The sequence below is a fragment of the Salvelinus namaycush genome, chromosome 1 (genome assembly GCF_016432855.1).
Source record: "Salvelinus namaycush isolate Seneca chromosome 1, SaNama_1.0, whole genome shotgun sequence".
Taxonomy (NCBI): Eukaryota; Metazoa; Chordata; class Actinopteri; order Salmoniformes; family Salmonidae; genus Salvelinus; species Salvelinus namaycush.
In genome coordinates, this window is record NC_052307.1 from 47,804,803 (window position 1) to 47,876,891 (window position 72,089).

A 72,089-nucleotide genomic window follows, 5' to 3' on the forward strand; every position below is an offset into this window, starting at 1 on the left:
CATGTGTGCGACTGGCTATTTTCCTTCTCTGTTGAATAGGCTACACTCCAGTTGTATTTTAATTACATATTTATGATTAAAATACCCTAAAGCTTGTATGAAATCATCGTTTGACATGTTTTTACAAACTGTAATGGAGTTGTTTGACTTCGTGGAGAGGAAACAAATAATGACTTGGGATTTTGGAACATAACGCGCCACGCAGACGGATGATTTTGGACATGAAATATGGACTATCGAACAAAACAAAAATTTCTTGTGGATCTGGGACTACACTATAGCCAGGATTCAATCTTGTGCCTATTTTGATGTCTGATCCAAATCCCTGTCCCTAGGTGTTTTTGTGAGTAAACTAAATATTGTTAGAATGGATAGGTGTTTTTGTTAGTAAACTAAATGTAGTTAGAATGGATAGGTGTTTCTGTTAGTAAACTAAATGTAGTTAGAATGGATAGGTGTTTCTGTTAGTAAACTAAATGTAGTTAGAATGGATAGGTGTTTCTGTTAGTAAACTAAATGTAGTTAGAATGGATTTGTGTTTTTGTTAGAATGTGGGGTTCACATCCTACTAACCCCTTTTGCCTCCAGGTTCACTATATTTTATAAAATGATGCATATGTGGGGTTATTTAGGATGCTGACGACAGATCCCTGTCCCTACCTGCTGAGCTACCATTCAGTCCCTACCTGCTGAGCTACCATTTAGTCCCTACCTGCTGAGCTACCATTCAGTCCCTACCTGCTGAGCTACCATTCAGTCCCTACCTGCTGAGCTACCATTCAGTCCCTACCTGCTGAGCTACCATTCAGTCCCTACCTGCTGAGCTACCATTCAGTCTCTACCTGCTGAGCTACCATTCAGTCCCTACCTCCTGAGCTACCATTCAGTCCCTACCTGCTGAGCTACCATTCAGTCTCTACCTGCTGAGCTACCATTCAGGCTCTACCTGCTGAGCTAACATTCAGTCCCTACCTGCTGAGTTACCATTCAGTCCCTACCTGCTGAGCTACCATTCAGTCTCTACCTGCTGAGCTACCGTTCAGTCCCTACCTGCTGAGCTACCGTTCAGTCTCTACCTGCTGAGCTACCGTTCAGTCTCTACCTGCTGAGCTACCGTTCAGTCTCTACCTGCTGAGCTACCATTCAGTCTCTACCTGCTGAGCTACCATTCAGTCTCTATCTGCTGGAACAAATCAAACTAAATGTGTAAATAAGGTGTCCTGTTTACCTGTACAAACTTCTTATGGCAAAAAGTAAACAGCCTGTTACTCAGGTCCAGAAGCAAGGATATGCATATAATTGGTAGATTTGGATAGAAAACCCTCTGAAGTTTCTAAAACTGTTAAAATAATGTCTGTGAGTATAACGGAACTGATTTGGCAGGCGAAAACCTGAGGAAAATCTATCCGGAATATTATTTATTTTTAAGGTCCCTGCTCTTTCTAATGGCTTGGTATTGACTATATAGGGAAATAGCTCTCAGATTGCAGTTCCTATGGCTTCCACTAGATGTCAACAGTCTTTAGACATGGTTTCAGATTTGTTATTTGAAAAACGAACAAGAATTTGTTGTTCTTCCAGGTGGCTCATGGAACGGACACATATCTTTTATTTAGATATTAGAGGATTAATTAGAAACATTGTTTAACTTGTTTGAACAAACTTTACCGGTCACTTTTTAGATCCCGTTGTCTGCATGTTGAAAGACTGGATTACAGAACTCAATGGCGCCGACTAAACTGACTTTTTGGGATATAAAGAAGGACAAAACGACCGTCTCTACCTGCTGAGCTACCGTTCAGTCCCTACCTGCTGAGCTACCATTCAGTCTCTACCTGCTGAGCTACCGTTCAGTCTCTACCTGCTGAGCTACCATTCAGTCTCTACCTGCTGAGCTACCATTCAGTCTCTACCTGCTGAGCTACCATTCAGTCTCTACCTGCTGAGCTACCGTTCAGTCCCTACCTGCTGAGCTACCGTTCAGTCTCTACCTGCTGAGCTACCGTTCAGTCTCTACCTGCTGAGCTACCATTCAGTTTCTACCTGCTGAGCTACCATTCAGTCTCTACCTGCTGAGCTACCATTCAGTCTCTACCTGCTGAGCTACCATTCAGTCCCTACCTGCTGAGCTACCGTTCAGTCCCTACCTGCTGAGCTACCGTTCAGTCTCTACCTGCTGAGCTACCATTCAGTCTCTACCTGCTGAGCTACCATTCAGTCTCTATCTGCTGGAACAAATCAAACTAAATGTGTAAATAAGGTGTCCTGTTTACCTGTACAAACTTCTTATGGCAAAAAGTAAACAGCCTGTTACTCAGGTCCAGAAGCAAGGATATGCATATAATTGGTAGATTTGGATAGAAAACCCTCTGAAGTTTCTAAAACTGTTAAAATAATGTCTGTGAGTATAACGGAACTGATTTGGCAGGCGAAAACCTGAGGAAAATCTATCCGGAATATTATTTATTTTTAAGGTCCCTGCTCTTTCTAATGGCTTGGTATTGACTATATAGGGAAATAGCTCTCAGATTGCAGTTCCTATGGCTTCCACTAGATGTCAACAGTCTTTAGACATGGTTTCAGATTTGTTATTTGAAAAACGAACAAGAATTTGTTGTTCTTCCAGGTGGCTCATGGAACGGACACATATCTTTTATTTAGATATTAGAGGATTAATTAGAAACATTGTTTAACTTGTTTGAACAAACTTTACCGGTCACTTTTTAGATCCCGTTGTCTGCATGTTGAAAGACTGGATTACAGAACTCAATGGCGCCGACTAAACTGACTTTTTGGGATATAAAGAAGGACAAAACGACCGTCTCTACCTGCTGAGCTACCGTTCAGTCCCTACCTGCTGAGCTACCGTTCAGTCTCTACCTGCTGAGCTACCGTTCAGTCTCTACCTGCTGAGCTACCATTCAGTCTCTACCTGCTGAGCTACCATTCAGTCTCTACCTGCTGAGCTACCATTCAGTCCCTACCTGCTGAGCTACCGTTCAGTCTCTACCTGCTGAGCTACCGTTCAGTCTCTACCTGCTGAGCTACCATTCAGTCCCTACCTGCTGAGCTACCGTTCAGTCTCTACCTGCTGAGCTACCGTTCAGGCTCTACCTGCTGAGCTACCATTCAGTCTCTACCTGCTGAGCTACCATTCAGTCTCTATCTGCTGGAACAAATCAAACTAAATGTGTAAATAAGGTGTCCTGTAGAGGTCAGTGTTTGAAAGAGACTTTGGATCAGGGCGAAATCAGTGGGATCTCTCGCATTTTGCAACTCATGGTTGGAAAAAGCACGTGATCAAACAAAGCTTCGGACATCATTGATCACGTGGTAATTTTACTTTGAAATTCGATTTTTGTTAGAAACAAAGCATTTGCAAAAGACTGTGACTCCATTGCAAGATGTGGGGTGTTAAATGAAAAACTGAGCAGCCTGTGATTATAGAAACTCATTATTTAAAAGTTAGAAATATAATGGAGCCAGTTTTCAAAGAAAACTATTCCAAAAATATCTATCGGGGGATTAGATTCTGTGCCTCCACAAGACAAGAAACTCACTGCTCTACAGACTATAGGAAGTATCTTCATTTATTAGCCTCTGAAGAAGTGACATTTTGTTTGGAGTGGACATGGACTGGAGGATCACACAGAACTTCTGGAGGAGCTCGAGAAGGAAATGTCTCTCCAGAGCAGGACATAATTGAAAGGAGTGATAACGGGGGTGGCATTAAGTGTTGAGGAGGATCAGTTGAATTCGAAGCTTCCCGGTGTCTGTGACTTCCGCCGTTTGGTGAGACGCAGATCTGTTGGAGAGCGTGGGGAAACGGAGAAGACATTGTCTGTGTTACTGAGTTTTGATGTAGTGTCTTTTCCCGACAAGGTCAAGTTAGGACATGTTAGTTTTCCTGTGAGAGCTTTTGTTCTGAACATACTCTGGTGTTTTAGGTGCCAGGTTTATGGGCATGTTGCAACAGTGTGTGGGAGATGCCTAGATGTGAGAATTGAGAGTGATAGGAATAACATGCTTCAGTAAGTTTTTTTGTTGACTTTCATAGTCACGGTTGTCAATTGCACTGCAGAAATGGAACAAAAGTGGCAGCTGCAGAGAACTACTTCGGATTGCAAGGTTTTACTGGAGAACAGTTGCAGGTGGTACTGATCTGTCCTCCCAGATTGGTGGCCTGGAGTAGAATTAGACAGGGTTAAATAGTGGAATGGGGTGGTGGTCTGGAGTAGGATTAGACAGGGTTAAATAGTGGAATGGGGTGTTGGTCTGGAGTAGGATTAGACAGGGTTAAATAGTGGAATGGGGTGGTGGTCTGGAGTAGGATTAGACAGGGTTAAATAGTGGAATGGGGTGGTGGCCTGGAGTAGAATTAGACAGGGTTAAATAGTGGAATGGAGTGGTGGTCTGGAGTAGGATTAGACAGGGTTAAATAGTGGAATGGAGTGGTGGTCTGGAGTAGGATTAGACAGGGTTAAATAGTGGAATGGGGTGGTGGTCTGGAGTAGAATTAGACAGGGTTAAATAGTGGAATGGAGTGGTGGTCTGGAGTAGGATTAGACAGGGTTAAATAGTGGAATGGAGTGGTGGTCTGGAGTAGGATTAGACAGGGTTAAATAGTGGAATGGGGTGGTGGTCTGGAGTAGAATTAGACAGGGTTAAATAGTGGAATGGAGTGGTGGTCTGGAGTAGGATTAGACAGGGTTAAATAGTGGAATTGAGTGGTGGAATTGGATGACAGAAGAAGACTAAAGGTTCAGCTGGTACACTGCCAGGTCTGTAGTCTTAATGAGACAGTAGAAGACTAAAGGTTCAGCTGGTACACTGCCAGGTCTGTAGTCTTAATGAGACAGTAGAAGACTAAAGGTTCAGCTGGTACACTGCCAGGTCTGTAGTCTTAATGAGACAGTAGAAGACTAAAGGTTCAGCTGGTACACTGCCAGGTCTGTAGTCTTAATGAGACAGTAGAAGACTAAAGGTTCAGCTGGTACACTGCCAGGTCTGTAGTCTTAATGAGACAGTAGAAGACTAAAGGTTCAGCTGGTACACTGCCAGGTCTGTAGTCTTAATGAGACAGTAGAAGACTAAAGGTTCAGCTGGTACACTGCCAGGTCTGTAGTCTTAATGAGACAGTAGAAGACTACAGGTTCAGCTGGTACACTGCCAGGTCTGTAGTCTTAATGAGACAGTAGAAGACTAAAGGTTCAGCTGGTACACTGCCAGGTCTGTAGTCTTAATGAGACAGTAGAAGACTAAAGGTTCAGCTGGTACACTGCCAGGTCTGTAGTCTTAATGAGACAGAAGAAGATTAAAGATTCGGCTGGTACACTGCCAGGTCTGTAGTCTTAATGAGACAGAAGAAGATTAAAGATTCGGCTGGTACACTGCCAGTTCTGCAGTCTTAATGAGACAGAAGTGCATGTGATACCAAACAATACCAGTCTCTCTCAGTGAGGGTCCATAGTATTAGGCTGGACTCTTTCACCAGTCTCTCTCAGTGATAGTCCATAGTATTAGGCTGGACTCTTTCACCAGTCTCTCTCAGTGAGGGTCCATAGTATTAGGCTGGACTCTTTCACCAGACTCTCTCAGTGATAGTCCATGGTATTAGGCTGGACTCTTTCACCAGTCTCTCTCAATGATAGACCATGGTTTATCACATGGTCTATGATTGTGGCTCTTATTTCATCAGTGACAACAGCTCTTACTCTTCATTGAACACCACCACGCATTCTTACTCCTCTCTCCCACCTCTCATTCTCCCTTGTTCTGGTCCAACTACTCCTCTCCTTGGTCCAGCTACTCCTCTCCCTGGTCCAACTACTCCTCTGCCTGGTCCAGCTACTCCTCTGCCTGGTCGAATTACTCCTCTCCCTGGTCCAACTGCTCTTCTCCCTGGTCCAACTACTCCTCTCCATGGTCCAGCTACTACTCTCTCTGGTCCAGCTACTCCTCTCCCTGGTCCAGCTACTCCTCTCCCTGGTCCAACTACTCCTCTCCCTGGTCCAACTACTCCTCTCCCTGGTCCATCTACTCCTCTCCCTGGTCCAGCTACTCCTCTCCCTGGTCCATCTACTCCTCTCCCTGGTCCAACTACTCCTCCCCCTGGTCCAGCTACTCATCTCCCTGGTCCAGCTACTCCTCTCCCTGGTCCAACTACTCCTCTCCCTGGTCCAGCTACTCCTCTCCCTGGTCCAGCTACTCCTCTCCCTGGTCCAGCTACTCCTCTCCCTGGTCCAGCTACTCCTCTCCCTGGTCCAACTACTCCTCTCCCTGGTCCAGCTACTCCTCTCCCTGGTCCAACTACTCCTCTCCCTGGTCCAACTACTCCTCTCCCTTGTCCAGACATTATTTGTTCTCTCTCTGCTCCTCTGTGTTGTTCTGTATCCACATTGAACAACATCAATCAAAAGAGTCCTCTTTTTACTGTGTATGTCCATGTAATTGAAAGAACTTCAACACCTGGCTATGTCTCCGATTGATATTGGAATCAACTGTGGTTGGTCTATTTGACACAACTTACAGTAAATCAGCTATTTGTCAATGTTTCAATGATCTGTTCATTCAGCTGTTTCAATACAGTTTTGAGCTGCTGTTGTTGCAGAAGGAGAGGTTTTATAATATATTGAAGGTTTTGAACATCAGGTCTTCATTTCTGGAATGCTGTGTGGAAGCATTTGTAAATAAGACAAGAAAGATCCATCATTTTGGTATTTGGTAAGCTTGTATGTAAAGAAAATGTAAGCATTTTAGAAATGTATTTAATTGACTGCATATTCTGTGAAAACAACATGAATTGTGTTAATGGTCTGGTCCACAACAGATGGATGTTGTGTTAATGGTCTGGTCCACAACAGATGGATGTTGTGTTAATGGTCTGGTCCACAACAGATGGATGTTGTGTTACTGGTCTGGTCCACAACAGATGGATGTTGTGTTACTGGTCTGGTCCACAACAGATGGATGTTGTGTTAATGGTCTGGTCTACAACAGATGGATGTTGTGTTAATTGTGTTTAGAGGTTTGAAGATGTGACGACAGATTGGACAAAATGATAGAGATTGTTAAAAACTGTAAAAAAACACACTTTTGACTTTGCAGCCTGCATATCTAGAGGAAATCACGCAGTTCTGCCTCCAGGTCAAGATTCATGACAAACGTCAACCTGCGACTGGGAGAAGCAATGTAAAATCAATATCGAAATTGTTTTCACAATTAACATGCCTTTTCTTGTTACAAGTATGCTTTATTTTGAAAAGTACAATATATCCATGTACTTGGAGCATATGTCCATATATAATTGTACAATTTGTTATTCAACATAAAAGACACAACAAATTATCACATTGGTATTTTAACGGTGTTTTTGTAAGAGTTTAAATGTTTAAACTGTTTTTAAACATCTAAAACAGTATAAAACAAGTGCAGTATGTTCTGAGAATGTTACTTTAACGTCAACTCATAACGTCACAATATAACTTCATGGGAGTCTTGTGGAAAGACTGCATGTTGTTTTGGGTGTATTGAGTGACGTCTTCATCAACATTTGCAGAATATTCCTGTAATATTTTCACCTCTTGTAAGACGCCAACAGCCTAGTTGTCTGCAGACATTCATAAGGAGTTCAAGTAGTTTATTTGCCATTTGCAGGTATTAAAAGTAATACATACATTGTAATTCCTTGTTGGAGCTCTCTCACATATAGGACAGTACATACCAGAGGAGGCTGCTGAGGGGAGGACGGCTCATAATAATGTCTGGAACAGAGTGAATGAAATGGAACACATGGAAACAACGTGTTTGATACCATTCCACTTATTCCCCTCCAGCCATTACAAGCTTGTCCTCCACAATTAAGGTCCCACCAACCTCCTGTGGTACATAGAGAAACAGTAAAATATATCATAAAATCACACTGTGTGTGTGTGTCATTGTGTGTGTCCTGTGTGTGTCCGCTGTGTGTGTGTTTGTGTGTGTGTCCAGTGTGTGTGTGTGTGTGTGTGTCCTGTGTGTGTGTGTTTGTGCTGGTGTGTGTGTGTGTGTGTCCAGCGAGTGTGTGTCCAGTGTGTGTGTGTGTGTGTTTCCAGTGTGTTTGTGTCCATTGTGTGTGTGTCCAGTGTGTGTGTGTGTGTGTGTTGAATTATTATTATTATGAATTTATTTTATTTGTACAGGGACAGTGCACATTAATCAACGTTTCAGTAAAAGTGCCGGTTTTAGCCAGCCGGGCTAATTTTCAACCGCAGTCCCTCGGCAGGTTATTAAAAACAATTACAATATAGACAATCATTGAGCAGTGAGCACACGCAGAGCAATATAGGACAAACAAGACATAGCATACAGACAGAGCAACATAGGACAAGCAAGACATAGCATACAGACAGAGCAACATAGAACAAGCAAGACATAGCATACAGACAGAGCAACATAGAACAAGCAAGACATAGCATACAGACAGAGCAACACAGGACAAGCAAGACATAGCATACAGACAGAGCAACATAGAACAAGCAAGACATAGCATACAGACAGAGCAACATAGAACAAGCAAGACATAGCATACAGACAGAGCAACACAGGACAAGCAAGACATAGCATACAGACAGAGCAACATAGAACAAGCAAGACATAGCATACAGACAGAGCAACATAGGACAAGCAAGACGTAGCATACAGACAGAGCAACATAGATCAAGCAAGACATAGCATACAGACAGAGCCACATAGAACAAGCAAGACATAGCATACAGACAGAGCAACATAGGACAAGCAAGACGTAGCATACAGACAGAGCAACATAGAACAAAAAGCAGCAAGACAAAATTCATAAAAGCAACAGAGTGTTTCCACACCTCACAAGCTACAGACAACAGACAACATGGAAAGCGGCAATACACAGCTAGGGATTATGTTCACAAATCTGATTGACCTTTAGCCATGTCTTCATGCATTTTGTGAAAGTGTGATATGTGGTGCAGTTATGTGTGTCTGATGGCAGTGTATTCCAGACATGGGAAGCTCTCACAGAGAAAACGGATTTACTAAAGATGCTTTTCCTTAAGGGAACTATACAGTCACCTCTCATGGCAGACCTTGTGGATCTGCTGCCATATGTTTGGGTTTTCTGTTTAACAAAAATACTGAGTGGAGGGGGAGCCAGGCCATTTAGGATCTTGAATACAAGACATGCGTCGGTGTATTGCACAAGATTTTCCCAACTCAGGAGCTCATGCTTTCTGAGGATGTAACAGTGATGATGGCTATTGGGCTTCCTATCAAGCACTTTGAAAGCCTGTTTGTAGACAGACTGAATAGGTTTTAAAGTTGTACAGCAAGCTTGGGCCAAACTAGTCAAGCAGTATGTTAAGTGGGGGAGTATCATAGATTTGAAGTACAGTTTTGCTACCTCTGTAGTCAAACAATTTCATATAAATTGGAAATTAGCTTGGTTGAATTTGGTTATTTGAATTATCTTTTTCACATGCTTTTTAAAAGAGAGGTTGGAAACAAGTATGATGCCAAGGTACTTAAAATCAGATACCACCTGGAGCTTCTCCCCTGACACACAGACATCTGTCTCAGTAGCATCAGATACCACCTGGAGCTTCTCGCCTGACACACAGACATCTGTCTCAGTAGCATCCAATACCACCTGGAGCTTCTCCCCTGACACACAGACATCTGGCTCAGTAGCATCAGATACCACCTGGAGCTTCTCCCCTGACACACAGACATCTGGCTCAGTAGCATCAGATACCACCTGGAGCTTCTCCCCTGACACACAGACATCTGGCTCAGTAGCATCAGATACCACCTGGAGCTTCTCCCCTGACACACAGACATCTGGCTCAGTAGCATCAGATACCACCTGGAGCTTCTCCCCTGACACACAGACATCTGGCTCAGTAGCATCAGATACCACCTGGAGCTTCTCCCCTGACACACAGACATCTGGCTCAGTAGCATCAGATACCACCTGGAGCTTCTCCCCTGACACACAGACATCTGGCTCAGTAGCATCAGATACCACCTGGAGCTTCTCCCCTGACACACAGACATCTGTCTCAGTAGCATCAGATACCACCTGGAGCTTCTCCCCTGACACACAGACATCTGTCTCAGTAGCATATGTTGCCCTCTTTGTGAAGAACATGCAAACGTTTTTTCTTCACATTGAGATGCAAACACGAGTCACTGAGCCACTTTGTAACCTGGACCATTACAGTAGTGAGTTCTTGTGCAGCTTGTTGTTTGCTCATATATCACTGTATCATCTGCATACATTTGAACTTCAGACCCAGTACAGACAGAAGGCAGATCATTAATGTACAGGCTGAACAGGAGGAGTGTCCAGTGTGTGTGTGTTCAGTGTGTGTGTGTATCTGTCCAGTGTGTGTTTGTGTGTGTGTGTGTGTGTGTCCAGTGTGTGTATGTCCTGTGTATGTTTCCAGTGTGTGTGTGTGTGTGTATGTTTGTGTGTCCAGTGTGTGTGTGTGTGTGTGTGTCCTAGTGTTTGTGTGTGTGTCCGTTTGAGTGTGTGTGTCCAGTGGGTGTGTGTGTCCAGTGTGTGTGTGTGTGTGTCCAGTGTGTGTCCAGTGTTTGTGTGTGTGTCCTGTGTGTTTGTGTGTCCAGTGTTTGTGTGTGTGTGTCTGTGTCCAGTGTGTGTGTGTGTGTGTCCACTGAGTGTGTTTTTTCAGTGTGTGTTTGTGTGTGTGTGTTCAGTGTGTGTGTTCAGTGTGTGTGTGTGTGTGTGTGTGTGTGTGTGTGTGTGTGTGTGTGTGTGTGTGTGTGTGTGTGTGTGTGTGTGTGTGTGTGTGTGTGTGTGTGTGTGTGTCCTGTGTGTGTGTGTGTTTGTCCAATGTGTGTGTCCAGTGTGTGTGTGTGTGTCCCCAGGGTGTGTGTGTGTGTCCAGTGTGTTTCAGTCCAGTGTCTGTGTGTGTGTGTCCAGTGTGTGTGTGTGTGTCCGGTGTGTGTCCAGTGTGTGTGTGTGTGTATGTGTCCAGTGTGTGTGTGTGTTTGTCCTGTGTATGTTTCCAGTGTGTGTTTTTGTGTGTGTGTGTGTGTGTGTGTGTGTGTGTGTGTGTGTGTGTGTTTCTAATGTGTGTGTTTGTGTGTCCAGTGTGTGTGTGTGTGTCCTGTGTGTGTCCAGTGTTTGTGTGTGTGTGTGTTCAGTGTGTTTGTGTGTCAAGTGTTTGTGTGTGTGTATCTGTGTCCAGTGTGTTTTTGTGTGTGTGTCCAGTGAGTGTGTTTGTTCAGTGTGTGTGTGTGTGTGTGTGTGTGTGTGTGTGTGTGTGTGTGTGTGCGTGCGTGTGTGTGTCCAGTGTATGTGTGTGTGTGTGTTTTCTGTGTGTGTGTCTGTCCTGTGTGTGTGTGTGTGTGTGTGTCCAATGTGTGTCCAGTGTGTGTGTGTGTGTGTCCAGTATGTGTGTGTCCAGTTTGTGTGTGTGTGTCCACTGTGTTTCAGTCCGGTGTGTGTGTGTGCGTGTCCAGTGTGTTTCAGTCCAGTGTGTGTCCAGTGTGTGTCCAGTGTGTGTCCAGTGTGTGTCCAGTATGTGTGTGTGTGTGTGTGTGTGTGTGTGTGTGTGTGTCCAGTGTGTGTGTCCAGTGTGTTTCAGTCCAGTGTTTGTGTGTGTGTCCTGTGTATGTGTTTGTGTCCAGTGTGTTTCAGTCCAGTGTGTGTGTGTGAGTGTGTCCTGTGTGTGTGTCCAGTGTGTGTGTGTGTGTCAGGTTATTATTTACAGGGACACTGAGTCGCCATCAAAACAAACCCCAAACCCTGGATAGAGGGGCTCAGTGAATGTGGAGGTGAATGTAATCAGGTGGGTCAGTGTGTCAGAGGAGGCTCTATAGAAGGACAGAGTGCCGGCTTGCCAGTCCAGATACACTCCTACTCTGTGGGAGCTAGAGGAGGGGACGTCTATGGTAGTGTGATTATTATTGTGACAGGCAGAGTAACTGTTGTCAGAGCAGATCAAACTCCAAGACTTGTCATTACACCCAAGACAACAGTCATCACCCATTCCTCTCCTGCTGATTCCTTTATATGTCACTCCTATAACAGCCCCTCTCCCACTCCACTCTACCTCCCAGTAACAGCGCCCAGTCAGACCCTCTCTACACAGCACCTGTCCCCAGTCCTGAAATCTCTCTGGGTGATCAGGATACGGCTGCTTCTCTCTCCTACATGTCACCTTTCTGTTCTCCTCAGACAGACAGAGGAGTCTGTTTACTGTGTTTGGGTCCAGTGTGAGATCACAGACATCTGATGGATGAAACCAGACACAATATTAGAAATCATCATCATTCACATTAGAATGTTAACTCACTTTTCACTAATTCATTAAATGTAGATGCTTCTAGGTATCAAAAGGAGAAGTTAAGGTAACTTGAGACTTGTTGAATGATCATATGTTATACTGAATGGTAATATAAAACACACTTATTCCCATTAATTACACACACACACACACACACACACACACACCTGTATGCATCATGAACACACACACATTTCTAATGTAACACGAAGATGCAACACACATACACACACACACGAAAACAAACAACCATTTCTTGTGTAACACGAACGCTACACACACACAGACACACACTTTGTCAAAGCAACTCTTTGTAAACTTTGGTGTCCCTGATTTCTGCTTCTGTAGAACTACAGCTGATATTTAAAATGACCAAGTAAGTAATGATGGTGGTCTTTGACTTTGACTTAACTTGAATTAAGACGTATTCTTAGTCATATTCTTCACAGCAGTCAACACTCACATTTTCTAAGCCCAGGTTTCATTGTGTACTCTCCACCATGTTCCACACTGTAGCGGTAAGCAGAAGAACAGACAGTCATTGAGGGATACACCTGAACTCACACACAGACACAGACACACACACACACACACACACACACACACACATACTTTGTCCAAGTGGTGGTAAGAATGTTTTTCTTATCTAGCCTGATAAGTCAAACATGTCTGATATGAACATTGACATAAACCCTCTACATACTTGAGTTTCTCCAGTCTGCAGTGTGGATCCTCCAGTCCAGCAGAGAGCAGTCTGACTCCTGAGTCTCCTGGGTGATTGTAGCTCAGGTCCAGCTCTCTCAGGTGTGAGGGGTTTGACCTCAGAGCTGAGACCAGAGAAGCACAGCCTTCCTCTGTGACTCCACAGCCTGACAGCCTGCAACGAGTCAAATCATATTAAAATCACACTGCAATTCTTTGGTGTTGAGTAATTTTCTTTCTAAGTGAGTAGATAACATGTTTCTAAACACTAATAAAGTAATCCTGATAATGCCATGATTGAGAAAGATAATGAATGAATCATGAATAATAATGAGTGAGAAAGTAACAGAGGCTACAACAAAACATGCTAACCTCTCACCATTACCAATAACAGAGACTACAACTAAACATGCTAACCTCTCACCATTACCAATAACAGAGGATACAATAAACCATGCTAACCTCTCACCATTACCAATAACAGAGGCTACAACAAAACATGCTAACCTCTCACCATTACCAATAACAGAGGCTACAACAAAACATGCTAACCTCTCACCATTACCAATAACAGAGGCTACAACAAAACATGCTAACCTCTCACCATTAACCTCAAATAAAAGGTGACATTCTGTACTGTCGCCTAATATGAAACATAGCAAATCCAAAATGCTGGAGCATAGCACCAAATGTAAAACTGTAAGCTTCACTGTCCAAACACATATGGTGTAGACTATGTGTGCCTGGTAAACACATGTGGATCTGGTGAACAGTTATCACTTGTTGACCAACTACAGGAATACTGACCTCAGAGTCTCCAGTTTACAGTGGGGATTCCCCAGTCCATCAGAGAGCAGCTTCACTCCTGAATCCTTCAGGTCATTGTTACTCAGATCCAGCTCTCTCAGGTGTGAGGGGTTTGAACTGAGAACTGAGACCAGAGAAGCACAGCCTTCCTCTGTGACTCCACAGCCTGACAGCCTGCAAAGAGTCAAATCATATTAATATCACACTGCTATTCTTTGGTGGTGAAAGTAGAGAGGCAGTATAATTTTTCAACATATTCAGTTACATCAGTGTCCTGAAACCTGCCATATATATTCATAAATTAATGTCTCATTATTATAAATGACAAATTATCAAAGTATTGCTTGTACATTTATTGTACAAATATATGAGTAGACTGACCAGACCCGTTTAAAAAGCAGTATCAGTCAGAAGACAGACAGTGAGGTATCAGATTTAGATTGTAATGAGTAAACAGTGTTCACTCAAAATGACACAACGACTATGTTCCAGTTGAACAACGTTTACTAAACCGTATTTCCACAATACATGGTTACCATGACACTCAGGCCAGGTCCATCAACAGTGAGACTCCCAGACGTACTAATAACAGAGTGATATCACCGTAGTAACAGAAAGATAGGGATACTTAAAACATGAACTTAACAATCTCCCACTTTTCTTTAACTTCTACTTGGTCACAATCCCGGATCCGGGAGCACCCTCATCAGTAAAAAAGCTGACTAGCATAGCCTAGCATAGCGCCACAAGTAAATACTAGCATCTAAATATCATTAAATCACAAGTCCAAGACACTAGATGAAAGATACACATCTTGTGAATCCAGCCATCATTTCTGATTTTTAAAATGTTTTACAGGGAAGACACAATATGTATTTCTATTAGCTAACCACGATAGCAAAAGACACAACTTTTTTTCCCCACCATTTTTTTCCTGCATAGGTAGCTATCACAAATTCGACCAAATAAAGATATAAATAGTCACTAACCAAGAAACAACTTCATCAGATGACAGTCTGATAACATATTTATTGTATAGCATATGTTTTGTTAGAAAAATGTGCATATTTCAGGTATAAATCATAGTTTTACATTGCAGCCACCATCACAACTCTCACCAAAGCAACTAGAATAACTACAGAGACCAACGTGAATTACCTAAATACTCATCATAAAATATTTATGAAAAATACACAGCGTACAGCAAATGAAAGACAAAGATCTTGTGAATCCAGCCAATATTTCAGATTTTTTAAGTGTTTTACAGCGAAAACACAATATAGCATTATATTAGCTTACTACAATAGCCAACCACACAACAGCATTGATTCAAGCCAACAATAGCGATAACGAATAAACCAGCAAAAGATATTAATTTTTTCCCTAACCTTCTCAAACTTCTTCAGATGACAGTCCTATAACATCATATTACACAATACATATAGAGTTTGTTCGAAAATGTGCATATTTAGCGGCACAAATCGTGGTTATACAATGAGAATAGTAGCCAAGCTGCCAACAAAATGTCGGGAGAAATCTTGGGAGAGGCACCTAATCTAATCAGTAACTAATCATAAACTTGACTAAAAAATACAGGTTGGACAGCAAATGAAAGATACATTAGTTCTTAATGCAACCGCTGTGTTAGATTTTTAAAATTAGCGTTACTACGACATACAGCGTGCGTTAAAGCGAGACCGCACCGAAATTAATGGCGGAATAGTAGTTTCACATTTTTCAACAGAACAACGAATTAACATCATAAATAGTTCTTACTTTTTGATGAGCTTCCATCAGAATCTTGGGCAAGTTGTCCTTTGTCCAGAAGAATCGTTGCTCGGTTGTAGATTGTCGCCTTCAACTTTGGAATTAGCAGTAAACATTAGCCATGTGGCGAAGACGTGCCCAACTCACTATAACGCAGCACAAAGAAATATCCGAAAATCGCAATATACTGATATAAACTGATATAACTCGGTTTAAAATAACTACATTATGATGTCTTTAACACCTATATCGAATAAAATCAGAGCCGGATATATCTAAGGCCTATAACGAGAGCTTTCCAGAACGCCATCCTGAGGTCTGTCTTGCGTCATGGCGAATGTTGAAAAGAGTGTACCCCACGTACCCAGACCCTTTATATGGCCTCAGATCTGCCTAGTCCATTCCAATTCTCACTACTTGCTGACATCTAGGGGAAGGGTGATTACCGACCAGCTCCAATACTGCAGTAAACCAGCTGGTTGAGTTCTCAGTGATCACCTCCAGTAGTGATTACCGACCAGCTCCATTACTGCAGTAAACCAGCTGGTTGAGTTCTCAGTGATCACCTCCAGTAGTGATTACCGACCAGCTCCATTACTGCAGTAAACCAGCTGGTTGAGTTCTCAGTGATCACCTCCAGGGGTGATTACCGACCAGCTCCATTACTACAGTAAACCAGCTGGTTGAGTTCTCAGTGATCACCTCCAGGGGTGATTACCGACCAGCTCCATTACTACAGTAAACCAGCTGGTTGAGTTCTCAGTGATCACATCCAGGGGTGATTACTGACCAGCTCCATTACTGCAGTAAACCAGCTGGTTGAGTTCTCAGTGATCACCTCCAGGGGTGATTACCGACCAGCTCCATTACTGCAGTAAACCAGCTGGTTGAGTTCTCAGTGATCACCTCCAGGGGTGATTACTGACCAGCTCCATTACTGCAGTAAACCAGCTGGTTGAGTTCTCAGTGATCCCCTCCAGGGGTGATTACTGACCAGCTCAATTACTGCAGTAAATAAGCTGGTTGAGATCTCAGTGATCACCTCCAGGGGTGATTACTGACCAGCTCCATTACTGCACTAATTAAATAATAAAGTTGAATTGTTTTGAAGAAATCTTTAAAGCCTCTCATTTTGATTACAATAATTCCACCACAACGTGGTTTTGGCACTATTCCAGTTCTTTAAGGGTACACACCCACCTTGTTGAGACACATTTTTGGCCAATGTCTTTGACTTCCTCAAACACTCAATTTTTCCTCCAATTACTGAGCTCATCTAGTTTAGCTGAGTCAAATGACACGTCCTTTGTTTCAAGTACATCACCATTTTGAATGTCATTCTGTTTTTCACGATTTTCCATTGGTTGAAATCTGATAAGTGACAGGTCAGCTGACCCTGTTGTACCAGAAAGTGTAACTGGTTCAGAGTACTGCAAGTTGGACCAGTTCTGGTCTCTTCCTTTGGTTTTTCCTGCTTGTCCAATGACGGTTGCTGTGTGTGGAATACCACTTTCTCTGTCCATGTATTTAACACATGTGGCTATTGTTGAACGTGTTCCTCATTTGAACCCTCAACAGTATTACCGTTTGATTGCGTCTCTCCAGAAGTCCATTGCTCCATGGACTGTATGCAGCAGTTGTCTTTACTTCCATGTTGAATTTCTCTGCCATTTCTCTTATTTCATTATTATTGAATTCTCCTCCATTGTCACTGTACAATTTCTGGGGCGGGCCGTGCACACTTATCCAGGAATGAATGAAGTGCTTGACCATTTCACTGTGTTTCTTTGTATTCACAATGCTTCCAGCACTGAAGCGTGTGAAGTGGTGGATTATGTGAAGATAGCACACACTTGGTCCAGGCTCATGTAGATATACAGCTACTGTTTCATTGTACTTGGAACCCAGTGGGAAACCGCTGGTTTGCTGTATTTCTGGAATGTCTCACCACTGTTAACTATCTGCTGTAGAATGGAAATAATCTTATCATTATTCCCAGAACTGCTGAGTCATTTCTGAAGTCTGTCAACTGTAGCATGTCCAAACTGTTTGTGAAGTTAACAATACTTAGTGTTTTTCCTTTGTGTTCATGGACTCTGTGCTGTCAGAATCTCCATGTGCTCTGTGTCCATCAGAATCTCATTTTTACATGGACTCTGTGTAATGTCTTTGTCTAAAATGTTTACACAATAGTGGCCTGAGGTAGTAAGTTCAAGGGTCACTAGTTGTTGAAACATAAAAAAATGTATGTCTAGGACAGCCCCTGCCTTCTTGAGGGAAGCTTTGCTTAATAGTAAGTGGATATCTATAGGGACCACCTCTGTTTCAACGTGACACTTAGTCTGACCAATGTTTTCTGGTATCTTGACTCTCTTGGTAGAATGGACGGTTCTCCCATTTCGAAATTTGAAAGCTCTGTTGTTTGGTGTGTCAATCATATTTTGTACTTCTTTGATATTTAGTTCACTGACACAGCTATCAAGCCATTTTTCACCACACACTGTGCGTGTACATGCAGTATCAATCATAGCAGATCCTAAGGATTCAACTATAAAGATCTCAGTATCAGATGCAGATTCCTTTTATGTAATGTTGCTCAATCTCTGTGTTTATATTTTCCTCTGTTAGTTTAACTTGATCATTTTTATGAGGACAGTCTTTAACCCAGTGGTGCTTTGACAAATAGCACATGTTGATCTCCTTCCATACCTGTCCAGTGGATTTGTGCCGGGCAATGGCGCCCTCTTCTGGTTGTCTTGATAACGTGACCTGTTGGAGCCTTTTCTCTGCTGCTCAGTGTAATATGCTGCGTCACTCACTTACATAGGTGCGACAGACGTCTTTTCACCCCAAATTTTTTTTGGTGCCAACTTCATTGATGCAAAAGTCAGCACAGTCAAAGCCAACTGTTGCTCCCTACCATCCAGACAGGCAGTATCTAGCAACTTGAAAGCTAACACTGCATCCAGGAGAACCATGTCTCTACCATCCAGACAGACAGTATCTAGCAACTTGAAAGCTAACACTGCATCCAGGAGAACCATGTCTCTACCATCCAGACAGACAGTATCTAGCAACTTGAAATCTAACACTGCATCCAGGAGAACCATGTCTCTACCATCCAGACAGACAGTATCTAGCAACTTGAAAGCTAACACTGCATCCAGGAGAACCATGTCTCTACCATCCAGACAGGCAGTATCTAGTAACTTGAAAGCTAACACTGCATCCAGGAGAACCATGTCTCTACCATCGAGACAGACAGTATCTAGCAACTTGAAAGCTAACACTGCATCCAGGAGAACCATGTCTCTACCATCCAGACAGACAGTATCTAGCAACTTGAAAGCTAACACTGCATCCAGGAGAACCATGTCTCTACCATCCAGACAGACAGTATCTAGCAACTTGAAAGCTAACACTGCATCCGGGAGAACCATGTCTCTACCATCCAGACAGGCAGTATCTAGCAACTTGAAAGCTAACACTGCATCCGGGAGAACCATGTCTCTACCATCGAGACAGACAGTATCTAGCAACTTGAAAGCTAACACTGCATCCAGGAGAACCATGTCTCTACCATCCAGACAGACAGTATCTAGCAACTTGAAAGCTAACACTGCATCCAGGAGAACCATGTCTCTACCATCCAGACAGACAGTATCTAGCAACTTGAAAGCTAACACTGCATCCAGGAGAACCATGTCTCTACCATCCAGACAGGCAGTATCTAGCAACTTGAAAGCTAACACTGCATCCGGGAGAACCATGTCTCTACCATCCAGACAGACAGTATCTAGCAATTTGAAAGCTAACACTGCATCCAGGAGAACCATGTCTCTACCATCCAGACAGACAGTATCTAGCAACTTGAAAGCTAACACTGCATCCAGGAGAACCATGTCTCTACCATCCAGACAGACAGTATCTAGCAACTTGAAAGCTAACACTGCATCCAGGAGAACCATGTCTCTACCATCCAGACAGACAGTATCTAGCAACTTGAAAGCTAACACTGCATCCAGGAGAACCATGTCTCTACCATCCAGACAGACAGTATCTAGCAACTTGAAAGCTAACACTGCATCCAGGAGAACCATGTCTCTACCATCTAGACAGGCAGTATCTAGCAACTTGAAAGCTAACACTGCATCCAGGAAAACCATGTCTCTACCATCTAGACAGGCAGTATCTAGCAACTTGAAAGCTAACACTGCATCCAGGAGAACCATGTCTCTACCATCTAGACAGGCATTATCTAGCAACTTGAAAGCTAACACTGCATCCAGGAAAACCATGTCTCTACCATCTAGACAGGCAGTATCTAGCAACTTGAAAGCTAACACTGCATCCAGGAGAACCATGTCGTACTTGCGCATCCTATTGTACCTCTGTTCGAAATCAATTATTTTAATCAATTAACCGAAATATCTCTAGTAACATTGTAACAGTTTGAATATGCCTCGTAGGCACGGCCTTTCTCTTCTTTAAGAAACACAGAATCCAGTGCTCTGATCAAAGTTCCCATACCGTCATCCTTGTTCAAATCCTCCATGGATATTTCCAGTGCTGTATCTCTCGCTCTTCCTTCCAGCGATAATACCACTCAAGTGCTTTTTCACGTCCAGATTAGTAACCAGTGTCCAGATTAGTAACCAGTGTCCAGATTAGTAACCGGTGTCCAGATTAGTAACCAGTGTCCAGATTCCAAGTTCATTTTTCCAACTTTCATACAATCTCTTCTAGTCGAAGCGAGGTGGCACATTGTAGTTATTAGCCATCCTCTGCTACCAATGTTAACCTGTTTGGGATAGAGGGCGCTGTTTTCACTTTGGGAAAAAATCGTGCCCAATTTAAACGGCCTCGTACTCTATTCTTGCTCGTACACTATGCATATTATTATTACTATTGGATCGAAAACACTCTCAAGTTTCTAAAACCGTTTGAATTATATCTGTGAGTAAAACAGAACTCATTTTGCAGCAAACTTCCTGTCAGAAAGTGAAAAATCTGAAATCGAGGCTCTGTTCCAGGGCCTCCCTATTCATTTGCTTGAAATCTATGGCTATACATGCACTTCATACGCCTTCCACTAGATGTCAATAGGCAGTGAGAGGTGGAATGGGGTGTCTAGCTTTATCTGAGGTCAAAAGAGAGCTCTTGGAATGACATGACCCCAATTTCCTTTGTTCAGCAAGGCGCGGGAAGGAACTCTGGATTGCCTTCTGAAAAGCTTTCGTTATAGACGGCTAATATCTCCGGTTTTGATTTTATTTGATAAATGTGATAATATCATCGTAAAGTATGTTTTTTCAATATAGTTTTATCAGATTATTGAAAGTTTATCGGGAGTTTTGGCGTGTTCCGTTCTCTGCGTTTGGTGACGATGGACAGCTTCGCACCACTTGGCTAGCTTTGGTTGCTAATTCGACAGACGAAGAGGACATTCTAAATCCAAACAACGATTATTCTGGACAAAGGACCCCTTGTACAAGATTCTGATGGAAGCTCAGCAAAAGTAGGACCCATTTATGATGTTATTTCGTATTTCTGTCGAAAATGTTTAGTATTATTTTCCGCCCTGATTTTGGGCGCTGTCTCGCTATAACGTAAGCTGTATGTCGTACCAAAGTTATTTTTAGAATTCTAACACGGCGATTGCATTAAGAACTAGTGTATCTATCATTTGCTGTACAACATGCATTTTTTAGTAAAGTTTATGATGAGTTATTTGGTCAGAATAGGTGAGTGTCAGAAATATATCCGGAGATTCTGGAAAAAAGTTGCTTCGTTTTCACAATGTATAACCACGGATTTCAGCTCTAAATATGCACATTTTCGAACAAAACATAAGTGTATTGTATAACCTGATGTTATAGGACTGTCATCTGATGAAGCTTGTCAAGGTTAGTGAAAAATTATATATCTTTTGCTGTTTTTTTGCGATCGCTAACTTTTGCTGCTGATAAATGGGTTGTGTTTTTGGCTATTGTGGTAAGCTAATATAATGCTATATTGTGTTTTCGCTGTAAAACACTTAAAAAATCGGAAATATTGGCTGGATCCACAAGATGTTTGTCTTTCATTTGCTGTACACCATGTATTTTTCATAAATGTTTTATGATGAGTATTTAGGAATTTCACGTTGCTCTCTGTAATTATTCTGGCTGCTTCGGTGCTATTTGTGATGGTAGCTGCAATGTAAAACTATGATTTATACCTGAAATATGCACATTTTTCGAACAAAACATAGATTTATTGTATAACATGTTATAAGACTGTCATCTGATGAAGTTGTTTCTTGGTTAGTTTGGTTGGTTCTTGGTTAGTTTGGCTGGTTTTGTGCAAGCTACCTGTGCTGTGAAAGAAATGTCTGTGCTTTTTTGTATTTGGTGGTGAGCTAACATAAATATACGTGGTGTTTTCGCTGTAAAACATTTAAAAACCGGACATGTTGGCTGGATTCACAAGATGTTTATCTTTCATTTGCTGTATTGGACTTGTTAATGTGTGAAAGTTAAATATTTCTAAAAAATATATTTTGAATTTCGCGCGCTGCCTTTTCAGTGGAATGTGGGAGGAGTTACGCTAGCGAAACCCCTGTCCTAGACAGGTTTTAACTTAAAATGACACAACGACTATGTTCCAGTTGAACAACGTTTACTAAACCGTATTTCCACAATACATGGTTGCCATGGCACTCAGGCCAGGTCCATCAACAGTGAGACTCCCAGACATTCTAATAACAGAGTGATATCACCGTAGTAACAGAAAGATAGGGATACTTAAAACATGAACTTAACACACAGTCCAAACAATATCTATTTTAACAGTGAAGCTAAGATTGGAAATGAAATCACTTTGTATATCCAGTCCCTCCATTTGAAGAAGTCAAAAGTATTTTTACCAATTGTATTAAAGTAGTCAAACATTTTGTATTTGTTCCAAAACTCGTTGGTTGCATTTGCATTTGGTTGTGTTTTGGGTTATGTTTGGGTTATGTTTTGCCCAATAGTAACTGAATGGTGGATGATGACTGGATGAATCTTATGTCTAAGTGATTAGATAACATGTTTCTAAACACTACTAAATGAATCGTGATGATGCCAGAACTAATACAAATCATAAATTAATCATGAAAAATGATGAGTGAGAAAGTTACAGAGGCTATAACAAAACATGCTAACCTCTCACCATTACCAATAACAGGCTACAACAAAACATGCTAACCTCTCACCATTACCAATAACAGAGGCTACAACAAAACATGCTAACCTCTCACCATTACCAATAACAGAGGCTACAACAAAACATGCTAACCTCTCACCATTACCAATAACTGAGGCTACAACAAAACATGCTAACTTCTCACCATTACCAATAACAGGGGAGGCTAGCATTTTTTATGATCGTTGTGCCTCTATAACTTTGTCATTCATCATCATTCTCGATTAATTCCTGATTATTCATAATCATGGTAGCATCCACATGAACGTAGTAGTGTTCAGAAACATATTCTATTCTTACTGACAATACAAGTGGCTCCAGAATGACAAGACATTATTCACCATTCCGTTTCTATTGGGAAAAACCAAAACAAACTGCAAATGCATTCAACAAGTTAGTAGAATAACAAGCTTGATGTTATCACTGCAGGCATGGAATATGAAACCAAATACTACATTTATGACTACTTTAATACAATATAAGTGAATTTGTCCAAATAATTAAGACTTCTTCAAATGGGAGAACAATGTACAGAAAGTGCTTTCATTTACAGCACCAAGTTTTAAACTGTAAGCTTCACTGTCCAAACACATATGTTGTGGACTATGTGTGTCTGGTAAACACATGTAGATCTGGTGAACAGTTATCACTTGTTGACCAACTACAGGAATACTGACCTCAGAGTCTCCAGTTTACAGTGGGGATTCCCCAGTCCATCAGAGAGCAGCTTCACTCCTGAATCCTTCAGGTCATTGTTACTCAAATCCAGCTTTCTCAGGTGTGAGGAATTTGACTTCAGAACTGAGACAAGAGAAGCACAGCCTTCCTCTGTGACTCCACAGCCTGACAGCCTGCAAAGAGATCATCATGACTTCACAAACACACTGTTGATTTCACGAGTAGTGTAGAAGGACAACGGCAGATGCATGGTTTATTGGTTTATTCTCTCAAACAACATATAGATTCATCTTCAGTCTCCTAGAATTGTATGGTCATAATGTTATACGAATGTAAAAATCAATGCATTTATTCAATATGTTATTCAAATTTATATTATATACATATTATAATACACATTTGTCTGTAAACTGAATATTGCTTCCTGATGATAAGTTTTTACATGTCATTTTATTTACTCACAGAGCAGCTCTGGAGGCTTTGACCACTGGCAGCAGCCTCAGAAGACCTTCCTCTGATCTGGAGTATTTCTTCAGGTCAAACACATCCAGCTCCTTTTCTGAAGTCAGCAAAACAAAGACCAGAGCTGACCACTGTGCAGGTGACAGGTTGGGTTTTGAGAGACTTCCTGACCTCAGGTAGCTTTGGATCTCCTCCACTAGAGAATGGTCATTCAGTTCATTCAGACAGTGGAACAGATTGATGCTCCTCTCTGGAGAGGGATTTTCCCCGATCTTCTCCTTGATGTACTTCACTGTTTCTTCATGGCTCTGTGAGCTGCTTCTTGTCTTTGTCAGTAGACCTCGTAAGTGCTTCTGATTGGACTCCATTGAGAGGCCCAGAAGGAAGCGGAGGAACAGGTCCAGGTTTCCCGTCTCACTTTGTAAGGCTTTATCCACAGCACTCTTGTAGAAAGTAACTTCAGGCTCGTCTTTTGTTTGCAGTTTGTCCATTAGATTCTCATTGTTGTTGATGAATGAGAGAAACAGATATACAGCAGCCAGAAACTCCTGAATGCTCAGATGAACAAAGCAGTACACCTTGTTCTGGTACAGCACACATTCCTCTTTAAAGAGCTGTGTGCATAATCCTGAGTACACTGATGCTTCACTGACATCAATGCCAGCCTCTTTCAGGTCTTCTTCATAGAAAATCAGATTGCCCCTCACAAGCTGTTGAAAAGCCAGTTTTCCCAGTGACATAATGCTCTCTTTATTCCAGTGTGGACCTGTCTCTTCTTTCCCAAGATACTTTTCATTCTTCTGTTTGGTGTGAAACACCACAAGGTGTGTGTACATCTCAGTCAGAGTCTTGGGCATCTCTTCTCTCTCGTGTTTCAGCATGTGTTCAAGGACTGTTGCAGAAATCCAACAGAAGACTGGAATGTGGCACATGATGTGGAGGCTCCTTGATGTCTTTATGTGTGAGATGATTCTGTTGGCCAGGTCCTCATCACTGAATCTCTTCCTGAAGTACTCCTCCTTCTGTTGGTCATTGAACCCTCGTACCTCTGTTACCTGGTCAACACACCCTGAAGGGATCTTATTGGCTGCTGCAGGTCGGGTAGTTATCCAGATGAGAGCAGAGGGAAGCAGATTTCCCTTGATGAGATTTGTCAGCAGAACATCCACTGAGGTTGACTCTGTGACGTCCCAACAGATCTTGTTCTTCTGGAAGTCTAGAGGCAGTCGGCATTCATCCAGACCATCAAAGATGAACAGAACGTTGTGCTTGTTGTAGATGGAGATTCCTGATTGTTTGGTTTCCATTGAAAAGTGATTGAGAAGTTCAATGAAAGTGTGTTTGTCCTCTTTCATCAAATTCAGCTCCCGAAAAGGGAATGAAAATACAAATTGGACATCCTGATTTGCTTTTCCTTCAGCCCAATCCAGAATGAACTTCTGCACAGAGACTGTTTTTCCAATGCCCGCAACTCCCTTTGTCAGCACAGTTCTGATACGTTTGTCTTGTCCAGTTAAGGGATTGAAGATGTCTTTACATTTGATTGGAGTCTCTGGTCTTGCTCTTGTCCTGGTTGTTGTCTCAATCTGTCTCAGCTCATGTTCATTATTGACCTCTCCTGTTCCACCCTCTGTGATGTAGAGCTCTGTGTAGATCTTATTGAGAAGTGTTGGGTTTCCTTGTTTAGCGATCCCCTCAAATACACATTGAAACTTCTTCTTTAGATTAGATTTGAGTTCACGTTGGCAAATCACAGCAAGTTCATCTGAATCTAGAAATAACACAGAGGATATTAATATTATGTCTGTTTTAATGCCTACAGTATTGTATGACTGTTAAAAATGTTCAAATTATAATAATTTCTTCCCTTAACTGACTCTATAAATGTGCAAATGTTTTCATAATGTACGACAGTTTTGGACAAAAGTTTTGAGAATGACACAAATATTAGTTTCCACAAAGTTTGCTGCTTCAATTTCTTTAGATATTTTTGTCATATGTTACTATGGAATACTGAAGTATAATTACAAGCATTTCATACGTGTCAAAGGCTTTTATTGACAATTACATGAAGTTGATGCAAAGAGTCAATATTTGCAGTGTTGACCCTTCTTTTTCAAGACCTCTGCAATCCGCCCTGGCATGGTGTCAATTAACTTCTGGGCCACATCCTGACTGATGGCAGCCCGTTCTTGCAAAGTCAATGCTTGGAGTTTGTCAGAATTTGTGGGTTTTTGTTTGTCCACCCGCCTCTTGAGGATTGACCACAAGTTTTCAATGGGATTAAGGTCTGGAGAGTTTCCTAGCCATGGACCCAAAATATCGATGTTTTGTTCCCCGAGCCACTTAGTTATCACTTTTGCCTTATGGCAAGGTGCTCCATCATGATGGAAAAGGCATTGTTCATCACCAAACTGTTCCTGGATGGTTGGGAGAAGTTGCTCTTGGAGGATGTGTTGGTACCATTATTTGTTCATGGCTGTGTTCTTAGGCAAAATTGTGAGTGAGTCCACTCCCTTGGCTGAGAAGCAACCCCACACAAGAATGGTCTCAGGATGCTTTACTGTTGGCATGACACAGGACTGATGGTAGCGCTCACCTTGTCTTCTCCGGACAAGCTTTTTTCCGGATGCCCCAAAGATACGGATAGGGGATTCATCAGAGAAAATGACTTTACCCCAGTCCTCAGCAGTCCAATCCCTGTACCTTTTGCAGAATATCAGTCTGTCCCTGATGTTTTTCTGTGGCATCTTTCCCTGGCACCTTTGCTGCCCTTCTTGACACCAGGCCATCCTGGTGTCAAAAGTCTTCGCCTCACTGTGTATGCAGATGCACTCACACCTGCCTGCTGCCATTCCTGAGCAAGCTTTGTACTGGTGGGACCTGATCCCGCAGCTGAATGAACTTTAGGAGACGGTCCTGACGCTTGCTGGACGCCCTGAAGCCTTCTTCACAACAATTGAACCGCTTTCCTTGAAGTTCTTGATGATCCGATAAATGGTTGATTTAGGTGCAATCTTACTGGCAGCAATATCCTTGCCTTTGAAGCCATTTTTGTGCAAAGCAATGATGACAGCATATGTTTCCTTGCAGGTAACCATAGCTGACAGAGGAAGAACAATGATTCCAAGCACCACCCTCCTTTTGAAGCTTCCAGTCTGTTATTCAAACTCAATCAGCATGACAGAGTGATCTCCAGCCTTGTCCTTGTCAACTCTCACACCGGTGTTAAAACTTTTTAGGGATAGGGGGCAGCATTTTCACTTTGGATGAATAGCGTGCCCAGAGTGAACTGCCTCCTACTCTGTCCCAGATGCTAATATATGCATATTATTATTACTATTTGATAGAAAACAGTCTGAAGTTTCTAAAACTGTTTGAATGATGTCTGTGAGTATAACAGAACTCATATGGCAGGCAAACTTCCAAACAGGAAGTGGATATTCTGAGGCTAGTCGATTTTCAACTCATCGCCTATTGAAAACACTGTAGGATATGAATCTGTTTGCACTTCCTACGCCTTCCACTAGATGTCAAACAATGTATACGAACAATGTACAGTGATCCCTCGCCACTTCGCGGTTCACTTATCGCGGATTCGCTATTTCGCGGATTTTCATAATGCATTTTTTTTTTTTTTTTGGTGCATTGTGCTCTGCATTCTGATTCGCTAAAAACTCACTCCCGCTTCTTGTATCAAAACATGCTACGAATTGTGTTATCATTTTGTCGTCTCGTGCAGTTATGTGTACGTACATAAAACAGCTTGGCAAATTTACATTAAGTTGGCCAAATTATCTTGTAATTTCGAACATCTCCTAAACCCATAATGTCGACGAAACGGCCTGGACCGACAAAAGCACCTGCGGATGGGCCCAAACGGCGGAAGATGCTACCTATCTCAGATAAAGTTAAACTTCTGGACATGCTAAGGGAAGGTAAAAGCTATGCAGCCGTTGCTCGCCATTACGGAATCAATGAATCTTCCGTTCGTTACATAAAGAAGGAGGAAAAAAACATAAGGACGACAGCAGCAGTCAATTTTAATACGAATGCAAAAAGGGTTGTAACTGTCCGCAACAAGACCATGGTACGGATGGAGACGGCATTAGCTCTGTGGATTAATGACTGCAGGAAAAAAAACATAACCCTGGATACAAACGTTATCTGCACAAAAGCGAGAATGCTGTATGAAAACTTTGCTGTCAGTGACGGGGAAGAGGGAGAGGATGCCGGGCCCTCAGCAAGTGCTGCTGACACAGTGGGAGAGGATGCCAGGCCCCCAGCAAGTGCTGCTGACAAAGTGCCAAGCGCATTTAATGCAAGCAAGGGCTGGTTTGAAAAGTTTAAGAAACGCTTTGGACTTAAAAATGTTTGTCTGCACGGTGAGATGGCGTCTGCGGATACCGCTGAGGCAGAAGCCTTCGTGAACAATAAATTCAAGGCGATCATTGAGGAGGGGGGATATAAGCCCGAACAAGTTTTTAACATGGATGAGACTGCCTTATTTTGGAAACGAATGCCCTCCCGCACCTTCATCATGCAGGAAGAAGCCAAAGCCCCAGGATTTAAAGTTCACAAAGACCGTTTGACCCTGGCTATGTGCGGAAATGCCGCAGGTTTCATGATTAAACCGGGGCTGATTTACAGGTCTAAAAATCCCAGGGCGCTGAAAAACAAAAATAAGGATGATTTGCCTGTTTACTGGATGTACAATGCAAAGGCTTGGATGACAAAAGCGCTCAATCTGGATTGGTTCAAAAACTGTTTCATCCCGGAGGTCAAGTGTTATTTGAGAGGAAAGGGACTGAACTTTAAAGTGCTTCTGCTCCTTGACAACGCCGGAGGTCACGGTAATGATTTGGCATATGATGGTGTGCAAATCGAATTTCTGCCGCCAAACACTACATCCCTGATTCAGCCCATGGACCAAGGAGTCATCCGTGCTTTCAAGGCTCTCTATACGCGCAACACCCTGCAACATCTTGTTGACGCTATGGACTCGGATCAAGATTTCTCACTGAAGGACTACTGGCGTGGATACACCATCGCATCGTGTCTCCAAAACATTCAGAGGGCCATTCAGGAAATGAAAACGGAAACTCTGAAGGCCTGCTGGAAAAAACTATGGCCAGAGGCAGTGCAAAACGCAACCGGAGGCTCGCTTGACGAGGTCCACCACTCTGCCGTAGAAACAGCTGTGAATCTGGCTAAACAGATTGGAGGAGACGGCTTTAATGACATGAGTCCGGATGACATAAACGCCCTGATTGATGGAGACGCACAGCCGCTGACCGATGCAGAGCTGGCAGAAATGACAAAGCCACAAAGCGACGATGAAAGAGAAGAGGGAGAAGAGGACACGAGAGATGAGGAGGAAGGACTAACGCTTGGTCGCTTAGCAACCATGGTGCGAATGGCCACTGAACTTAAGCGAGTAGCTGAGGAATGGGACCCTTTGATGAGCCGTTCATTACAGTTCTCCAACGTAATCGATGGTGGCATGTCGGTGTACAAGGATCTTTTTGCAAAGAAGAAAAAAGAGCGACAACAGCTGCCTATCACTATGTTCTTCTCCCGAACAAACACACCTGCACCGCGGGCTTCAGAAGAAGAGAACACTGCAGAGCGCAGTCAGGATGCAGCGGCCCAGTCTGAAGAGCAGTGAAACGGCCTACACGTGAGTCACTGTATTTGTATACATGTAATAGTTGCTAATTGTAAAAAAAAAAAAAGTTTTCTATTTCGCGGATTTCACTTATCGCGGGTCATTTTCGGAACGTAACCCCCGCGATAAACGAGGGATTACTGTATACGAAATGCTTCAGTCTGGTTTTAGACCCCATCATAGCACTGAGACTGCACTTGTGAAGGTGGTAAATGAGCTTTTAATGGCGTCAGACCGAGGCTTTGCATCTGTCCTCGTGCTCCTAGACCTTAGTGCTGCTTTTGATACCATCGATCACCACATTCTTTTGGCGAGATTGGAAGCCCAAATTGGTCTACACGGACAAGTTCTGGCCTGGTTTAGATCTTATCTGTCGGAAAGATATCAGTTTGTCTCTGTGAATGGTTTGTCCTCTGACAAATCAACTGTACATTTCGGTGTTCCTCAAGGTTCCGTTTTAGGACCACTATTGTTTTCACTATATATTTTACCTCTTGGGGATGTCATTCGAAAACATAATGTTAACTTTCACTGCTATGCGGATGACACACAGCTGTACATTTCAATGAAACATGGTGAAGCCCCAAAATTGCCCTCGCTAGAAGCCTGTGTTTCAGACATAAGGAAGTGGATGGCTGAAAAATATTCTACTTTTAAACTTCTTGTCAATACGGGGGCGCTGTTTTCACTTTGGAAAAAATCGTGCCCAAATGAAACGGCCTCGTACTCTTTTCTAGATCATACAATATGCATATTATTATTACTATTGGATGGAAAACACTCCGAAGTTTCTAAAACTGTTTGAATTATATCTGTGAGTAAAACAGAACTCATTTTGCAGCAAACTTATATACAGGAAGTGAAAAATCTGAAAACGAGGCTCTGTTTCAGGGCCTGCCTATTCAACTGGCTTTTATTTATCGATATGCATGCACTTCATACGCCTTCCACTAGATGTCAACAGGCAGTGGAAGGTGGAATGGGGTGTCTAGCTTGATCTGAGGTCGAATGAGAGCTTTTGGCGTGGCAGGTCTGGAATTTTCTTTGTCTTCTAAGGCGCGCGGCGGAGCTCGACACTGTCTTCTGAAAAGCGTTCGGTTTACACGGCGAATATCTCCGGCTCTGATTTTATTTGATACATGTGATAATAACATCATAAAGTAGGTTTTTTCAACCGAGTTTTATCAGTTTATTCAACGTTTATTGGGACTTTTGGAGTTTTCCGTTCTTTGCGTCAAGAGAGGATGGGAATGTTAGCAACCTTGGCTAGCATTGTGGCGCGAATTCGACAGAAGAAATGGACATTCTAAAACCAAACAACGATTTATTCTGGACCAAGGACTCCTTGTACAACATTCTGATGGAAGCTCAGCAAAAGTAAGAAAACATTTATGATGTTATTTCGTATTTCTGTGTAATATGTTGAGTCCTATTCTCCGCCGTTTTGGTGAGCGCTGTCTCGCAATAACGCAAGCTGTATGTTATGGTAAATGTATTTTTAAAAATCTAACACAGCGGTTGCATTAAGAACAAGTGTATCTTTCATTTGCCATACAACAAGTATTTTTATGTAAAGTATTTTTGATGAGTTCTTTGGTCAGATTAGGTGAGTGTCCAAAATATCTCCGGAGATTCTGATGAATCGATGCTACGTATTCACAATGTATAACCAGGATTTATAGCTATAAATATGCACATTTTCGAACAAAACATAATTGTATTGTATAACATGATGTTATAAGACAGTCATCTGATGAAGTTGTCCAAAGGTTAGTGATTCATTTTATATCTTTTGCTGGTTTTGCGGTGAATAAATGCGTTTGTGTGTTTGGCTATTGTGGTAAGCTAATATAATTCTATATTAGGATCTATATTAGGATCCCGGATCCGGGAGAGAGAAGCGGTAGAGTAAAACTCGGACAAAACAGAGATGCTTGTTCTAGGTCCCAAGAAACAAAGATATCTTCTGTTGAATATGACAATTAATCTTGATGGTTGTAAAGTCGTCTCAAATAAAACTGTGAAGGACCTCGGCGTTACTCTGGACCCTGATCTCTCTTTTGACGAACATATCAAGACTGTTTCAAGGACAGCCTTTTCCATCTACGTAAACATTGCAAAAATCAGAAATTTTCTGTCCAAAAATGATGCAGAAAAATTAATCCATGCTTTTGTTACTTCTAGGTTAGACTACTGCAATGCTCTACTTTCCGGCTACCCGGATAAAGCACTAAATACACTTCAGTTAGTGCTAAATACGGCTGCTAGAATCCTGACTAGAACCAAAAAAATTGATCATATTACTCCAGTGCTAGCTTCCCTACACTGGCTTCCTGTTAAGGCAAGGGCTGATTTCAAGGTTTTACTGTTAACCTACAAAGCGTTACATGGGCTTGCTCCTACCTATCTTTCCGAGTTGATCCTGCAGTACATACCTACATGTACGCTACGGTCACAAGACGCAGGCCTCCTAATTGTCCCTAGAATTTCTAAGCAAACAGCTGGAGGCAGGGCTTTCTCCTATAGATCTCCATTTTTATGGAATGGTCTGCCTACTGTGAGAGACGCAGACTCGGTATCAACCTTTACGTCTTTACTGAAGACTTATCTCTTCAGTAGGTCATATGATTGAGTGTAGCCTGGCCCAGGAGTGTGAAGGTGAACGGAAAGGCTCTGGAGCAACGAACCGCCCTTGCTGTCTCTGCCTGGCCGGTTCCCCTCTCTCCACTGGGATTCTCTGCCTCTAACCCTATTACAGGGGCTGAGTCACTGGCTTACTGGTGCTCTTTCATGCCGTCCCTAGGAGGGGTGCGTCACTTGTGTGGGTTGAGTCACTGACGTGATCTTCCTGTCTGGGTTGGCGCCCCCCCTTGGTTTGTGCCGTGGCGGAGATCTTTGTGGGCTATACTCGGCCTTGTCTCAGGATGGTAGGTTGGTGGTTGAAGATATCCCTCTAGTGGTGTGGGGGCTGTGCTTTGGCAAAGTGGGTGGGGTTATATCCTTCCTGTTTGGCCCTGTCCGGGGGTATCATCGGATGGGGCCACAGTGTCTCCTGACCCTTCCTGTCTCAGCCTCCAGTATTTATGCTGCAGTAGTTTATGTGTCGGGGGGCTATGGTCAGTTTGTTATATCTGGAGTACTTCTCCTGTCTTATCCGGTGTCCTGTGTGAATTTAAGTATGCTCTCTCTAATTCTCTCCTTCTCTTTCTTTCTCTCTCTCGGAGGACCCGAGCCCTAGGACCATGCGTCAGGACTACCTGGCATGATGACTCCTTGCTGTCCCCAGTCCACCTGGCCTTGCTGCTGTTCCAGTTTCAACTGAACCCTGACCTGTCCACCGGACGTGTTACCTGTCCCAGACCTGCTGTTTTCAACTCTCTAGAGACCGCAGGAGCGGTAGAGATACTCTTAATGATCGGCTATGAAAAGCCAACTGACATTTACTCCTGAGGTGCTGACTTGCTACACCCTCAACTACTACTATGATTATTATTTGACCATGCTGGTCATTTATGAACATTTGAACATCTTGGCCATGTTCTGTTATAATCTTTACCCGTGACAGCCAGAATAGGACTGGCCACCCCTCATAGCCTGATTCCTCTCTAGGTTTCTTCCTAGGTTTTGGCCTTTCTAGGGAGTTTTTCCTAGCCACCGTACTTCTACACCTGCATTGCTTGCTGTTTGGGGTTTTAGGCTGGGTTTCTGTACAGCACTTTGAGATATCAGCTGATGTACAAAGGGCTATATAAATACATTTGATTTGATGTCAACAGTCTGTAGAACGTTGAATGAAGCTTCTAGTGTAATGTGGGGCCGGATGGGAGCTGTTTCAGTCAGTGGTCTGGCAGAGTGCCAGTTCCTGTTCACGCGCATTCCACATGATATCGACTTGCGTTCCAGTACTTCTGTAGACACAAAGGTATGCTCCGGTTGGAACGTTATTGCATATTTATGATAACAACATCCTGAAGATTGTTTCTCTACTTAGTTTGACAAGTTTATTCGACCTGTAATATAACTTTTTTAAGTTTTCGTCCGAGTTCGCCAGGACCTGCGCGAGCGTTTGGACATGTGTACTAAAGGTGCTAGCAAAAGTAGCTACTTGGACATAAATACCGGACATTATCGAACAAAACAAAATTTATTGTGGAACTAGGATTCCTGGGAGTGCATTCTGATGAAGATCATCAAAGGTAAGGGAATATTTATGATGTAATTGCGTATTTCTGTTGACTCCAACATGGCGGAGAAATGTTGTTTATTCTTTGAGCACCATCTCAGATTATTGCATGGTGTGCTTTTTCCGTAAAGTTTTTTTTAAATCTGACACAGCGGTTGCATTAAGAACAAGTGTATCTTTAATGCTATGTAAAACATGTATCTTTCATCAAAGTGTATGATGAGTATTTCTGTTATTAGATGTGGCTCTCTGCAATTTCTCTGGATATTTTGGAGGCATTTCTGAACATGGCGCCAATGTAAACTGAGATTTTGGGATATAAATATGCACATTATCGAACAAAACACACATGTATTGTGTAACATGATGTCCTATGAGTGTCATCTGATGAAGATCATCAAAGGTTAGTGATTCATTTTATCTCTATTTCTGCTTTTTGTGACTCCCCTCTTTGGCTGGGAAAATGGCTGTGTGTTTTTTGGACTTGGCAGTGATCTAACATAATCATATGTTGTGTTTCGCTGTAAAACATTTTTTTTAAATCGGACACGATGGGTAATTTGCTGTATTGGACTTGTTAATGTGTGAAAGTTACACATTTCTAAAAAATATTTTTGAATTTCCTGCGCTGCCTTTTCAGCGGAATGTTGTCAGGGGTTCCGCTATCGGAAGGCATGGCCTAGAAAGGTTCATGAGAGAATCACTGACATGATGTCAGCTGGTCCTTTTGTGGCAGGGCTGAAATGCAGTGGAAATGTTTTGGGGGGAATCAGTTCATTTGCATGGCAACGAGGGACTTTGCAATTAATTGCAATTCATCTGATCACTTTTCATAACATTATGGAGTATATGCAAATTGGATGATACAAACTGGGGCAGCAAACTCTGTGAAAATTAATATTTGTGTCATTCTCAAAACTTTTGGCCACGACTGTACAGACTGGTGTGACTGATCACATTATTATTGGTATTATTGACGGTATTATAATTCTCTCTCCCCCTCCCTCCCTAACTGCCTCCCTAACTGCCTCCCTAACTGCCTCCCTCCCTCCCTCCCTCCCTCCCTCCCTCCACCTCTAAATTAATCACCACAACACATCCCTGCTGCTACTTGACGAGGTCATTAGGTGTTGTGTTAAGGCTGCTACAATATCATTGAGTTATACAGCTACTTTATCTGTACTTTAGCTACAGCTTTTAAATGTTATAAAACATCATTCAACATGAGGCAGACAGATCTTACATTTCTCCAGTGTGTCAGCAAGCTCCTTCTGGTTCATTTTCCTCAGGACGTGCAGTGTGATCTTCAGAGCCCCATCTCTGGCACTGCTCTCATGCTTCTCATCTTCAGCGTTCACCACTTCCTTATCCTGCTTCTGACTCTCAAAGCCTTCTGGGAGTTCTGGACTAAGAATCCTCTTGAACATCTTCAGCTCGTTCTTCACAAATGTCATAATATTCTCTTCAAGCAACTGAAATAAATCAAGTAAATAAGTTATGCAAGAGAAGAAATGCTTTCTCATTAACACATTAAGGAATGATTGACAGACCAACTTTACTTGAGGTAAACAAAAACAAATGTACATAACAGGACCACATACATTGAATATGGAGGCCAGGTCTGTTTGATGACTCTGGGAAGACTGACCACTGAGAATCTCTGACTCTGATCTCTCCTGTTGGTTTCTGTGGACAAAACATGAGATTACATCTCCTCATCCAGGTACTACAAACACACACAGGGAGGGAATGTTGTGTTTGTTTAATATTGTTTTAGGACTATGAAATGGACAAAGGGATTAGCCTATGGATTATGAAAACAACAAAAAGAAATGGTAAAATGGGAGATGAGAAATGAGAAATGACTAGAGACAGTGTTGTTTAACTCACTGACCATGAACCATGAGTTATTTTTACCTTTGTTCAGTGGAAACGTCTCCCTCTCTAAACAGTATAGGAGGTTCCATAGACGTGTCACTCTCCATGGACACACAGCTGGGTACAGGGGAGGCTGGCCTCTCCTGCTTGATTGGACTTCAACACAACAGAGACAAACATTACATCTCTCATCTACTCTGAGCTCAGATGGGGAAACATAAGATCAGTTTCATTGCAAAACACTACATATCCATTTTCAGTAATTGGATATATAGAGTTTTGGAAACTTCCGACTTCAAGTGTATCTGCCTCAATCTCGGAGAAATCAGTAGTACTGCTAGGTTTTACACAGTCAAATGTGACCGACCGGCTCGATTCTGTATTATGTAGCAAAATTTGCAATGGTGTTTTTTACATTGGATAATAGGTAACCTAATGGTTAGTGTTGGACTTGTAACCAAAATGTTGCAAGATCGAATCCCCCAGCTGACAAGGAAACAATCTGTTGTTCTGCCCCTGAATAAGGCACTGTTCCTTGGCCGTCATTGAAAATAAGAATTTGTTCTTAACTGACTTGCCTAGTTAAATAAAAAAGAAACATTGGATGATGGTAGATACTCAGGGCTAGAAAATGGTATATCATACACTACAGTTGAGATACAATGGGAAAGTAATTCTGCTTTGAAGGATGATAAACTTGTAACCTCACTTTTGAGAAAGTGTCCTTTAAATGTTTTGGTACCTACTGGAGAGCTCTTCTTTGTCTACAGGGCTGTTACTTTGGCAGATAATGTCACCCATTTAAATAAATAGTTAAAATATATGCAGTTGAAGTCGGAAGTTTACATACACCTTAGCCAAATACATTTAAACTCAGTTTTTCACAATTCCTAACATTTCATCCTAGTAAAAATGCCATGTCTTAGGTCAGTTAGGATCACCACTTTATTTTAAGAATGTGAAATGTCAGAATAATAGTAGAGAGAATGACTTATTTCAGCTTTTATTTCTTTCATCACATTCCCAATGGGTCAGAAGTTTACATATATTCAATTAGTATTTGGTACCATTGCCTTTAAATTGTTTAACTTGGGTCAAACGTTTTGGGGAGCCTTCCACAAGCTTCCCACAATAAGTTGGGTGAATTTTGTCCCATTCCTCCTGACAGAGCTGGTGTAACTGAGTCAGGTTTGTAGGCCTCCTTGCTCGCACACACTTTTTCAGTTCGGCCCACACATTTTCTATGGGATTGAGGTCAGGGCTTTGTGATGGCCACTCCAATATCTTGACTTTGTTGTCCTTAACTCTTCTTATGGGCAGGTGGGATGGTAACGTCTCACCTGGCCAACATCCGGTGAAATTGCAGAGCGCGAAATTCAAAAATACCAAATTCAAATATTTAACATTCTTGAAAATATATGTGTTATACATCAAAATAAACCTTAACTTCTTGTTAATCCAGCCGCTGTGTCAGATTTCAAAAAGGCTTTACGGCAAAAACAAATCATGTGATTATCTGAGGACAGCGCCCCGCCTACAAACACATGAAAATCATATTTCAATCAGGCAGGTGCAACACAAAAGTCAGAAATAGCGATATAATTAATGCCTTACCATTGAAGATCTTCTTCTGTTGGCACTCCATAATGTCCCCGAAACATCACAAATGGTCCTTTTATTCGATAATGTCCTTCTTTATGTCCCAAAAATGTCAATTTATTTGGCGCGTTTGATTCAGAAATACACCGGTTTCAACTCGCCCAACATGCCTACAAAGTATCTAATAAGTTGCCTGTAAACTTGGTCCAAACATTTCAAACAATTTTCCTCATCCAACCTCAGGTACCCTAAAACGTAAATAATCGATACAATTTAAGACGGAATAAACTGTTTCTAATACCGGATAAAAACAATGTGAAGCGTGTTCCTGGTCACGCACACCAAAACAGTAGTCCACCTGGAGTGACACTTACAATGAATAGCACTACTTCTTCATTTCTCAAAAGAAAAACATCGAACAGTTTCTAAGGACTGTTGACATCTAGTGGAAGCCGTAGGAACTGCAACCAGGTTCCTAATAATAAAGGTATTCCAATGAAATTATTGGAAAATCATATGAACTCAATTTGTTTTATCCCTGGATGGTTTGTCCTCGGGGTTTCGCCTGCCATTTCAGTTCTGTTATACTCACAGACATTATTTTAACAGTTTTAGAAAGTGTAGAGTGTTTACTATGCATATCCTAGCTTCTGTACCTGAGTAACAGACAGTTTACTTTGGGCTTTTCATCCGGAGGTGAAAATACTGCCCCCTACCCAAGAGAGGTTAAAAGGTCAGGGCTTTATGATGGCCACTCCAATACCTTGACATTGTTGTCCTTAAGCCATTTTGCCACAACTTTGGAAGTATGCTTGGGGTCATTGTCCATTTGGAAGACCCATTTGCGACCAAGCTTTAACTTCCTGACTGATGTCTTGAGATGTTGCTTCAATATATCCACATAATTTTCCTACCTCATGATGCCATCTATTTTGTGAAGTGCACCAGTCCCTCCTGCAGCAAAGCACCCCCACAACATGATGCTACCACCCCCGTGCTTCACGGTTGGGATGGTGTTCTTTTTTCCTCCAAACATAACGATGGTCATTATGGCAACACAGTTCTATTTTTGTTTCAGCAGACCAGAGGACATTTCTCCAAAAAGTACGATCTTTGTCCCCATGTGCAGTTGCAAACCGTAGTCTGGCTTTTTAATGGCGGTTTTTGAGCAGTCTTCTTCCTTGCTGAGAGGCCTTTCAAGTTATATCGATAAAGGACTCGTTTTACTTTGGATATAGATACTTTTGTACCTTTTTCCTCCAACATCTTTATATGGTCCTTTGCTGTTGTCCTGTGATTGATTTGCACTTTTCACACCAACGTACGTTAATCTCTAGGAGACAGAACACTTAAATGATGTCAATTTGCCTATCAGAAGATTCTAAAGCCCTATCATCATTTTCTGGAATTTTCCAAGCTGTTTAAAGGCACAATCAACTTAGTGTATGTAAACTTCTGACCCAATGGAATTGTTAAACAGTGAATTATAAGTGAAATAATCTGTCTGTAAACAATTGTTGGAAAAATTACTTGTGTCATGGACGAAGTAGATGTCCTCACCGACTTGCCAAAACTTTCGTTTGTTAACAAGAAATGTGTGGAGTGATTGAAAATGACTTTTAATGACTCCAACCTCAGTGTATGTAAACTTCAGACTTCAACTGTATATATACAGTGGGGCAAAAAAGTATTTAGTCAGCCACCAATTGTGCAAGTTCTCCCACTTAAAAAGATGAGAGAGGCCTGTAATTTTCATCATAGGTACACTTCAACTATGACAGACAAAATGAGGGGAAAAAATCCAGAAAATCACATTGTAGGATTTTTAATGAATTTATTTGCAAATTATGGTGGAAAATAAAAAATAAAGTATATAAGTATATAATAAAAATAAGTATATAAATCTTGCTTGTTTGTAGGTGACCAAATACTTATTTTCCACCATAATTTGCAAATAAATTTATAAAAAATCCTACAATGTGATTTTCTGGATTTTTCCCCCTCATTTTGTCTGTCATAGTTGAAGTGTACCTATGATGAAAATTACAGGCCTCTCTCATCTTTTTAAGTGGGAGAACTTGCACAATTGGTGGCTGACTAAATACTTTTTTGCCCCACTGTAATTAACCAAATGTGTTTTTTTTAGTTTGTCAGTTTAAATGTTTGTTATGCTATAAATTGATATTTTAAGGTTGTAAGTGGTAAAATTAACTAGAAAATTTTACATTTTGTAATTCTGAGTAATTACTACTTTAGTAAGGAATTACACATTATTCAGAACTACTGCAACTGCTAACTAATTCCAATAGATGGCAGCATAAGACCACAAATGACATTTCAGAATATTCGTTTTTTCCCTCGATACACGACCCCTCTACCTCACAGGAAATTTCCTGTGTGGCTTCTTTCTGTCCCTTTCCGTACTGCTAACGCAAGAGGAAGGTCTGAAAAAGCATTTAACAGATTACTGTCAAGTAATATAATGATAATTCATGTTTATTATTAACTTTTTTTAATGTTCATGTTTTGAAATTATACTTCATTAATATAATGATTATCAATAAGCCTGAACATTGATTCAGTCACCTCTGGTCGAGAAAAATTTATTTTCCAGGTACATTCATTGGTAAGGTAATATTATTGTAATGACCTGACTAGATCATAAAAGAACAACTGTCCAGACAGAGGATTGAGTTTACGAATGGACGGTTTATTAAACCAACTTTACACAGGCTACTGTTTGGCCGTAGCCCACGCCAAATAAATGAAAGATAACCCACAAGCCAATCGTGACCTTCTCTTGTGAAGCCCAGACGTAAGAGAGAGAACAAAGGCAAAACCCGGTCTTAACTTCCAATGCTCCATCCCCCTGCCCAACCCCCCTCCACGCCACTCCGCCAACCGCCAGGATGCCCGGCATCAGAACATTCCAGGCATTCCCGTGATTGGCAGATAGCAGGTTGATTGACATGTCGGACCCCGCGAACACAACCACCTACTAGCCTAACACATAACACACAGCTGTCTGTGCGGGTCGCTACACAATGAAACTAGAACGTTCATTGTCAATTCATCAACCAGCATCGACCCGCTCTGCCTTCTCGCACAAGTAGTCAACTCAGACCCGCTAAAAAGCTTGTGTCGTTACTCTGCCTTCTCGAGCAAGCGGATCCAATTAACTAGTTTTCATCAGACAATAACGTTGTTAAAAACGTCATGTGTTCAGCCTACTGGAGGCGAGTTGGTGCCACGTTGCTCAATATAACTATTAGGAGGAAAATTACCCCAAATCAGTAGTTGTTCTACGATTACTTCATAACTAGGGACATAAGGTACTATTATGAAACTGGGCTCCATGGCGGATGCAATAAACTAGTTTTTATCCGAAAAGAAAACGTTGTTAAAAATGGAATGTGTCCAGTGTACTGAGGAGTCCCGAAAATAATATTCAAAAGTTCGGTTCTCGGACACAGAGGGGTTAAACACTAAATTTACCGTCCATCTAGTGAAGAGAGGAGAACCGGACAGAGGTAGCCAGCATCCGTCAACGAGAGAGGGAGAAGCCCTCCACGGGATTTAACAGGTGGAAGAAACAACCGGGGAGCTCCATCGGTCCAACAAGAAATGCAGGCAGCTGGTGATGAAGTAGTGGTAGCTCGGTTAACTAGGATGCTGCTGGTAGAGTAACGTAAACTCACCCCATTCGTACAAATGTGCGCAACCGCAACATTCAAACAAGGCTACAAAGAAAACTAATGGGAATGTAGCGACTGTGTTGACTTCAAAATCGGAGGTGTGAACTAGGTTTCTATTCAAGCGTTGATCGACATGGTAATTGCCTACTTGAATTATGCAGAAACGGGCAGCGTTTAGGTCATGTCATTTATTTTTTTGGAAAGGGGAGAAATTGTGCTTTACAATGGTATTGACATTACAGTTGATCTGGAAGTATTACGCTTTTGGGGCAGTAAAATAAGGGCAATTGTACAGACCAAGGCGATGTACGAGTTTACTTGAGTTTACGTTAGCTAGCTAACTTACCTAGCTGTTCCGACTAGCTTGGCTAGCTAGCAGGTCGTTGTCTGTCCCTCGTCTGATGACGAATCCGGTGAACCACAAATTGAAACGAGGATAGCGGGTGAAAGGGATCTGGCTACACTCGTACTGTCCCTGACCATTAAGAAAAAAGCAAATTGAACAATAAACTTCGGCTTTTCATAACTGTAGCGAACTCCGTTAATCCCCAAGATCACCTCAGCCCACTCTGCGTGTAACCGGGCAATATGCTTGGCGCCACACCGTACATGGACGCGGACAGTTCTGTATGGGGACACGGACAGTTCTGTACAGGAACGCGGGAAGTTCCAGAACGCGGACATGAGCAGTGCAACACAATACACTAAACCCAGTCTTTACAGTGGGTTACATTAGTAATATTCATATTTTTTTTGTAAAACAAACATTCAAACTTTTTTTATAACAATATTTTGAGATCTGGGCCCATATCCACAAAGCGTCTCAGAGTAGAAAATTGGTCGTATAAGTGCTGAGAATAAAGACATTTTACACTGATAAAATAAAGCTATGCATGAAGTCTCTAGTTCCACCTAGTTGGCAGATATTTAGGACACCTCGTGGGCTGTCCTAAGTAGTTCAGAGTTAACAGCAGGTGTCTTGATAATACTATAGAATAATGAAGTGAGTCAGTGGTTCCTGAGCCACATGTAATTGCTTTGTAGTAGTTAAAATAATGTTTTATATTTCTATATGATCAATCCATAAATAATATAGACCTACATGCAACAGTATGTATTGTGCTTTTGGCAATGATTTATGTATAATAATTATGTATAACAAGTGATACCATGTATGTCTGCATAGCATTTTGTCTTCATTTTGGCAGATTAACTCATGTTTTTTTTCTGAAGACTAACTCAGATTTTGCCCAAGTGGCTAAGGAGTTGGAGCTGTGGCCGAAAGGTGACTGGGCCAGGTGCTGGAAAAAACTGTCAGAACTGATCTGACCACTGGAGGGCAGCCTGGTTCAAATCCTCAAAACATGAACCTTTCGTAGATCAAAACTCTTGAGGTTCTTCTTCACTGAACCAAAAAATATATATAACTTTTAGTGTTTCCATATACTAAGGAAGTGAAAGAAGCCTTTTTGGTTCTATAAGGAACCTTCTTTTATAAGAGTGTATAATAAACACGTTTTTCTTTTGATTATTTAATCATCTACATCATGTTATTTCAAGATATCCCTTTGGAGCTCAACATCACGTTGTTAAAAAAATAATCCTATATTGTTAATGGCTATAAATTGGGCAATTGAAAGCATCTAGGGCGTAATATGTGTTCCATGGAAATGAACATTGTATGGAACGTTGTATGCAACATTATTGGCAAGGGACTTGATGCCTACTATGACAAAACTATTTAGAGTTGTTAAACGGGTGCGAAGAGTGTGTTGATATAACGGTAATATTATCAAAAATCTGCAGTATTTTAAAAATTCTGCGGAACCCCTGCAGTACATCCGCAGACCCCGGATTGAGAACCCCTGATTTAGCAGCTGCTCTTATCCAGAGAGATTTACAGTAAGTGCATTCATCTTATTAAGCTCCATGAGACAACCACATATCACAATCAAATATACAGGATACGAACATTCCATTCCAGCTAAACAATGGATATATAGCGATTTGCTAAAAAATATATATATATATATATATACGGTTTTAAAATAAAAAGTAATACATATCTGAAAACTATGAATAAAAAAATCTGAGAACAGTAATATTGAAGGTACCAATAAGCAATAATTTCTGATGATAAAACAAATGTGAACATTTTTGGAAATAGCATTTTTGAAATAATTTTCTCATCTCACCTCTTAGCTTTGGTGTCATGTTCCCCAGAGAGACTCATTTTAGAGGCAGGGCCCCACTCCTCTCACTCACCAGAGAGACTCATTTTAGATTACTGACACCTAAACACAAAGAGTGGAGGCTGTTATAGCACATCATGATAAGTGATCATGATAAGTGATCATAGCCTTATAATAGTTTGTAGGTAGCCTAGACCGAAAAGAGTCTGCCCGTCTTTCCTACATAGCAACACATTTATTTAATGATACCAATAAATATGTGCCACTGTTTCAACAGCCATTTTGTAACTGCGTGGGCTACAAAAATATTTTTAATTTCATATGAAGAAATCACATAACTTACAGTCACTGGTGCAGCCGCCTGTTTTCTTGCAGATGAAGTAACTTGCACAGGCAACTCATTCAACCAGCCTAAACAACAGTAAATAAAAGATGTCAAATGGTCAAAAGTGAATCCAGATAGAGCCATATACATTCGAGAGAGGTATATTGCTACAGATGTTGGATCTTAATTTGAGCCAGTTTGCTACAGCAGGAAAATATTCCTGCAGAAACAGGACATTTGAATTATTATGTAGACTATAATTAATTAACAATTATAAAATGGAAAAGTGGAATTTATCATCTTCAGAAACCTTTTTAAAGCTTAAATACAATCAAATACACTACACATTTTAGTTTTCCTGTAACAGGATGATCAAATTCAAATCCTACATCTGTAAAGACATGATGTCTTTATATAAATATGGCAGTTTGAGTTATTAGCAATGAAGTTGCAACTGTCAGCTGCTGTAAACCTCTGTGATTAGATGTTAAGACCCCCATCTGAACAGTTTCTTTCCCTATGTTGTGGCCCTCACCAACTGGCCATCTGGCCCATAGAGACTAAAGGACTATGCTGTGGCCCTCACCAACTGGCCACCTGGCCCATAGAGACTAGAGGACTATGCTGTGGCACTCACCAACTGGCCAAATGGCCCATAGAGACTAAAGGACTATGCGTGGCCCTCACCAACTGGCCACCTGGCCCATAGAAACTAGAGGACTATGCTGTGGCCCTCACCAACTGGCCATCTGGCCCATAGAGACTAAATGACTATGCACTCTACGCTGCACACCACATCAAGCAATCTCTGAACTGAACACTAAATAACTGAACTCTACTGCATTATCTCTCTGTTAATCTCTCTTAGATATATTTATACTGATACTGTAAATGTGGACATCCACTGTTTATCAACTGTATATCCACTGTACTGTATATCAACTGTATAGCCACTGTACTGTATATCAACTGTATAGCCACTGTACTGTATATCAACTGTATAGCCACTGTACTGTATATCAACTGTATATCCACTGTACTGTATATCAACTAAATAGCCACTGTACTGTATATCAACTAAATAGCCACTGTACTGTATATCAACTGTATAGCCACTGTACTGTATATCAACTGTATAGCCACTGTACTGTATATCAACTGTATAGCCACTGTACTGTATATCAACTGTATAGCCACTGTACTGTTTATCAACTGTATATCCACTGTACTGTATATCAACTGTATAGCCACTGTACTGTATATCAACTGTATAGCCACTGTACTGTATATCAACTGTATAGCCACTGTACTGTATATCAACTGTATAGCCACTGTACTGTATATCAACTGTATAGCCACTGTACTGTATATCAACTGTATAGCCACTGTACTGTATATCCACTGTACTGTATATCAACTGTATAGCCACTGTACTGTATATCAACTGTATATCCACTGTATTGTATATCAACTGTATATCCACTGTACTGTATATTTGTATATCCACTGTTCATTCTCTATGCTCACTCTACCTAGATGTGCATAATGTTGTACGGAAACTGTGTGTTAACTAATCTGTCTGTATTCTGTATTCTTGCATCAACCACTACAACCATTACAAAACTCACATTTCCTGTTGCTGCAGGAATATTTTCCAGCTGTGGAAAGGAGGCTCAAATTAGGATCCTACATCTGTATGTGCAAGTGTACTTGGTGAATAAAGGTGATTGCTTACGAAAAATGTATCAACCCCTACAAAAATGTCCATTAATTATAATTCACATAATAATTCACATTTCCTGTTGCTGCAGGAATATTTTCCTGGTGTAGTAAACTGATTAAGATCCTACATCTGTATGTGTAAATTTACTTGGTGAATAAAGGTGATTCTGATTCTAGAAAGGTTGAGTCTCTAGATTCCATTGCTGCTCTGGAGAAATAATGAAATGATTGTCATGGTGATTTAAACTGGGACTGGTTATCTCCCAACTCTGAGGCCATGTCATTGTGATGTCATTTGTTACATTTCACCCAGTTGAAAAGGCAGCTACAAGGCTAAACCCAGAAGACAACTCTAAATCAACACATACTGATATTATCCTAAAATCCTTTCACTCATATTATTGTGTCTCTTTGTTCAACAGGTAGTCTATGATATTAATACTGTAGCAAACAGCGGGGCAGTGAACCCAGGTCACTGGCGAAAAAGGCAAACACCCTACGCATCGCAGCAATAGGGTTAACCCAGTATCAGTATAAATAGGGTTAACCCAGTATCAGTATTAATAGGGTTAACCCAGTATCAGTATAAATAGTGTTAATTAACCCAGTATCAGTATCAATTGTGTTAACCCAGTATCAGTATAAATAGGGTTAACCCAGTATCAGTATAAATATTGTTAATTAACCCAGTATCAGTATCAATTGTGTTAACCCAGTATCAGTATAAATAGGGTTAACCCAGTATCAGTATAAATAGTGTTAACCCAGTATCAGTGTAAATAGGGTTAACCCAGTATCAGTATAAACAGGGTTAACCCAGTATCAGCATCAATAGTGTTAACCCAGTATCAGTATAAATAGGGTTAACCCAGTATCAGTATAAATAGTGTTAACCCAGTATCAGTATAAATAGTGTTAACCCAGTATCAGTATAAATAGTGTTAACCCAGTATCAGTATAAATATGGTTAACCCAGTATCAGTATAAATAGTGTTAACCCAGTATCAGTATAAATAGTGTTAACCCAGTATAAGTATAAACAAGGCTATCCCAGTATCAGTATAAATAGTGTTAACCCAGTATCAGTATAAATAGGGTTAACCCAGTATCAGTATAAATAGTGTTAACCCAGTATCAGTATAAATAGGGTTAACCCAGTATCAGTATAAATAGTGTTAACCCAGTATCAGTATAAATAGGGTTAACCCAGTATCAGTATAAATAGTGTTAACCCAGTATCAATATGAATAGGGTTAACCCATTATCAGTATAAATAGTGTTAACCCAGTATCAGTATAAATAGGGTTAACCCAGTATCAGTATAAATGTTGTTAACCCAGTATCAGTATCAATTGTGTTAACCCAGTATCAGTATAAATAGGGTTAACCCAGTATCAGTATAAATAGTGTTAACCCAGTATCAGTATAAATAGGGTTAACCCATTATCAGTATAAATAGTGTTAACCCAATATCAGTATAAATAGTGTTAACCCAGTATCAGTATAAACAGGGCTATCCCAGTATCAGTATAAATAGGGTTAACCCAGTATCAGTATAAATAATGTTAACTCTATTGCCTTGATGGGAATTGTAACCTGGCTCACACTGCACACCCTACCATTCCAGTGTTTAATTGCTGTATTGTAATTACTTCGCCACCATGGCCTATTTATTGTCTTACCTCTCTTATCCTACCTCATTTGCACATGCTGTATATAGATTTTGCTACTGTATTATTGATTGTATGTTTGTTTATTTTGTGTGTAACTCTGTGTTGTATTTTCTTTTCACACCTTTATTTAACCAGGTAAGCTAGTTGAGAACAAGTTCTCATTTGCAACTGCAACCTGGCCAAGATAAAGCATAGCAATTCGACACATACATCAACACAGAGTTACACATGGAATAAACAAAACATACAGTCAATAATACAATAGAAAAAAGAAAACAAAAAGTCTATATACAGTGAGTGCAAATGAGGTAAGATAAGGGAGTTAAGGCAATAAATAGGCCATGATGGCGAAGTAATTACAACATAGCAATTAAACACTGGAATGGTAGATGTGCAGACGATGAATGTGCAAGTAGGGTGCAAAGGAGCAAGATAAATAAATAAATACAGCACGGGGAAGAGGTAGATTGGATGGGCTGTTTACAGATGGGCTATGTACAGGTGCAGTGATCTGTGAGCTGTTCTGACAGCTGGTCCTTAAAGCTAGTGAGGGAGATATGAGTCTCCAGCTTTTGCAGTTCGTTCCTGTCATTGGCAGCAGAGAACTGTAAGGAAAGGCGGGCAAAGGAAGAATTGGCTTTGGGGGTGAACAGAGAGATAAACCTGCTGGAGCTTGTGCTATGAGTGGGTGGTGACCAGTGAGCTGAGATAAGGTGGGGCTTTACCTAGCAGCGATTAGGTGCTAGGAGATGACCTGGAGCCAGTGGGTTTGGCGACGAGTATGAAGCGAGGGCCAGCCAACGAGAGTGTACAGGTCGCAATGGTGGGTAGTATATGGGGCTTTGGTGACAAAGCGGATGGCACTGTGATAGACTGCATTCAATTTGTTGAGTAGAGTGTTGGAGGCTATTTTGTAAATGACATCGCCGAAATCGAGGATCGGTAGGACGGTCAGTTTTACGAGCGTATGTTTGGCAGCATGAGTGAAGGATGCTTTGTTCCGAAATAGAAAGCCCGATTCTAGATTTAATTTTGGATTGGAGATGTTTAATGTAAGTCTGGAAGGAGAGTTCACAGTCTAACCAGACACCTAGGTATTTGTAGTTGTCCACATATTCTAAGTCAGAACCGACCAGAGTAGTGATGCTGGACAGGCGGGCAGGTGCGGGCAGCGATCGGTTGAAGAGCATGCATTTAGTTTTACTTGTACTTAAGAGCAATTGGAGGCCACGGAAGGAGTGTTGTATGGCATTGAAGCTCATCTGAAGGTTAGTCAACACAGTGTCCAAAGAAGGGCCAGAGGTATACAGAATGGTGTCGTCTGCGTAGAAGTGGATCAAAGAGTCACCAGCAGCAAGAGCGACATCATTGATGTATACAGAGAGAGAGTCGGCCCGAGAAGAGAGTCGGCCCGAGAATTGAACCCTGTGGTACCCCCATAGAGACTGCCAGAGGTCCGGACAACAGGCCCTCCGATTTGACACACTGAACTCTATCAGAGAAGTAGTTGGTGAACCAGGCGAGGCAATCATTTGAGAAACCAATAAGTTGAGTCTGTTGAGTCTGCCAATAAGAATGTTGTGATTGACAGAGTCGTAAGCCTTAGCCAGGTGGATGAATACGGCTGCACAGTATTGTCTTTTATCGATGGCGGTTATGATATCGTTGAGGACCTTGAGCATGGCTGAGGTGCACCCATGACCAGCTTTGAAACCAGATTGCATAGCGGAGAAGGTACGGTGGGATTCGAAATGGTCGGTGATCTGTTTGTTGACTTGGCTTTTGAAGACCTCAGAAAGACAGGGTAGGATAGATATAGGGCTGTAGCAGTTTGGGTCTAGATTGTCTCCCCCTTTGAAGAGGGGGATGACCGCGGCAGCTTTCCAATCTTTGGGAATCTCAGACGATACGAAAGAGAGGTTGAACAGGCTAGTAATAGGTGTTGCAACAATTTCAGCAGATAATTTTAGAAAGAGATGGTCCAGATTGTCTAGCCCGGCTGATTTGTAGGGGTCCAGATTTTGCAGCTCTTTCAAAACATCAGCTATCTGGATTTGGGTGAAGGAGAAATAGGGGAGGCTTGGGCGAGTAGCAGAGGGAGGGCAGTGCTGTTGACCGGGGTAGGGGTAGCCAGGTGGAAAGCATGGCCAGCCGTAGAGAAATGCTTGTTGAAATTCTCAATTATAGTGGATTTATCAGCCGTAACAGTGTTTCCTAGCCTCAGAGCAGTGGGCAGCTGGGAGGAGGTGCTCTTATTCTCCATGGACATTACTGTGTCCCAGAACTTTTTCGAGTTTGTACTACAGGATGCAAATTTCTGTTTGAAAAATCTAGCCTTAGCTTTCCTAATTGCCTGTGTATATTTGTCCTACCTTCCCTGAAAAGTCCCATATTACGGGGGCTATTCGATGCTAATGCAGAAGGATGTTTTTGTGCTGGTTAAGTGCAGTCAGGTCTGGAGAGAACAAAGGGCTATATCTGTTCCTGGTTCAACATTTTTTGAAAGGGGCATGCTTATTTAAGATGGTGAGGAAGGCACTTTTAAAGAATAACCAGGCATCCTCTACTGATGCGATGAGGTCAATGTCATTCCAGGATACCCCGGCCAGGTCGATTAGAAAGGCCTGCTCGCAGAAGTGTTTTAGGGAGCGTTTGACAGTGATGAGGGGTGGTCGTTTGGTCGCAGACCCATCACGGATGCAGGCAATGAGGCAATGAGAGGTGTATTTGGAGGGCGAGTTAGGATGTTATCTATGAGTGTGCCTGTGTTTACGGATTTGGGGTTGTACCTGGTAGGTTCATTGATAATTTGTGTGAGATTGAGGGCATCAAGCTTAGATTGTAGGATGACCGGGGTGATAAGAAAAGTAATCAAATTAATCGCTTACCTTTGATAATCTTCGGGTGTTCCCACTCACGAGACTCCCAGTTACACAACAAATGTTATTTTTGTTCGATAAATATTTTATATTTTAATATTTATCACAAAAAACGGCATTTGGGTTGCGCATTATGATGAAAAATCAAAAGCCGTGTTCCGTTCGACAAATCCCAAAAAGTATCCGAAATGGTCGTAGAAACATTTAAAATGTTTTTTTATAATCAAACCTCAGGTTGTCTTTAACAAACATAATCGATAATATTTCAACCGGAGCATAACCTATTCATTAAGAGAGAAAAGGAAAATAGTGAGCTCCTCCCGCGCGCGCAGGAAATATTCGGAGGACACCTGACCTCTTTTGAAACATCTCGCTCATTTTTCAAAATAAAAGCCTGAAACTATGTCTAAAGCCTGGTCACACCCTGAGGAAGCCATTGGAAAAATAATCTGGTTGATACTCTTTAAATGGAGATTAGACAGGCCAGGAAACAACGTTTATTTTATTTTTTTAAAATATCACTTCCGGGTTAGATTTTCTCAGGATTTCGCTTGCAGAATAAGTGTTCTTATTCTCACAGACAATATTTTGACAGTTTTGGAAACTTTGGAGTGTTTTCTATCCTAATCTGTAAATTATATGCATATTCTACGATCTGGGCCAGAGAAAATTTCCGTTTACGTTGGGTATGTTATTTAAAAAATATAAAGAAATCTGACCCCTAGCGCTAAGAAGTTAACAACAAGCTAAGCTGTGTTTTGGTATATTTCACTTGTGATTGCATGATTATAAATATTTTTAGTAATATTTATGCATTTGGCGCTCTGCAATTCTAGAGGTTGTTTAGGAAAGTGATCCTGTAAAAGGGATCCGTAGCGCAGAGAAGTTAACATGCATGAAACCAAGGCTTTTACGGTTACAGAAGTCAACAAATGAGAGTACCTGGGGAGTAGGAGTGGAGCTAGGCACTGCAGGACCTGGATTAACCTCCACATTACCAGAGGAGCAGAGGAGAAGTAGGATAAGGGTACTGCTAACAACTATAAGAACTGGCAACAGAGAGTAAAAGGAGCAGGTTTCTGGGAACGATAGCATAGATTCAAGGCATAGCGTACAGACAAAGGTAAGGTAGGATGTGAATACATTGGAGGTAATGTAATGTATGTGTCAAAATGCTTTGCTTTATCTTGGTCAGGTCGCAGTTGTAAATGAGAACTTGTTCTCAACTAGCCTACCTGGTTAAATAAAGGTGAAATAAAAAATAAATAAAAGCAAGTCCCGTGCTTCAACTACTCACACATCCAGTCCATGCAGTCTGATGGCCTCATATACACCATACCACATCCGAGACCAATGTAGCAAACAGCTGGGCAGGGAAGCGACAACAAGCTACGCATCGCACCATTGGCACCAATTGAGTTTCTTGGTTGGAATTGTGACGTGGCTCATATAGCGAGGATCCCTACACTATAGTGGAACTATGGTACAATTACATTATCATATGAAATGTTAAATGTAGAACTATAATATCTGAATATTGATGTATTGAATTTGACTTGACCACGCTCAGTCAGCTCCATGTTGTTTGATTAAACTGACACCAACCTGTCTCAGTAGAAGTAGACTGTTAGGGGTGTTTGACTTCCATTCACTATACTAATACTATACTAACATCACAACATACAGTCAACAGGAAGCTGCTCTCTCAGCAGAACGGAAAATATCTCAATGACTTGACATGTTCTGGTTGTGAATTCAGGCTACAAGGTGAGAATCCTGCCAGGGATTATTGTAAAGTGTGGAGATAAATTAAATGTATGTTGTGATGTTAGTATAGTACTGTTTGCTACATTGGTGTCAGATGTGGTATTCTGTATATTCTGATGGATGAGGCCTGAGCTGGAACGTGAAGCTAACTGAAGCTGGCTAACTTTAGAAAACCAGCATATCTAGCTTGGGGCGGGAGGTAGCCTAGTGGTTAGAAAGTTGGACCAGTAACCAAAAGATTGCAAGGTCAAATCCCAGAGCTGACTATGTAAAAATCTGTCATTCTTCCTCTGAAGAAGGATGTTAACCCACAGTTCCTAAGCTGTTTTTGAATATAAGAGCTTGTTCTTTAACTGACTTGCCTAGTTAAATAGTAAAAAAATAACGTTCAGGTTTAAGCATCAGGCAGGTATAAACAGTCGAGTTGTAGGCTACTACCTGGTTTGTATTCATTAGTTTACACCGCTGCCAATAGTTTAAAAATGTTAAAACAGTTTACTCCAAACCCTGTACAATGTCACCTAATCGGTTTCTGTTGCCAAATGTTTTGCTATGGTGGGAACTAATGAATACACACAACCTGTTTTGTTGTGTTTGTTGCTTGGCTTTCCACAAGAATTGTCTCGTTCACACAACATACCTTCCTGAGTGAAAAGCATAAACAGTAGATTAGAAAGAGAACATGTTTGTTTGTTTGCTTGTTGTGTTTTCAGAAGACAAGTCTATAGACCAATGATACAGTACACTCTTAGAAAAACGGGTTCCAAACGGGAAAGGGTTCTTCATGGAACCCAACAGGGTTCTACCTAGTACCAAAAAGGGTTCTACAAAGGGTTAACCTATGGGGACAGCTAAATAACCCTTTTAGATTCTAGATAGTGTAGGAGCGATCACCCTGGGGCACACAGATGGGCACATAACGAATTCACCCCACGCATCTAATTTATATCAAACATTTAAGGACTATTACAACACTGTCCACCATAAATATCATCAACTATATGAATACACATAACAATATCATCAACTATATGAATACACATATCATCAACTATATGAATACACATAACAATATAATCAACTATATGAATACACATAACAATATAATCAACTATATGAATACACATAACAATATCATCAACTATATGAATACACATAACAATATCATCAACTATATGAATACACATAACAATATCATCAACTATATGAATACACATAACAATATCATCAACTATATGAATACACATAACAATATCATCAACTATATTAATACACATAACAATATCATCAACTATATGAATACACATAACAATATCATCAACTATATGAATACACATAACAATATCATCAACTATATGAATACACATATCATCAACTATATTAATACACAATTGACGTCTTACCTTTTATCTCTCTCTCAATAGAAACAGTCTGGAATGATCATTCGGTCGTCGAAAGTTGCTTTTGTTTGCTCTGCTCATTTACATATCAGGTTCTGCCTGTTCTCTCTCCCACTCCCTCTCTCTTTATAGATCTTACAATGTGCCTTGGCATACATTCTACAACTGTCTGGAACTCTATTGGAGGGATGTGACACCATTCTTCCACAAGAAATTCCATCATGTGGTGTTTTGTTGATGGTTGTGTTCTATTATGTTTAGACCTGGTGACTGAGACATGGCATATTGTGAAACATCAGCAAGTTCAGCTGTCTTCATCACTGAAGCTCCTGACAAACGTGCCCCAACAATCACCAATCGTTAAGCTCTTCCCGAGCAGGGTCACAGTCTCTCCTGGTTGCGGCTCCTCTATCCCCAGGGGTAGCAGCTCCTCTCTCTCCAGGGTTAGCAGCTCCTCTCTACCCAGGGGTAGCATCTCCTCTCTCCCCAGGGGTAGCAGCTCCTCTCTCCCCAGGGGTAGCAGCTCCTCTCTCCCCAGGGGTAGCAGCTCCTCTCTCCCCCCAGGGGTAGCAGCTCCTCTCTCCCTAGAGGTAGCAGCTCCTCTCTCTCCCCAGGGGTAGCAGCTCCATTCTCCCAGGGGTAGCAGCTCCTCTCTCCCAGGGGTAGCAGCTCCTCTCTCCCCAGGGGTAGCAGCTTCTCTCTCCCCTAGGATTTGAAGACATTGGTGGCTTAGCCCATAGCCAGTAGGGGGGTCCGGGAAGGAATTTCAACGGCTAAATCCATGAATACACCAGTGTTCTGTCAAAAACCCTCAACAACTTCAAACATAGACTCTGACCTGTCCAATGAGCCAAACTTTCTCTCTCCATCGTATCCTATTCTTCTGTTGCTGTCTCTGTGTCTTGTCTGGTATCTCTTTCCATCACCTATTATTTTGTTGCTGTCTCTGTGTCTTGTCTGGTGTCTCTCTCCATCACCTATTCCTTTGTTGCTGTCTCTGTGTCTTGTCTGGTGTCTCTCTCCATCATATCCTATTATTCTGTTGCTGTCTCTGTGTCTTGTCTGGTGTATCTCTTTAGTTTTGCAATTCAAAAAGGTCAAGGGGATACTGTGGTAGCTTAACTTATTTTGGGCGTTTGTAGAGCTGTTGTGGTGACTGTATTACTGCCACACCAGTCAAATTCCACAAGACGTTTGAGTCATGGTAATCTCTTCTTATGCATCATGCAGCCCATATATATTTTGATAAGACATTCTAAGCTCCAGAGGAGTATTAGGCCCACGTGAAGAGAAAATAAAATTAACAGGGAAAGGTAGTGGAACTTGGATTATAATTCTTTGCATGATAGGACTTTAAAAAGTTACAATATGTGAAGAAAGTGGCAATATTTTGAAAATAAAATGACAATATTTTAAGAATTAACTCGAAATGTAATTTTGATAATGAATTCAAACATTTTTGATAGTGCTTTAAAAAGTGGCAATATTTCGAGAATAAAGTGGCAATATTTTGAGAATCAACTCCACATTTATTTTTTGAATGAAGTACAAAATAATTGAATAAAGTCTGTTATATTTCTAGATGAATGTAGGGGATGTGTTTAAGTACATGTCTCCCTGACTACCTGTTGCTGTGCCACTGTTGAAATGCCTCAGTTAGATATCCTGGTGAAAATACACTTTAGAATTGGCTTTACTAAAGTTTGTATCATTCACAACTAAAGTTGTCAAATAACTGTTTCAAATAATAACTTGTATGCTCAACATAGACACTTCATCTGAACACTTGCTCCAGAATGAGAAAAATATCCTTTCTATTTTATTCTGCTAAATTCAATTATATCTTTCTGACTATAAAATAATATAATATAACATAATGGCATAGGACTTATAAGCATATATTGTCAGTTAAATGAACAAGCCTACAGGCTTTGGCATGGAGCACAGCCAGTTAATTATGGGCAGGTGGGACGGTAGCGTCCGGTGAAATTGCAGAGCTCCAAATTCAAACTTTTTGTTCGAAAAAGTTCCTCTTTATGTCCCAAAAACTCAGAATTATTGGCGCGTTTTGTTCAGTAATCCACTGGCTCAAAGGTGGTCACGACATGCAGACGAATACGTCCAAATAGTACCGGTAAAGTTCATTGAAACATGTCAAACGATGTTTATAATTAATCCTCAGGTTGTCTATTGTCTAAATAATCGATAATATTTCAACCGGACAATAGGGTCTTCAATAGAAAGGAAAAAGAATGAACGGCGCACAATCGGTCACTCGCTCAAAACAGCTCTGGTTCATTCTAGAGTCCACTGAAAGAATGGTCTCATTCTTCCTCATTATTCAGAATACAAGCCTGAAACAATGTCTAAAGTCTGTTGACATATAGTGGAAACCATAGGAACAGCAATTTGGGTCCAAATACATACTGTATAGGCATTCAATAGAAAAGTACCCACATCAAAAATATCCCACTTCCTGGATGGATTTTCCTCAGGTTTTCACCTGCCATATCGGCTCTGTAGAACAATGGACCTGTAGAATGGAATTAGTTATAAGACCTCTATGATTCATTTCATTTTGTCAGTTCTACCAGCTAATGTGAGATAATTAGATTACATAATATTTAAGTACACATCATTTAACCTATTTAATCCCATCGGTCACAATAGTGACCGTAAAAAACGTTTCAGTTATAAGGCTCTAAATCTTTTACTGAATGACGTATCAATGCATTTACAGCAAATATTGAAATAATAAAGGGTCTCAATGAAAGATGTGTAGTGTCACATGTTTAGTGTAAATTGTCACATGACCAGAGCTGTTTACTTCCTGGTTGCACCATGAGAAGAGGATGGCTGCATCAAAGCTCCCAAACAAAAGGTCAGTAAAGTATGTTAACATAAAGATAGGACAAAGATTTTTGGTACACATCATCTTTAAGGTGTCTAGTATTGATACATGCATTTGCAATTACTCAACTTTGTTCAGTGTGGTCATAGAATGGGTAAACATGTTGACGGCAACAATAGTGACCCGTGGGATATCACAGTGCATCTAGGTATACACATACTGATACACATACATAGGTCTTGTTCTACCTAACTTTCTACTCTGTTCTTTGTTTTAGTTTCACTTTGAGTCAAGTTCGGGATATGTTGGATCTAGGTGACTGCCCAGACAAGGCATGCAACATTGCAGTTATCCCTCAAAATGAGAAAGATGCTGTCCTGAGTGATTGTGATAGCGATGGGTCAGATATGGACTATGGACAGGCCATTTGCCAGCCAGGCTGTTGAATGCATATGCTGAACCTATGCAAACAGATCATGACAGGAACAACGTTATCAGTGATGATGACCTACCCCTCACCCCCCCATTCACAACCTCCCCCACCCCCCTCCATTGTTGATAATGAAGCGCCAAGGGCCTCTACCCGCCAGAGGGTCCAGTCAGAAGAGCCAAGGGAAAAGCTGCAGGTGGCCAAAAATAAAGATTGAGTGTTCAAACGATCGAAGAGGCCTGCCACCGCTGTGATTCCAAAACACATAGTATACAGCCCAAATATGCAAAAGTTTGGCACGAAACCACTGAGCCACGGAAGGAGGTCTTTACTGGCTGCTACTGTTGAAGATCAGGCAAGATATGACAAAGCTTCTCACTGGCCAATCAACACGATGTACCGGTTCCAGAGAAGTCGTCATTGTGACAAACGCACTACCTATGCATGTGAGAAATGCAAAGCGCCACTGCACATTGAGTGTTTCAAGATATACCATGGACAGTAGAAAAGGAGATAAGAGCGAATGAAAAAGGGCTGAAAAAGACAATAAAATAAAAATAGAAAAGTCGATAAAGGGTGAGGAGAAGCAGTACAACGGACTCTAGGAAGAAAGGAAAAGTCGACGAAAAAGATAATCAAAATTACTGAAATGTTTTTGGAAAAGAAGGTCAATTGATTCAAGACATGTATGACAGTAGGTCTGACTCATCACAGTTTAAAATAGTTATGCACAAACTAATCTTGCACTTGGTTCTGAAGCCTACCTCTATGATATATATATATATATATATATATATATATATATATATATATATATATATATATATAAATATATATATAAAAGCACTCATTGTGCAGTGGCGCTTTTTATATAAATAATTGTATTTTGTTCAGTGTAGGCCTCTACTTGAATGCATATTCTACAGGCTACCTCTATCCTAAATGTTACCTTTATGTTCAGTGGGAATGAATCACACGACTGCTATACAGTTGTTAGTGAATGTTGCACTAAAATGTCACAATGACAATGTTACAATGAATATTGCACTAAAGTACAAGTTCAAAAGTTACAATAAAGTTACAATATTAATGTTTCAATACATGTTGCACTAAAGTAACAATGTTACAATAAAGTAACAATGTTGAAATACTCTGATGGTTGTTTTTTTGTCTTTGCTCTCAGTGTTCATATCGTGTTGTATAAGGGTTTTTGATGTGGTAAATAGTCACACTAGAACGTGACGGGGCATTCTAGAGGCAATGCTGGGGACTGCCAGTGACAGAGTGTCACACCCTGGCCTTAGTTATCTTTGTTTTCATTATTATTTTAGTTAGGTCAGGGTGTGACATGGGGAATGTATGTGTTTTTGGATTGTCTAGGGGTTTGTATGTTAAATGGGTCAGTGTCTTGTCTAGGTGTTTGTATGTCTATGGCTGCCTAGATTGGTTCTCAATTAGAGGCAGCTGTGGTTTATTGTCTCTGATTGAGAGCCATATTTAAGGCAGCCATAGGCATTTGGGTTTTGTGCGTAATTGTCTATGTTGTACGTTTGTAGCTTGTGTGTGCACTTACGTTTATAGCTTCACGATCGTTTGTTGTTTTGTTTAGGTTTATAATAGTGTTCGTTTCGTGTTTTTCTTTATTCTCAAATAAAAGAGAATGTATTTTTCACACGCTGCGCCTTGGTCCACTTCTTCCACTCAAGACGATCGTGACACAGAGTTTTAAATGTGTTAATAACTGGGTTGGGATTTATAAGAACTTTGATAACTGCATAGGAGAAATATGTTAATTTAGTATACGTAACATTATCCCACCGGTCACAATTGTGACCGACCATAAAACACACTTTTTCACCTACTTTTCCATTAAAATTTCAAAAAAGAATGATTGATTACTTCAAAGGGTAACTAATGACACTTGATTTGGATATTTTCATGTCTGGGAAAAATTCGGGATTAAATGGGTTAAGGGCCTACGTATTTTTCATGTTTTGTTCACCTACAAACTCAACACAAATCTGTCATTCTTTTCCCCTCCCTTTCTGGCTGCCCTCCCCCTTCCCTTCTCAGTTCAAGTGTGTTTATTATATACACATGATATAGACTGTGTGTACAAAACATTAGAAATATAGCCTATTTCAGAAGAACACACTAAGAATCCAGGCTGTATCCCGACCGGCCGTGATTGGGAGTTCCATAGGGCAGTGCACAATTGGCCCAGCGTTGTCCAGGTTTGGCCGAGGTAGGTATTGTGAATAAGAATGTGTTTGTCACGGCTGTCGAAGGAGGAGGACCAAGGAGCAGCGTGATGAGCGTACATATTCTTGATTTATATGACGCCGACAAAAACAATAAACACTACACAAACAAACTGTGAAGCTAAAGGCTATGTGCCCTAAACAAAGACAATTTCCAACACAGAAAGGAGGGAAAAGGGTTACCTAAGTATGGTTCCCAATCAGAGACAACGATAGACAGCTGTCCCTGATTGAGAACCATACCAAAACATAGAAATACAAAATCATAGATAACAAAACATAGAAAGCCCACCCCAAATCACACCCTGACCAAACCAAATAGAGACATAAAAAGGCTCTCTAAGGTCAGGGCGTGACAGTGTTCCTGACTTGTCTAGTTAAATAAAGGTTACATTTTTTTTTAAGAAAAACAATTATAATTAAGGGTTTAATTTGGGAAGTTGAAATGTAAAAAAGATTCTTACAATAACCTTTTCATCTTTAGAGTTGCTCTGGGAACCTTTCATAATCGATGGTTTCATATTTTAACCTTCCTTATCATAAATGGTTCCTGGAGAAACTGGCGCCCGCTTTTTATCAATAACTTCTGCTTGACGACTACCACCCACATCCACATTCCATTCTAGGACAGATTGGTTGTTACACAACAACACTTGCTGGAAAACAACTACAGTTTCTCAAAATGTACACAAAAAACTCCTGCTAAGTCGTAGTGCCTGTTCTGCATTCTTTAGGGAGAAGAATGTCAAGGAACGTTTTTCTAGCTAACTGGCAAATGATCTAATGTTAGCCTCTGGTCAATTTTTACATACTTTAGCTAGCTAACTTTTTGACCCCATTGGTTCCTGCTTACCAATGACCCCATTGGTTCCAAGCCCAAACCAAAGTTTAAACCAGCACTCTGTTTTTGTCGGCTGTATGGGGACAGGACACACACATGGTGTATGGGGACAGGGCCCCCACACGGTGTATGGGACAGCCCCCGCACCTGCTGTATGGGGACAGGACCCCCACCTGCTGTATGGGGACAGGACCCCCACATGGTGTAAGGGAACAGGACCTCACCTGCTGTATGGGGACAGGCTCCCACCTGTTGTATGGGGACAGGGAGGGCGTGTTTTGTTTCTGGTGTGATTTGCCTCATGCAGCCCAACACATCTCCTTTTCATATAGTTGATCAGCCTGTTGATTGTGGCCTGTGGAATGTAGTCCCACTCCTCTTCAATGCTGGTGTGAACTTGCTGGATATTGACGGGAACTGGAACCCGCTGTCGTACACGTTGATCCAGAGCATCCCAAACATGCTCAATGGGTGCAGGCAATGAAAGAACTTGGACATTTTCAGCTTCCAGGAATTGTGTACAGAACCTTGCGACATGGGGTCGTGCATTATCATGCTCGACATGCACGACAATGGTCCTCAGGATCTCGTCATGGTATTTCTGTTCATTGAAATTGCGGTTGATAAAATGCAATTGTGTTCATTGTCCGTAGTATATGCCTGCCCATACCATAACCCCACTGCCACCATGGGGAACTCTGTTCAGCAATCCGCTCGTGCAGAAAGTCTTCAGTTGTTCAAACCCCCAGTTTCATCAGCTGTCCGGATGACTGGTCTCAGACCATCCCACAGTTTCATCGGCTGTCTGGATGACTGGTCTCAGACCATCCTGCAAGAAGTCGGATGTGGAGGTCCTGGACTGGCGTGGATGCACGTGGTCTGCGGTTGTGAGGCCCGGATTGACGTACTGTCAAATTCTCTAAAACAACGTTGGAGGCGGGTTATGGTAGAGAAATTAACACTAAATTCTCTGGCAACATCTCCGGTGGACATTCCTGCAATAAGCATGCCAATTGCATGCTCCCTCAAAACATTAGACATCGGTGGCATTGTGTTGTGTGATGAAATTGCACTTTTTAGGGAGGTCTTTTATTGTCCCCAGCACAAGGTACACCTGTGTAATGATCATGCTATTTAATCAGCTTCTTGATATGCAACATTTGTCAGGTGGATGAATTATCTTGGTAAAGGATAAATGGTCACTAAACAAATTTAAGAGAAATACGCTTTTTGTACTTATAAACAATTTCTGGGACCTTTTATTTCCGCTCAAGAAACATATTTTTGTTCACTTTAACCAATATAAATATTCTTAAATTAATGTTTTATGTTATTATATGGATTATTACCTACATTTTTAATATGATTATCATTATTGCTACATATTATTAGTAATAAAAGGGTAAAAAAATGTATCCTCAAAGAAAAAATAAACATTTTCAAAAAGGTTCCTCAGGGAACTCCTACCTTTCAGGAAGGTTCCCCACAGTGGCAACTCAAAAATGACATTGGAAACAACAATCCACAAATTATTTTATTTTAAAGAAGCTAATAATCTTCTGTGGCCAAATAATTATTTTTTAGTAACCTATTTATTTATTTCTGTATAGACAGGAGTAGGCTAATTATTAGGCTATATCATTTTGCCAATTTTATTACATTTACTGTGCTTGCATATTAAAAACGTATATTAAAAACGTAACGCCCCTAACCTCCATTCACTATTGGCGTGCAGGCTTCCGATGACATGGTTTTTTTGTGGGCCATTCTAAAACAAAAATAATTTCACACATACAATACCGTCAAAAGCTTGGACACTCCAGGGTTTTTCTTTATTTTGAAACAGGAGCTATTGATAATAAGAGGGCGCCAGCATATTGCAGTGTTGTTGTGTAGCTACCAGTCTGTCCTAGAATGGAATGTTGATGTGGGTCACGCCCTGGCCTTAGTTATCTTTGTTTTCTTTATTATTTTAGTTAGGTCAGGGTGTGACATGGGATGTATGTGTTTTGGATTGTCTCTGGGTTTTTGTATGTTTATGGGGCAGTGTTTAGTCTAGGTGTATGTATGTCTATGGTTGCCTAGATTGGTTCTCAATTAGAGACAGCTGTCTATCGTTGTCTCTGATTGGGAGCCATATTTAGGCAACCATAGTCATTAGGTAGTTTGTGGGTAATTGTCTATGTCTATGTCTATGTTGCGTGTGTCTGCACTTTTGTTTATTATAGCTTCACGTTCGTCGGTTTATTGTTTTGTCTAGTTTGTATTAGTGTTCGTTTCGTCTTCTTCTAATAAAGAGAAGAATGTATTTGTATCACGCTGCGCCTTGGTCCTCTCTTTCACAATACGACGATCGGGACAATGTGGGTGATAGTAGCTGTTCAGAGACACTTCCTAGAATGAACTGTTGATGTGGGTGGTAGGAGTCATGCGGAAGCTATTGATAATAAGAGGGCGCCAGCTTATTGAAAGGTTCCTCCTGGAACCTATTCGTCTTCAGGTTCCTCCAATAACCATTTATGATAAGAAAGTTTAAAATAAGAACCCATTAATTAGGAAAGGTTCCCAGAGGAACTCTAAAGATGAAAAAGTTCTTGTTAGAATGTTTTTTATATTTAAACCTTCCTAATTGAACCCCTACTTCTTAGTGTGTTCTTCTGAAATAGGCTATATTTTCTTCATCTCATGTTTCTTTAGACCTGTCTCAGATAAATAGTGGAGTTATTGTGATGGTGTAGAATATATTACATGGAGTTATTGTGATGGTGTAGAATATATTACATGGAGTTATTGTGATGGTGTAGGCTATATTACCTGGAGTTGTTGTGATGGTTTAGAATATATTACATGGAGTTATTGTGATGGTGTAGAATATATTACATGGAGTTATTGTGATGGTGTAGGCTATATTACCTGGAGTTGTTGTGATGGTTTAGAATATATTACATGGAGCTATTGTGATGGTGTAAGCTATATTACATGGCGTTGTTGTGATGGTTTAGAATATATTACATGGAGTTATTGTGATGGTGTAGGCTATATTACATGGAGTTATTGTGATGGTGTAGGCTATATTACATGGAGTTATTGTGATGGTGTAGGCTATATTACATGGAGTTATTGTGATGGTGTAGGCTATATTACATGGAGATATTGTGATGGTGTAGGCTATATTACATGGAGTTATTGTGATGGTGTAGGCTATATTACATGGAGTTACTGTGATGGTGTAGAATATATTACATGGAGTTATTGTGATGGTGTAGGCTATATTACATGGAGTTATTGTGATGGTGTAGGCTATATTACATGGAGTTATTGTGATGGTGTAGGCTATATTACATGGAGTTATTGTGATGGTGTAGGCTATATTACATGGAGTTATTGTGATGGTGTAGGCTATATTACATGGAGTTATTGTGATGGTGTAGGCTATATTACATGGAGTTATTGTGATGGTGTAGGCTATATTACATGGAGTTATTGTGATGGTGTAGGCTATATTACATGGAGTTATTGTGATGGTGTAGAATATATTACATGGAGTTATTGTGATGGTGTAGGCTATATTACATGGAGTTATTGTGATGGTGTAGGCTATATTACATGGAGTTATTGTGATGGTGTAGGCTATATTACATGGAGTTATTGTGATGGTGTAGAATATATTACATGGAGTTATTGTGATGGTGTAGAATATATTACATGGAGTTATTGTGATGGTGTAGAATATATTACATGGAGTTATTGTGATGGTGTAGAATATATTACATGGAGTTATTGTGATGGTGTAGAATATATTACATGGAGTTATTGTGATGGTGTAGAATATATCACATGGAGTTATTGTGATGGTGTAGAATATATTACATGGAGTTATTGTGATGGTGTAGGCTATACTACATGGAGTTATTGTGATGGTGTAGGCTATATTACATGGAGTTATTGTGATGGTGTAGAATATATTACATGGAGTTATTGTGATGGTGTAGGCTATAATACATGGAGTTATTGTGATGGCGTAGGCTATATTACATGGAGTTATTGTGATGGTGTAGAATATATTACATGGATTTATTGTGATGGTGTAGAATATATTACATGGAGTTATTGTGATGGTGTAGGCTATATTACATGGAGTTATTGTGATGGTATAGAATATATTACATGGAGTTATTGTGATGGTGTAGGCTATATTACATGGAGTTATTGTGATGGTGTAGAATATATTACATGGAGTTATTGTGATGGTGTAGAATATATCACATGGAGTTATTGTGATGGTGTAGAATATATTACATGGAGTTATTGTGATGGTGTAGAATATATTACATGGAGTTATTGTGATGGTGTAGAATATATTACATGGAGTTATTGTGATGGTGTAGAATATATTACATGGAGTTATTGTGATGGTGTAGGCTATATTACATGGAGTTATTGTGATGGTGTAGAATATATTACATGGAGTTATTGTGATGGTGTAGAATATATTACATGGAGTTATTGTGATGGTGTAGGCTATATTACATGGAGTTATTGAGATGGTGTAGGCTATATTACATGGAGTTATTGTGATGGTGTAGGCTATATTACATGGAGTTATTGGGATGGTGTAGGCTATATTACATGGAGTTATTGTGATGGTGTAGAATGTATTACATGGAGTTATTGGGATGGTGTAGGCTATATTACATGGAGTTATTGTGATGGTGTAGGCTATATTACATGGAGTTATTGTGATGGTGTAGGCTATATTACATGGAGTTATTGTGATGGTGTAGGCTATATTACATGGAGTTATTGTGATGGTGTAGAATATATTACATGGAGTTATTGTGATGGTGTATGCTATATTACATGGAGTTATTGTGATGGTGTAGGCTATATTACATGGAGTTATTGTGATGGTGTAGGCTATATTACATGGAGTTATTGTGATGGTGTAGAATATATTACATGGAGTTATTGTGATGGTGTAGGCTATATTACATGGAGTTATTGTGATGGTGTAGGCTATATTACATGGAGTTATTGTGATGGTGTAGAATATATTACATGGAGTTATTGTGATGGTGTAGGCTATATTACATGGAGTTATTGTGATGGTATAGAATATATTACATGGAGTTATTGTGATGGTGTAGAATATATTACATGGAGTTATTGTGATGGTGTAGAATATATTACATGTAGTTATTGTGATGGTGTAGAATATATTACATGGAGTTATTGTGATGGTGTAGAATATATTACATGGAGTTATTGTGATGGTGTAGAATATATTACATGGAGTTATTGTGATGGTGTAGGCTATATTACCTGGAGTTGTTGTGATGGTTTAGAATATATTACATGGAGCTATTGTGATGGTGTAAGCTATATTACATGGAGTTGTTGTGATGGTTTAGAATATATTACATGGAGTTATTGTGATGGTGTAGGCTATATTACATGGAGTTATTGTGATGGTGTAGGCTATATTACATGGAGTTATTGTGATGGTGTAGGCTATATTACATGGAGTTATTGTGATGGTGTAGGCTATATTACATGGAGTTATGTGATGGTGTAGGCTATATTACATGGATTATTGTGATGGTGTAGGCTATATTACATGGAGTTATGTGATGGTGTAGAATATATTACATGGAGTTATTGTGATGGTGTAGGCTATATTACAGGGAGTTATTGTGATGGTGTAGGCTATATTACATGGAGTTATTGTGATGGTGTAGGCTATATTACATGGAGTTATTGTGATGGTGTAGGCTATATTACATGGAGTTATTGTGATGGTGTAGGCTATATTACATGGAGTTATTAGACTTTTTAAATATAGATGTTCTAAAGGTCTGCATCCGTGGCTTGTAGGCTGTGCGTGGAATCCAGGAGATGCTTAATGTGTTGATGTTAATTAAGGGTCAATTACCATGAGACTGTCAGTTATCAGCAAGACAATCACCGGCTGACAAAATGTCATGACCGACACAGCCCTGGGTGACATCAATAAGGGATCATATCTTTCACCTGGATTCACCTGGTCAGTCTATGTCATGGAATAAACAGGTATTCCTAATGTTTTGTACACACAGTGTATATCATGTGTATATATTAAACACACTGGAACTGAGAAGGGAAGGGGGAGGGCAGCCAGGAAGGGAGGGGAAAAGATGGCCAGATTTGTGTTTAGATTGTAGGTGAACAAAACATGAAAAATAAGTAGGCCCTTAAATGATATGTTCTCAAATGTTATGTAATCAAAAATCTCACTTTAGCTGGTAGAACTGACAAAATGAAATGAATCATAGAGGTCTTATGACTAATTACATTCTACAGGTCCATTGTTCTACAGGTCCAGGAGGACAGATGACAACAGCAGGTCAGTGGAGCACTTAGAACAGCAGCAGTCAGGAGGAAATGATAGTGAAGAGGATGATGTAGGAGACCCAGACACAGACCTGGAGCTGTGGAGGTCATGATGTAGGAGACCCAGACACAGACCTAGAGCTGTCATGATGTAGGAGACCCAGACACAGACCTGGAGCTGTGGAGGTCATGATGTAGGAGACCCAGACACAGACCTAGAGCTGTGGAGGTCATGATGTAGGAGACCCAGACACAGACCTAGAGCTGTGGAGGTAATGATATAGGAGACCCAGAAACAGACCTAGAGCTGTGGAAGTCATGATGTAGGAGACACAGACCTGGAGCTGTGGAGGTCATGATGTAGGAGACCCAGACAGAGACCTGGAGCTGTGGAGGTCATGATGTAGGAGACCCAGACACAGACCTGAAGCTGTGGAGTCATGATGTAGGAGACCCAGACACAGACCTGGAGCTGTCATGATGTAGGAGACCCAGACACAGACCTGGAGCTGTGGAGGTCATGATGTAGGAGACCCAGACACAGACCTGGAGCTGTGGAGGTCATGATGTAGGAGACCCAGACACAGACCTAGAGCTGTGGAGGTCATGATGTAGAAGACCCAGACACAGACCTTGAGCTGTGGAGGTCATGATGTAGGAGACACAGACACAGACCTAGAGCTGTGGAGGTCATGATGTAGGAGACCCAGACACAGACCTGGAGCTGTGGAGGTCATGATGTAGGAGACCCAGACACAGACCTGGAGCTGTCATGATGTCGGAGACCCAGACACAGACCTGGAGCTGTCATGATGTAGGAGACACAGACACAGACCTGGAGCAGTCATGATGTAGGAGACCCAGACACAGACCTGGAGCTGTGGAGGTCATGATGTAGGATACCCAGACACAGACCTGGAGCTGTGGAGGTCATGATGTAGGAGACCCAGACACAGACCTGGAGCTGTCATGATGTAGGAGGCCCAGACACAGACCTGGAGCTGTGGAGGTCATGATGTAGGAGACCCAGACACAGACCTGGAGCTGTTGAGGTCATGATGTAGGAGACCCAGACACAGACCTGGAGCTGTGGAGGTCATGATGTAGGAGACACAGACACAGACCTGGAGCTGTGGAGGTCATGATGTAGGAGACCACAGACACAGACCTGGAGCTGTGGAGGTCATGAATGTAGGAGACCCAGACACAGACCTGGAGCTGTGGAGGTCATGATGTTGGAGACCCAGACACAGACCAAGAGCTGTGACTGTCAGCCGGTTATTGTCATGCAAAAGCCTCAAGGTAAATTACTGCTAATTAACATAAAAACGTTTATCAACTCCAGTCCTCCACTGTCTACAAGCCTCATACAAACCACTGTCTACAAGCCTCATACAAACCACTGTCTACAAGCCTCATACAAACCACTGTCTACAAGCCTCATACAAACCACTGACTACAAGCCTCATACAATCCACTGACTACAAGCCTCATACAAACCACTGTCTACAAGCCTCATACAAACCACTGTCTACAAGCCTCATACAAACCACTGTCTACAAGCCTCATACAAACCACTGTCTACAAGCCTCATACAAACCACTGTCTACAAGCCTCATACAAACCACTGACTACAAGCCTCATACAATCCACTGACTACAAGCCTCATACAAACCACTGTCTACAAGCCTCATACAAACCACTGTCTACAAGCCTCATACAAACCACTGTCTTCAAGCCTCATACAAACCACTGTCTACAAGCCTCATACAAACCACTGTCTTCAAGCCTCATACAAACCACTGTCTTCAAGCCTCATACAAACCACTGTCTACAAGTCTCATACAAACCACTGTCTACAAGCCTCATACAAACCACTGTCTACAAGCCTCATACAAACCACTGTCTACAAGCCTCATACAAACCACTGTCTACAAGCCTCATACAAACCACTGACTACAAGCCTCATACAATCCACTGACTACAAGCCTCATACAAACCACTGTCTACAAGCCTCATACAAACCACTGTCTACAAGCCTCATACAAAACTCTGTCTTCAAGCCTCATACAAACCACTGTCTACAAGCCTCATACAAACCACTGTATACAAGCCTTATACAAACCACTGTATACAAGCCTCATACAAACCACTGTCTACAAGCCTCATACAAACCACTGTCTACAAGCCTCATACAAACCACTGATGAGCACCTTTGGAACATCTACATTTAAAAAAGTAAAAATGTTATATTCACCATCACAATAAATCCATTATTTATTTTAGGCAGGTCTAAAGAAACATGATTTGAAGATAATGTATTTCAGAAGAATAGAATATGAGTCGCCTACTTTATGTTAAGCTACCCCAGTATCCCCTTGACCTTTTTGGATTGCAAATTTTAGGCAGTATTCACTCTTAGTACTCACTTTTTTCTATCTGATTTCCCTTTTGCCTGTCTCTGTATCTCTGACCCTCCCCCCTGACAACCAATTAAAGGTCACCTACATTGTCTATAGAAAGTCTACCCCAGCTTGAACTTTATTCACCTTCTGCTGCCTTAAACTTTTAATCTAAAAAGGGATTCAATTGGATGTATTTTCAAACAGATATACACAACCTACTACACATTTTAAAAGTAATATGAACAAGCAAATATGAACTAGCAAATATAGGTCTTGACTGAGACTAGACCACTCAGGAAAACAACACCTCTAGAAAAGCCATTCTGTTGTGTCTTTGGCAATAAAGTTTTTACGTTTCAAGAGGGAGAGAGAGGGAAAGGGACAGAGAGAGAGAGAGAGAGAGAGAGAGAGAGAGAGAGAGAGAGAGAGAGAGAGAGAGAGAGAGAGAGAGAGAGAGAGAGAGAGAGAGAGAGAGAGAGAGAGAGAGAGAGAGAGAGAGAGAGAGAGAGAGAGAGAGAGAGAGAGAGAGAGAGAGAGAGAGAGAGAGAGAGAGAGAGAGAGAGAGAGAGAGAGAGAGAGAGAGAGAGAGAGAGAGAGAGAGAAAGAGAGAGAGAGAGAGAGAGAGAGAGAGGGAGGGAGTGGGAGAGAAAACAGGCAGAACCTGATATTTAAATGAGTTGAGCAAACAAAAGTCCCTTTCTACGACCTAATGATCATTCAGACTCTGTTTCTATTGAGAGATAAAAGGTAAGACGACGATTGTTATGTGTGTTAAAATAGTTGATGATATTGTTATGTGTATTCATATAGTTGATGATATTGTTATGTGTATTCATATAGTTGATGATATTGTTATGTGTATTAATATAGTTGATGATATTGTTATGTGTATTCATATAGTTGATGATATTGTTATGTGTATTCATATAGTTGATGATATTGTTATGTGTATTCATATAGTTGATGATATTGTTATGTGTATTCATATAGTTGATTATATTGTTATGTATATTCATATAGTTGCTGATATTGTTATGTGTATTCATATAGTTGATGATATTGTCATGTGTATTCATATAGTTGATGATATTGTTATGTGTATTCATATAGTTGACTATATTGTTCTGTGTTTTCATATAGTTGATTATATTTTTGGTGGACAGTGTTATAATAGTCCTACTCTCCTTAAAATGTTTTCGATATAAATTAGATGCGTGGGGAGAATTCGTTCTGTGCCCATCTGTGTACCCCAGGGTGATCGCTCCTACACTATCTAGAATCTAAAAGGGTTATTTGGCTGTCCCCATAGGAGAACCCTTTGTAGAACCCTTTTTGGTACTAGGTAGAACCCTTTTGGGTTCCATACAGAACCCTTTCCACAGAGGGTCCTACATGGAAGCAAGAAGGGGTTTACCTGGAACCCAAAATAATCTCTCATGGGGACAGCCGGAGGATCCGCTTGGAACCGTTTATTCTAAGAGTGTACTGTATCATAGGTCTATAGACTTGTTTCTCAAAACAGGCTTAAAACACAACAAGCAACAAACAAACATTTTCGCTTTCTAATCTACTGTTAATGCTTTTCACTCAGGAAGGTATGTTGTGTGAAAGAGAGACAAATAAATATTGTGGAAAGCCTAAAAATAAATTACACTTCCTCAAAACAAGTTGTGTGTATTCATTAGTGCCCACCGTAGCAAAACGTTTGGAAACAGAAACCGTTTAGTCCACATTGTACAGCGTTTGGAGTAAACTGTTTCTGTAACATTTCAAAACGTTTGGCTGTGGAGTAAACGAATGAATACAACCCAGGTTGTAGCCTACGACTCTGCTGTTTATACCTGCCTGATGCTGAAACCTGAACGTAGCCTGAGGGGTGTACTATGATGCAAACTAGATATACTGGTTTTCTAAAGTTAGCCAGCTTCATTTAGTGTCACATTCCAGCTCAGGCCTCATCCATAAGAAAATACAGAGCGCTCGTCATCAGTAAGGTGCTCTCTCAGCAGAACGGAAAATATCTCAATGACTTGACATGTTCTGGTTGTGAATTCAGGCTACAAGGTGAGAGTCCTGACACTAGTACTGGGTTAACCCTATTCATACTGATACTGGTTAACCCTATTGATACTGATACTGGGTTAACCCTATTTATACTGATACTGGGTTAACCCTATTTATACTGATACAGGGTTAACACTAATTATACTGATACTGGGTTAACCCTATTTATACTGATACAGGGTTAACACAATTTATACTGATACTGGGTTAACCCTATTGATACTGATACTGGGTTAACCCTATTGATACTGTTACTGGGTTAACACTATTTATACTGATACTGGGTTAACCCTATTTATACTGATACTGGGTTAACCCTGTTTATACTGATACTGGGTTAACCCTGTTTACACTGATACTGGGTTAACCCTATTTATACTGATATAGGGTTAACCCTATTTATACTGATACAGGGTTAACACTATTTATACTGATACTGGGTTAACCCTATTTATACTGATACTGGGTTAACCCTATTTATACTGATACAGGGTTAACACAAATTTATACTGATACTGGGTTAACACAATTTATACTGATACTGGGTTAACACAATTTATACTGATACTGGGTTAACACAATTTATACTGATACTGGGTTAACCCTATTTATACTGATACTGGGTTAACCCTATTTATACTGATACAGGGTTAACACTATTTATACTGATACTGGGTTAACCCTATTTATACTGATACTGGGTTAACCCTGTTTATACTGATACTGGGTTAACCCTGTTTACACTGATACTGGGTTAACCCTATTTATACTGATATAGGGTTAACCCTATTTATACTGATACTGGGTTAACCCTATTTATACTGGTACTGGGTTAACACTGTTTACACTGATACTGGGTTAAACCTATTTATACTGATACTGGGTTAACCCTGTTTACACTGATACTTGGTTAACACTATTCATACTGATACCGGGTTAACCCTATTTATACTGATACTGGGTTAACCCTATTTATACTGATACTGGGTTAACCCAGTTGATACTGAAACTGGGTTAACACTATTTATACTTATACTGGGTTAACACTATTTATACTGATACTGGGTTAACCCTATTCATACTGAAACTGGGTTAACCCTACTTATTCTGATACTGGGTTAACCCTATTCATACTAATACTGGGTTAACACTATTTATACTGATACTGGATTAACCCTATTGATACTGATACTGGGTTAACACTATTGATACTTATACTGGGTTAACCCTATTCATACTGATACTGGGTTAACCCTATTCATACTGATACTGGGTTAACACTATTTATACTAATACTGGGTTAACACTATTTATACTGATACTGGGTTAACCCTACTGATACTGATACTGGGTTAACCATATTCATACTGATACTGGGTTAACACTATTTATACTGATACTGGGTTAACCCTACTGATACTGATACTGGGTTAACCCTATTCATACTGATACTGGGTTAACACTATTTATACTGATACTGGGTTAACCCTACTGATACATATACTGGGTTAACCCTATTCATACTGATACTGGGTTAACCCTATTTATACTGATACTGGGTTAACCCTATTTATACTGATACTGGGTTAACCCTATTGCTGCGATGCGTAGGGTGTTTGCCTTTTTCGCCAGTGACCTGGATTCACTGCCCTGCCCCTCTGTTTGCTACACTATTAATACCATAGACTACCTGTTGAACAAAGAGACACAATAGTATGAGTGAAAGGATGTTAGGATAACATAAGTATGTGTTGATTTAGAGTTGTCTTCTGGGTTCAGCCTTGTAGCTGCCTTTATCAATTAGGTGAAATGTAACAAATGGCATCACAATGACATGTCCTCAGAGTTGGGAGATAACCAGTCCCTGTCTCAGAGTTGGGAGATAACCAGCCCCTGTCTCAGAGTTGGGAGACAACCAGCC

General features: G+C 40.9%; 1 protein-coding gene across 1 annotated transcript; it reads right to left on the minus strand.

The window, feature by feature from the left end:
* Positions 1-11,711: 11,711 nt before the first annotated feature.
* LOC120051966 (NLR family CARD domain-containing protein 3-like) lies at positions 11,712-35,280 on the minus strand (the record flags this gene model as incomplete). Its single annotated transcript, XM_038998847.1, has 5 exons — positions 11,712-12,257; positions 13,883-14,006; positions 23,504-23,677; positions 23,967-25,731; positions 35,061-35,280. Coding segments are annotated over 5 exons (2,799 nt in total), but the record flags the coding sequence as incomplete, so codon positions are not given.
* Between the last annotated feature and the right edge of the window lie 36,809 nt (positions 35,281-72,089).